The 56,486-nt window shown below is 40.0% G+C and overlaps 1 protein-coding gene across 5 annotated transcripts; it reads left to right on the forward strand.

The window, feature by feature from the left end:
- The first annotated feature begins 8,021 nt into the window (after positions 1-8,021).
- On the forward strand, positions 8,022-47,099 carry PAN2 (poly(A) specific ribonuclease subunit PAN2). Of its 5 annotated transcripts, none has more exons than XM_087710406.1 (26): positions 8,022-8,257; positions 14,157-14,439; positions 14,891-15,060; positions 17,522-17,642; positions 19,954-20,031; positions 20,118-20,385; positions 20,564-20,906; positions 21,075-21,171; positions 21,620-21,739; positions 22,187-22,306; positions 22,399-22,527; positions 26,580-26,779; positions 27,784-27,926; positions 29,616-29,719; positions 30,212-30,310; positions 31,183-31,259; positions 31,682-31,823; positions 34,776-34,913; positions 35,130-35,189; positions 36,412-36,502; positions 39,934-40,091; positions 40,836-40,979; positions 41,985-42,164; positions 43,099-43,192; positions 43,829-44,026; positions 46,529-47,099. In XM_087710406.1, exons 2-26 carry the CDS (start codon positions 14,170-14,172, stop codon positions 46,561-46,563), a joined length of 3,579 nt encoding a protein of 1,192 aa, XP_087566532.1. In that variant the 5' UTR covers positions 8,022-8,257; positions 14,157-14,169; the 3' UTR covers positions 46,564-47,099. The 5 variants fall into 5 exon arrangements, with proteins under 5 accessions (XP_087566532.1, XP_087566530.1, XP_087566531.1 ...); XM_087710404.1 differs by having other exon boundaries at positions 8,022-8,253; XM_087710405.1 differs by having other exon boundaries at positions 8,022-8,207.
- The last annotated feature ends 9,387 nt before the right edge of the window (positions 47,100-56,486 follow it).

Here is a 56,486-nt window from a genome sequence, read left to right on the forward strand (position 1 = left end):
GGGGGAACAAACTTTTAACATATAGAACAATACATCATTAAAACACAACATTCATACCATTCGGGCGGGTTGCAATCTTTAGCCCCAGGCCTGACGGGATAGCCAGTTTTTAAGGGCTGTGCGGAAGGTCTGGAGGGTGGTGAGGGTACGAATCTCCACGGGGAGATCGTTCCATAGGGTCGGAGCTGCCATCAAGAAGGCTCTCCTCTGCGTGGTTGCCAGTCGACATTGACCGGCGGATGGAACTCAGAGGAAGCCTAATCGGTGAGATCTAATTGGTCGAATGGAAGTGATTGGCAGTAGGCGGTCTCTCAAGTACCCAGATCCACTACCATGAAGGGCTTTATGGGTGACGAGTAGCACCTTGAAGCGTACCCGGAGATCGACAGGCCGGAGAACTTCCGGCATGTGTGCCATAGGTTCACAGCTGTGTACCCTTTTTTAGATAGTAACTTTTTGGAAGACAAAGAATTGGATGTTCCCCATCCTCAGATTATTGGGTTAGGATTATTCCCAATCCTACATCAGATCTATCAACATGTAAAATAAAAATGGAAGACTGTTATCTAGTCCTCTTAACGCAGAGTAGCTAGACAAAGCAGTTGCTGATTTTTGAAAGGCTTTTTGGCATGCAGGAATCCTTGGTACATTAATTCTTTCTTGTTAAGTCTGCAAGAACTTTTGCTTTTGGAGAAAAATGAAATATAAACTATCTATGGTACCATAAAATTCCTAGGATTGTATTGCTTTGATCTTCCTGATAGCTGGAGACTGCCTGTGTTGAGTAGTTTATATCTTCTCTTCTGGCTTAACTTCTTGAAGATCAATAACAAAACCCAAATAAAGCAGTTCAGAATAACCTACATTGCATTTAATAAGATGAATGGTTAAGAATGCTTTTTTTTAAAAGACTGGAAAAACATTCTTTAAGTGCTGCATATAATGAGTGATCTCCGTTTTGTCCCAAACTTCAGGTGAATTCTGTTAGGAAGATGTGAGCTTAGTTTTCCTTATTATTTTATTGACATTTGCCTGACTCCTTGGCATAAGATAATGTTGCAGAAAATGACAGGCTTTAGACTTCAGGATACAGGAAAAGTTTATTTGGCAGCCAGGTTCAGAAAATTAGCAAAATAGTTAACATTGCAAATTCTGAACAACCTTCATCATCAAAGCACACGTTCTTATACATTCTCAAAAGCATTGCAACACGGAAATATTTAACTCATTTCTTATTGGTTATTTTGGAGGGAAAGCCTTATAAGTAGATGAGGGTCTCACTTTTCCTTTTGTTATAGGTATGGACTATGTGTCATTAACGAACTTTATCTGAACCTTGTGGTTGGGACTTTTGACATAGGAACATTGGCTAGAACATCTTGTGGTTAGAGGCTGATGACATTTCCTTTAAGCAGGCTTCTAACTGTCCCTTTTGTATTCTTAATCCATATTTTATTCTACTTTAATAAGGCTATCTCTCCTAAGGCTCCTAAAATCCTACTAATAGCAATAGCAATAGCACTTAGACTTATATACCGCTTCACAGTTCTTTACAGTCCTCTCTAAGCGGTTTACAGAGTCAGCACATTGTCCTCAGTTTCCCAATCTCGGAAGGATGGAAGGCTTAGTCAATCCTGAGCCTGGTGAGATTGGATCTCCAAATTGCAGCCAGCTGGCAGCCAGCAGAAGTAGCCTGCAGTACTGCATTCTAACCACTGTGCCACCATGGTTTTCTACATTTCCTTATTGTCCTCTAATAGTTGACCAGAGTTTCCCAGTAAAGATGTAGTACTATAGCCCTATGTAGAAAACCTTTTATTCCTCTGAGAAAGGCAAGAATGCCATAGACTACAGAGCATTCATGTATTGATGATGTGCATTCTCTATTGCTGGTGAAATTAGAGAATCACGGGCAATTGTCTGAGATCGGCAGATCTCCTGAAACAGCCTCAATCTTCTTAAAGAATATCTAGTTGATAACCTTTTGTTCTGGTTCTAAACACAGAATGAAGCTGACCCAGTGTTCCAGATAACCTCCAAGCAATGCACATAATCATGGATGATTCCATCAGCTGAACAGCCACCATTTTTCAGTCCTCGGGATCAGGAAGGAAAGTTGCACTGTAATCATGGTTTGTAGCCACTATGGGCAGAACCAAAGGCACACCTATCCATCCTATTTTCTGCCCCTTCTCCTATGACTATGGTGGTAAACGGCAGTGGTGGAATTCAACTTTTTTACTACCGGTTCTGTGGGCATGGCTTGGCAGGCATGGCAGGGGAAGGATACTGTAAAATCTCCATTCCCTCCTCACTCCAGGAGAAGGATACTACAAAATCCCCATTTCGTTCCGATCAGCTGGGACTCAGGAGGCAGAGAATAGATGGGGGCGGCGCCAGTCAGAGGTGGTATTTGCCGGTTCTCCAAGCTACTCAAAATTCCCGCTACCTGCTGAATACCACCTCTGGTGAAGGGTACATCAAAACAGCCACAGACCCTTCCTAGATAGATCCAGTTGTTGCGTCCTCTCTGTGATGGTCAGGAAATAGGTCACTTGAACCCCCAGGAAGTCACATGTCATGGCAGACTGGTTGAGTGCAGTGGGGAAGTTAGTTTAATCCTAAAGCACTTTGGGATTTTGGAGGGGCTAAAATAACACTTTATAAATCAATTATTTGATTTTAGAATTTCCATAATCCCAAATAATCTGCCTATCCTCCTCAAGTATACATCATGCAAACAGGACCACTGAGTAATCTGTATTAGTTGTTTCTGAATTTAGAATTGCTGTTGACAAGCTGGGGAGAGCAGAGGCTAATTGAATTGGTCGGGCCTTTTAATAATTAAAAAAAAATACTTTCTGTTCAGCAATCCAACATCAAGAGGTCCCAGTTCCATTTCATTATCATTGGGCTGGATCTATCTAAAGGGCACAATATTGAAGACTGCTTAAGCCCTGAAGGGGTTGTTGGGTTTTTGGCAGCATTTTTAAAGCTGTTATCTATAAGCTGCAAGAGCTGAGAGTAGCAGGTTCCTTTTGCATGTCATCAGCTATCTCCGATCAGTCAGGAAGTGAGGTCTTCTGTTTTCCTTAGTTCTGAAGAATGACACTTAAAGTTAATTTGTCCTTTTTTCACCCCTTCCTTCAATAATTTGGTTTTCTATTTCTTCAGTTTCTCTGGATTCCATTTTCATCAGCTCTCTGGTATACAATTCCCATTGTCATTTCCACAGTAGCTCTTTTGACTCTTTGTATTAACTTTCTCATTTGTTTGTTTTTTATTTGCCTTTATTATTATTAAAAATGACTCAAGATCGTTTTTTTCTGGTGTGTGGTGAAGCGGTGGTAAAATTATGTGAAACCCACCTCTGACGCTCATCTGAAGAATTAGCAACACACTTGGATCAACATCTTTTACAGCACCAGGTGAATTTCCTTGGATCCTAAGTGAAAAAAGTCTTAACTACAAGCTTAAGAATTTTTTTAAAAATTTTTTTCCATGGGAAACTGCTTGATAGTTGAATAGCTAAAAGGGATAAATATAGAGACTCAACTTCCAAATTCCTTCTGGCTTCCCCATTAGTTTTCTTGAGGGAAGCTGCCAGGGAGACTCAGAAATCCTCCCTTCCTTCCCTCCCTCTCATTCTGTCATTATCTTTTCTTTCTCCTTCTCTGCCTCCTTCTCTCTCTCTCTCCTTCCCTCCTTCCTGTCATTCTGTCATTATATTCCTTTGGCCCTCCATGCCTCCTTCTCTCTCCCTCCCTCCCTCCTTGTCATTCTGTCATTATCCTTTCTTCCACCTTCTCTGCCTCCTTCCTCCTTATCTGTCATTCTGTTCCTTTCTTCCTTCTTCCTTGTCATTCTTTCATCATCCTTTCTTCCACCTTCTCTGCCTCCTTCCCTTTCTCCTTCCTCCTTATATCGTTCTGTCATTATGTCCCTTTCTTCCTCCTTCCTTATCATTCTGTCATCATCCTTTCTTCCTCCTTATCTGTCATTCTGTTCCTTTCTTCCTCCTTCCTTGTCATTCTGTCATCATCCTTTCTTCCTCCTTCTCTGCTTCCTTCCCTTTCTCCTTCCTCCTTATCTGTCATTCTATTCCTTTCTTCCTCCTTCCCCTCCCTTCCTAGTAGGCAGAGGTTGTGAGATTGGCTGGGAAATGGTCACATTGTAAATGAAGGTCATGTGACTGCAGCAGCAGTCTATCAGTCAACAACAATAAGTAGCATTGAAGCAGTCACCACTTCCCCAAATTTCATTCTTCCAGGAGTCATAGGTCCCAGATTTTGGACACATTCTGTAAATTAGCACATTTGAGGTATCTTAGTTCAAAAATTGTTGCCCTATAATGCAGTGTTTTGCCCAGTTAAAGGTCATGACTATGCAAATCTATAGATAAGAGAAGAAAATATTATTTTGTTGTTATGTTTAGAGAAAGTGACTAGCTATGGTGTTAGAATTGAACAAAAGTGTTAAACTAATGAAGGCGTTTCTTAGAGGAAACAAAGAGAAAATGATAAATTAACTTGCAGGACATTATTTGAAAGTATTTTAAGACCAAGATTTTCAATAGTTGTTATTTCTTAGTGGAATTTTTCTTTGTTGAGTTTGAATGATGAGGCTTTTAACATTTGTGCATAGATATGAGATAGAATATGGGAAGAAGAGAGTGAAAAAGAAGATCATGGATGACATATACATTTAATAAATAAACACTAAATTGATAGCTTCCAGCAATAACGTATGCCTGTGAAAATTTGTCCATAAGGAAGGCTGAGCACCAAAGAATTAATGTTTCAAATTTATGTTTCAAATTGTGTTGGAGAAGACTCTTGAGAGTCTCTTGGACTGCAAGGAGATCAAATCAATCTATCCTAAGACAATTAACCCTGACTATCCTTTGGAAGGACAGATACTAAAGTGGAAGGTCAAATACTTTGGCCACCAAATGAAAAGAGGGTCATTGGAAAAGACTTTGATGTTGGGAAAGATTGAAGGCAAAAGAAGAAGATGGCAAAAGATGAGATGGTTAGATAGTATCATTAATATAGTGAGCATGAGTTTCTGGGAGACAACAGGTGGAACTAGTGTGCTATGGTCCATGGGGTTGTGAAAAGACACAAGTTAGCAACTGAGTAGCAACAAAATTCTGATAGCTAAAAATACAAATCATCTGGAAGCTCTAGTAATGGGAGTCAAGGAACACAGTGAAGAAATGGAACTTTAAAAAAAACAACAACCCTAAAACCTCAGGTACAGCAGTTCACTTTCTAGCTAATAAAGAAGTTATTGGTAGGTAGCATATACATTTGAAGATTGGCTATCAACAATAAAGGAACCAGGAATCAGAAATATGTTGCAGATAAGCATTTGTTAGGGTAGGAATAAAGTCATTGGAAAAGATATTCATACGCCATGATGTGTCCATACCTACAAAGATCAGAATCAAGTAGGCAGTAGTTTTCCTCTGACAGTCTGTGGAAATGGAAATTGGACGTGGAAGAAGCAGGGTAGAAAGAGCATTAATGTTTTTGAGATTTAATATTTGAGAAGATTCTTTGAGAATACCATGGACCGCAAAGAAAACAAAACAAATAGGCTTGTATAACAAATCAATCTAAAGTTCTCACTTGAGACACAAATGATTAGGCTCAAGCTATCATATTTTGGACACATTATATGACACATCTCTTTCGAGAAGTCCAAAGAACGATGAGAACAATGGAAGAAGTCAATCAGCAACAACATGGATGGATGTGTATGTGATGGGTGCACTGTAAGAACTATAAGGGCCAGGCTGGGGATAGAACTTCCTGAGAAGGGCTATCTATGTGATAACTAAGAATTTGTACTGATGTCCCAGCACTTAATCAATCAGGTTATCAGGTCTATATAAAGCCCAGCATCATTTCTTGGAAATTAAGATCCTGGAGATTGGCATTTTAATTCACAGCATATCAGTTCCTACGCATTTCTTTAAAAACAATAAAACAATCAAAGGCGCATTTCTTTAAAAACAATAAAACAATCAAAGGCAGAAGGGGCAGGTAGGCAGTCACTGAGCACAAAAGAATTGTTTATCTGCATATTGGAGCTCAAAGGACGCCATATTGCCTATCTTCTTAACAGAACATGAAGTCACCCAATGAAACTGATTCAGAACTGATTTAGGAATGATAGCTATACATTATACAATGTTCAACTGATTTGTAGCATTCCCTGCCACAAGATTTAATGGGCAGTTGCTAATACTTAGTCCCTAAAACGTTGCAAGGTGAAAAATCCTATATGCCACTGTTGGAAGAAATATCCTGATCCATTTCCAAGCCGGGAGAAAGGCACTGGGATAAAATGGAGGCTGGAGGCTGGAGGCTGATTGGAAAGAAAGGTTCCATTTATTAATTTAGCAGAACCACCAACCACATGATTCTGTGTCAGCTGACAAAATTTAGAGTGGGTGGATTTTTATATCTTCTGAATTCCTATGGGGTCATGTAGAGGTCATGGCTGGTTCTATAGGTAAAATGGGAAATGCAAATCCTAGTTGTCTGAGCTAATTTGTCAACCTTTGTTACTTAACTAAGTTTCTGCCTGACCGAGTCTTTCTGAATGGATTACCAAATCTGCATTTCTAAATTCAGTTTCTGTTTAGGGTAGAGAAACCAGGGATAGTTTCTGCCTCCCTTAAGTGTCCCCCTCTCATTTTTCCTTTAGTGGAAATATTCTACCCTTCCTTTTTAATATCCCCAAAATATTTCATTCTTGGGTGGCGGGGCTTCCCACACCACCCATAATACCAACTTTACTCCTTGCCATCAATTCCACTCACAGACCCTGAGCACTTCTGATCTGTCAAGTGAATCCAACAAACCTAAAACGAAAGTGATTGGCACTCGCTTCCTCTGCACAGGTCCAAGGGTGAAGAAGCAAGGGAATAAGTGCGATCCAGACAAAACACCAGCTCCATGCCTGTCATCAAAATACAGGAATAGTTGAAATCTGAACAGAGATTTCAAAGCCAGTTTTCTTTGCAGCTGGTTTTAAGGCTGCAGTGCAGAAATGCTCTAAAGAGGGAGCATTTATAGAGCTTTATAGATTGAACAAGGGACGCTGTGGCTCAGTGGCTAAGATGCTGAGCTTGTCAATCAGAAAGGTCAGCAGTTCAACTCACTAGCGCTGCGTAACGGAGCAAGCTCCCGTTACGTGCCCCCGTTTCTGCCAACCTAACAGTTCGAAAGCATGTAAAAATGCAAGTACAAAAATAGGGACCACCTTTGGTGGGAAGGTAACAGTGTTCCCTGCACCTTTAGTCATGCCGGCCATATGACCACGGAGACGTCTCTGGACAGCGCTGGCTCTTTGGCTTTGAAAGAGAGATGAGCACCGCCCTCTAGAGTCAGGAACGATTAGCACATATGTGCAAGGGAAACCTTTACCTTTATAGATTGAACATTACAGAGGAAAATTGTTTTTGATGGTGTTTTGGCAGAATGAAAGAAGAGCGTTTCTTAGCATTTTTTCAAACTCGTTCCAGGTATTTCTATTGAAGACACGTGCATTTTGTGTCATCAAAGCCACCTTTATTCCAACCAGACCTTCGAAATTTTCCACTCTTCCTTGCATCATGATAGAAAAGGAAGAGGCAGCCTCTGAACGCGAGTATTGCACTGATTCAGTGAGGCAGGAAAGTACAGACGAGCTATTCGATTGTGCGTGAGATTAAAAATACACTTTTAAAAATCCGATCATTGTTCCCGCCGGGTGGAAAAACTTTTCCGACACTACGTCACTATTGTATATGGGCGAGGCTCCCTGATTCCTCCCACATGCCCCAAAGACGTGAAAAGGAGGAAGCCCGATAAAACGACCTCACTCCTGGTCGCGGGGTGGGGGGAGGTGGGGGGGAAAGGGAAGGAATTTCTCTTTAATTGGCTGAGTCACATTTCGTGACAACCGCTTTTGTTTTGTCCCTTTCGAATTTCCGTCCTTCCTCCCTTTCACGCGGCGAGGGAAGAGCGTCCTCGCACGTTGTGCGGCTGACACGGCGTCTTCGCTGATTGGATCCTCTCCCACGAGGCCCCTCTGCTGATTGGTCGAGGCGCGCGCGGCCGCTTTCGCTCCCCCAGCGAGCTCGGAGAGGTGGACGCGGGGCAAGAAATGAGGACGGCTCGGGTTGCTATAACTGCGGCGAAGAGGCCGAGGAGGTGAGGAAGCGGAAACGGGCGAAGCGAACCCGGACAGCAAAGCATTGTGGGTAATGCTTCCCTCCCCCCCCCTTTTGGAGGGAGAGCGGAGTTTGTGTATCGTTTCCCGAAAGGATGGGAAAGAAAGGTCGGGTTGTATTAAGAAGCGCTTAATGCAGTGTTTCCCAACTTTGGCAACTTTGGCAACGCGAATGGTGGCTGGGGAATTCTGGGAGTTAAAGTCTGGACATCTTCAAGTTGCCAAGGTTGGGAAAGACTATCTTAACGTGTGAATATTGCGGCCCCGAGTAACCGGCCTTAATGGGAGCAGGAAGTTATGCGAACAACTTCCCGTAGCCTCACTTTTCGCGGTGGGTTATGGGCATTGTGGGTTAGCTTCTGAGTTGGGCCGACATAGACTACGGAGGCAGCTCTTGTGCGATAAGGGGAAATGGCGAGAGGTGGCTCTGCTCCTCTCAGCAACTTCTACTCAGCGAGGTGGTCAAAGCGCATCATCAATCCTTTAGATGCGATTGGACTACAACTCTTTGATAGCTCGAGCAGCCCAGCCGGTGATGAGGGATGCTGGGAATTGTAGTTTAGCAGAGAGAAAGAGCCGCGGCCTGTTTGTGGTGAATAGTCGTTTGGGAGGGAATATAAATCCATCTATTCTGTCACAACATACAGCTGTCACAGTGCCATCCTTCGTATGTCTAATAAAAGAAGTGGGGGGTTATTCCTTTGGGTCTGTTCTCCCCTGTCTTTCTGTTCTTCCTGGAAATAAACAACACGAAAATGGTGATAACGGTAAAGGTTCCCCTCGCACATATGTATACATCATTCTAAAGTGCAAGCACTATGCCAGAAAAGGGTGGTTCCTCAGAGAGCCTGAATTTAATTTTGATATTTTTTTATATTATGGGTTTTTAACCAAATTTAAAGTCCAATTTAAAGTCATGAAGGGCTGCAAAGGTGATAACCATCACCTTGAATTGTACTTGGATTCAAGCTAGCATCCACTGTAACATGGACAACCTATGCCCCTCCCCCCCAATCCCCTGCCTGCCTCATTTTGTACTAGTTGTCATTTCTGAATATTCTTCAAAGGTAAACCCCATGTAGACTGCATTGGCAGTAGCCCAGGCATGAAAGTATCAGGGCTTGAGTGACTGAGCATTTTTAAGTGTGGTTTTCCCCAAAAATAGGGGAAGATGTGTTAAGACTACAATTCCCCAATTCAAGTTAGTATAGCAATTTATAACTTAAGCTATGAATTTGGGAATTTTGGTTCTGTGTCAGAGAGCTGAAGGTAGGTTGGCATATAACACTTCCTTAAGTAAGAACTTAGTTCTGCTTAATTGTGAGACATGCATGTTTAATTAGAGGTAAATTTCACAGAATACAATTATTAAAGGTACTCCCAAAAATTGGTGGCTGCTTTATTTTTGTTTCCAGTATATCTGTTTCTTCAGTGGCAATTAATGCACACTTAATACAGTTGGGCTACACATTTAATAATATTAGAGAAATTTTATTACGGTTTTTCCTAGGCTTTACTTCTGATTTAATTTCTAGTTGAAAAACAGACAACATATTTGGTCCAATTTTGTTTCATACTGTGGTACTAAGATAAATCAGACTTTAGGACAGCATTTGTGATATATCTGATAGCTGAATATTATTTTTTCCCAAGTTAAAGCTGGACACGTAATCCACTATTATGCACCTAAAGATTGAGTGTTGGAGCATAAATAATATTACTTTTTTCCAAGTTAAAGCTGGACGCATAATCCACTATTATGCATCTAAAGGAGGGTCTTAGATCTTAACACAGGTCTGTGACTAAAAAGCTGTTTGATTATTTTTCATCTAATTTCCATGTATTTTGGTCTGCTGAAAACAAATAAAATATTGAAAAAACTCCTAGACGTCATGATTTGCCACAACATGCAAAATTGTCTTCAAATTTATCAGTTTTTTTAAAATTTTTGGTATTTTTTAATATTATGGGTTTTTAACCAAATTTAAAGTCCAAATTACTATTAATTAATTCACATAAGTGCATTTAAGATATAAAATGTCAAAAAAACCTTAAAGGGTTTGTCCGAGTTATGTAAAAAAAATATAGCACTGTAAATCTGATGGTCAGCAATATATACATAAGCTAAGCAAGTTTTAAGTCTGTGCTTCTAATGGTAGAAGGGGTTAATCTTTCCTGAAGAATCCAGTGGGAGGGAGACACAGGGCAGATAGCAGCATCTCCGGTGAGTGCAGGGGGCGTGGCCAGCACTGTGACGTCTCGTGTACAGACACAGAGCTGCTCTCTCCTGCATGCCACACTTGTGCACGAATCATCATCAGGTTCTTGGTTCTAGGCTGTTCACACTTTTTCATCGCAATTCATGTTAGTTCGTCATTCTTCAACCGTTATGTTATGGCACCACGAAAGTGTATTAATTCGCCAGACAGTTTCTGTTTCCTCTGTGGTGAATATACAGTGTTGAAGCAACAGCAGAATATTACAGACTTTGTGAAAAAAGTATACTTTGTTTACTTTGGACTAAAAATTAGAGATAAAGATAAAGTTTGGGCGCATCATAAAGTGTACAAACGGTGTGTTGAGGACCTCCAAAACTGGTTCAAGGGTACGAAAAAATATTTCCGTTATGGGATTCCTATGGTATGGCGAGAGCAAAAGAACCATAGTGATGACTGTTACTTTTGTTCATGTGATGTGAAAGGGTTTAATTCCAAATGGAAGCATTCCATTTCATACCCCAATCTTCACTCAGCAATTCATCCCATCCCCCATGGCACAGATATACCAGTACCCAAGCGCCCTGCTACCTTGGAAGAGATACCTAGCTCCAATGAAGGTGAAGTCATACCTGAACCAGATGACGAATCAGGTTCTGACTTTGAAGATGATACAAGACCAAAATTGTTTTCTCAGGAGGAGATGAATGATTTAGTGAGAGACTTGAATTTTCCCAAAGATGCCGCTGAGTTACTCGGATCAAGGCTGAAAAGCAGGAATTTATTGTTGCCAGGAGTGTCATCTTCATGGTTCAGACATCGTGAAAAGGTGTTCATTCCTTACTTCGCCCAGGAAGACAAGTTGGTTTAGTGCATCGATGTCGAAGGTCTGATGGGTCAATTTAAAATCCAATATGATTCAGAACAATGGCGTCTTTTTATAGATTCTTCAAAAGAAGTCTCAAAGCAGTTTTACTCCACAATTTACGTTTCCATACCTGTAGGTCATTCCGTATACTTGAAGGAAACCTACGAGAACTTGGAATTGGTTCTTCGTAAACTTAAATATGAAGACCATGGTTGGCAAGTGTGTGGGGACTTGAAGATCTTGTGCATGCTGCTGGGGCAACAAGCTGGGTATATCAAATATCCTTGTTTTCTGTGTCTATGGGACAGTTGAGACCGACAAAATCACTGGACCAAAAAGAGTTGACAGCTGAGGGTGCTAACCGTCAGTGAAAAAAATGTCCTCCGAGAAACTTTGGTACCTTCCCATAAAGTTCTTCTACCACCTCTCCACATAAAATTGGGATTGATTAAGCAATTCGTAAAATCAATTCCAAAAGATGGAGAATGCTTCAAATACTTGGTCACCAAGTTTCCATGCCTGTCGGAGGCAAAATTGAAGGAATGTGTTTTCATCGGACCAGACATTAGAAGGCTTATAGTTGATCAAGAGTTTGTCAATACCATGACGGATCCTCGAAAAGAAGGGTGGATTGCATTTAAAGAAGTTGTACGGAACGTTTTTAGGCAATAATAAAGATCCTCACTACAAAAAGATTGTCGGAAGAATGCTGAAAGCATTTCAAGCTTTAGGTTGCCTGATGAGTTTGAAAGTGCATTTCCTCCAGTCCCACCTTGACTACTTTCCTGAAAATTTGGGAGCTGTGAGTGAGGAACAAGGTGAATGATTCCACCAAGACATTAAAGAAATGGAAAGGAGATACCAGGGAAAATGGAGCATTACAATGATGGCAGACTACTATTGGATGCTTCAGAGAGACATTCTAGATGCTACTCACAAATGTAAATGCACCAGGAGGAGCTTCACAAGGAAGAAGAATCGAGTTTAGTGTGTGTAGGTGAGCTCATTTCAGTCCAAAAAAGGATTTTCATGAAAATATTGTAATAAAACTTGAATTTTATAAGTCTATTTCCATTTATTTTGAGGTATTGCCTTATTTAACATAGTTATCTAAATTGTCAGGAAACGTGATGTCCTATGACAAAATGGAGGTCATTTTTGGATTCAGCGTAAAAACATAAAGATTATGTGGAATAACCAAAACACCTCTCGAAAAAAATTTTTTTGCAGACCTGTGTAAAGTATTATTAAGAGAGCCACTTTGGTGTAGTGATTAAGGTGCTGGCCTAGAAACAAAGAGAATGAGATCTAGTTCTATCTTAGGCATGAAAGCCAGTCACTCTCTCAGACCAACCTACCTTATAGGGTTGTTGTTGTGGGGAAAACGGGAAGAGTAAGAAGTATTAGGTTTGTTTGACACCTTGAGTTATTTATAAAGTAATGTGGGGGGAAATTTAATGGATAATATCATTTTATTTAATGTCTTTATGTTTTTGATCTGACAGTGCCTCTTGTTTGGAAACAGCACCACTAGAATAATTCAAATCCAGCTATCGCAGACACCCTTCTCAGATTGCTATATCTCTGTAGAGGGAAATTAAATTATTAGTACCAGCTGCAGTTTTTTAATTCCATTTTTTAAATGAGCAGTGCATAGTTTTGAGAGTAAGCCTTCCTGAATTCAGTAGTGAATATATGTCAAGTATATTTATCTGAATGTTCAATTTTAAAAAGTGGTCATGTAATTCTTCAGTAAATAATTGTACAGCAGTATACAATATAACCATAGAAAGTATGAGAATAAACAAGACAAGGAAAAACCAATGTCTGCTTCTGGAATTATTTCTAACCCCTCAATAGTAGCTTGGATATAGGTCACATGACCAAGAAGAAGGGCTTCGAATGGAGTAGCCAGCAACATTTTAATGCACTGTGCAACTGCCTCCACCATAAAGGATACATTTGGCGAGGGCGGGGGGCGGGATTTGGCCTTTTTTGTTGTCTACCGCAGTCTTTCTTTGCTGGCTTCTCTTTTCCCTGCCTCCCCTCCACACATACTCTGTTTAGTTAGGTTAGGGAGAGTATCTCAATGTGCTGGCTCAGTGACTGTTGAGCATGTCAGTCAGAAAGATCGGCAGTTCGGCAATTCTAATCCCTAGTGCCGCATAACGGAATGAGCTCCCATTAGTTGTCTTAGTTTCTGCCAACCTAGCAGTTTGAAAGCATGTAAAAATGCTAGGGAAAAAAATAGGAACCACCTTTGATGGGAAGGTAACAGCGTTCCGTGTGCCTTCGGCCTTGAGTCATGCTGACCACATGACCATGGAGACGTCTTCGGACAGCGCTGATTCTTCAGCTTTGAAACGGAGATGAGCACCGCCCCCTAGAGTCAGGAATGACTAGCACATATGTGCGAGGGGAACCTTTACCTTTATCTTGCTTTTGGAAAATCAGCCTTTTTACAGAACTTCTTTCCAATATTCTGTTGGGTTAAAATTGCATTTTACTCATAATTTATTCCCTTATCGGGAGTTATTGTATGCAGTGTTTTCCTCACTTTCTCTCCTCTGAGTGTAACATTTGAACATGAGTGATCTTCTTTGATTAGAAATGGAATGCACTAGTATTGTAGATATTCTCTACCTGCTTTTCTAAAGACTTCTATTGACAATTAGGATAATCAGATTGCTTGACACATGTACATAACTCAGTTGATTTCATCTTATACTTTGGTTCAAATTTGGGACTAAAAGAAGAGCTTATTGTACTCACTAAGTGAATATTTCTATTATATTTCTACTACATTGAAAATTAAGGATTGTATTTTCCCCCCCTCCGCTCTACAGATAAAGGCCCACCATGAATTTTGAAGGTCTTGATCCAGCCCTTGCAGAGTATGTTCCTTCCCTACATCCTGCCCTAGATCCACACCTCAACCCAAGCCTGTTACAGAATGTGGAGCTGGATCCAGAGGGAGTCCCTCTGGAAGGCATTGCTGTGCCTGACTCAGTGCATATCATGGAAGGCATGTATTCTGAACTTCACACCGTTGTTTCAGAAGTGGGTGTACCTGTTTCCTTCTCCCACTTTGACCTACACGAAGAAATGCTCTGGGTTGGAAACCATGGAGTAAGTAGGCTTTTTATTTGTGTGCCAGGTTTGATTAACATTGATTATATGTTTGTATTAGAGTAGACCATACACTGAGGAAGGATGGACTTCAAATTAACTTGGTGGCCTTGATGGATGCTTTTAGGAAAAGATAGAATGCAGTCTTTGAAACAGATGAATGATTTGCAACTTAGTTACTTTGTGATCTCATTATATTTGACCAAATAGTGACATGTAAGTTAGCCAAAGAAAGAATAAGCTAATTGACTTAGCAGACAGTATTATATATTTGAGTAGGTGAAAGAAACAGACGATTTCATGAGAATAAAAGGGAAATTGGCCCTTTGATGGAGAAGACAGTGAATTGGGCACATTTGTTTTTGTTTTTTTTTAAGTCTCACTCAGTGTACTATGCACATTCAGCCCATTGTTGGAAAAAGGTTGATTGACTTGCCTCCCTCTGTTTCAGGGTCATGCCACTTCTTTCTTTGGTCCAGCCCTGGAACGATATTCTTCCTTCCAGGTACACAGCAGTGACGACATTCGACAAATCCAAAGCTTGGAAAATGGTGTGCTCTTTCTGACCAAAAACAACCTAAAATACATGTCAAGAGGTGGGCTCATAATCTTCGATTACCTGTAAGTAGCTTCTATTTACGGGAGCTTCTGGGATGATTACAAGATACTTATAGTTTCCTTTAGCCTTTTATTTATATTCAGCAAGAGGTTTTAGCCTGCTTCCTACAAAACATTGAATATAATTCTTAGAAAAATCTTGTGCTGAATTGCATTTTCAGCATGACAGAATTTAAGAGAAATCTAATTTAAAAGGTTGTTGCAAACTTTGTAAATCAGGGAACAGAACATTCCCACATACTACTTCAATATTTAGTTTCTTTCTGAGCAATGATAGACTTAGTCTTGGAAATGTGTGCCTTTCCAGAGGTTAGTTTGGCCATTCTTGGAAGTGAATGGTGCACACTGGAAATGGATTGAGATTTTGTAAATGTATTTATCATATATTTATTATCACAACTTATGTAGCCTTCTATTTCTAGAAACTCTGAGCAGCTTGTAATATAAGACTAAAAACAAAACTGATTATATAATCACTTTGAAAAAAATTCAAGGATATTTGACAATAATTTACTCAGAGGTATTTCTTAAGATTGTTACTATAAAAATGAATTTAAAGGATAAGAAAGAATAGGATACAACTGATAATGAGGCTGTTTTGGATATGGATTTAAAAATGACAGGCTACAAAAATGATGCTAACAAAGAAGTTAAAAGAACTTGCAAATAAAACTGGTTAATGTTTTAATAGCTAGAAGAGACACTCAAATAATAAATCTAAAGAGTGTCTTGAATGTGTGGATTTCAACAGAAAAGTGAATTGGACAAGTTTTTTAGAGAAGGAAAACGAATTAGCTTTTTTCTTAAAAGAAATAAACATCAAGATTTTAAAAAGCAAAATAAAGGATTATAAAATTGGTTTATTCAATCAAGGTTAGATTATATTTTTTTCTTCAAGTAGCTTTTAATGCATTTTTCTTGACCAGGAATAAATGATGAAGCTTTAATGATCTGTTTACAGATAAGACACGACAAGAAGAATTTTTGTTTCATGTTTAGAAAAAGTGATAAAAAAGGCAAGTGCTTAACTTGTAACAGAATTTCTGTGAGAAGATGAAGAGAAAATGATAAAAAATAATTTGTGGGATACTATTTGAAAGGATTAAGTATCAAGATTTTCAATACATTGTTATTTCTGGTTATTGTTAATGGAATTTTTGTTGACTAAAATTGAATGATGAGACTTTGAAGATTTGTTTACAGATATAAGATAAGAACTAAGAGATTCTTTGGCTTTATTTTTAGAGAAATTATTGTGTAAAGAAAAGGAAAAGAATATGAAATTGATTTATTTGTTTAAGGTTAATACAAACACATAAATTCTGATAATTCTCAATGCAGTTTTACTGATTAAAATTGAACGATGAGTATTATTTCTGATGGATAAAATATGAAATATAGAAGGAAAATACTTTTGGTTGAACAATTGTTATATATTTTTAGCGTTGATTTTTTTACCTTTGTGTTTTTAAAGTTCAATAAAAATTATGATTAAAAATAGATATTTAGGCACTGAATCATGTTATTGGTCTTTCTTGAAATTACATGTCCTTATAAGACACATTTAGGAATTCTCCCAATTTTTGCCCTTGGGTCACCCTCTTTTTGTTCTGAATGCATCCATTTTATGGAGTTCACCCTATAGTATATAATTTTAATACATTATTAAAATAATAAAATATATAAAGGTCTACATTGAATTATAATAATGAAGTAAAACAGGAATTAAGTATATTCCATGATTAAATTAACCAAACATAACAAATAATAAAAAATCCATATTTATTTATATTTCTTAACTGTCTTCCGTACACTCTGGGAAGTGTGCATATGGTAAGTATAAATGTCTGTGCAAAATCTTTTCACTTATTTAGCTTATTGAATCTGGATTGTGTAACAGCATAATATTCAGTCTTTTTAGAGCAAAAATCTTTTGAAATGTGGAGAACAACTTCATATCAGGAAGTTGCCTTTCTTTCCAGTTAAATCTAATTATCCTCTTTGGTAAACTCCATGTTTGATAAAGCCAAAACTCTTTATAAGACAAGAGATTCTATATTGTAGGAATCATGTAGCTTATCATGCAAAGATTGAGAGGGGATTTTGGTCCACGAAATGTTGTTCATTGTTGACTGATGGAAAAGGCAGAATCTCAGAAGCATGAGGTGGGCTTTTTCGTTTTATGCTTCTGATGCATTGCGTGTTCACAGCCGATTATTTCCTATTTGAAAAATCCCACAGAAACTGTAGCTTAGATTTCACAGTCTGCCCTTTTCAGGAAGAATAAGGGGCAATGTCAATATCTGTGATGATGACCACAAGCAGTTTTTGGGTTGGTTTTTTTTTTTTTTTTTTTTGGTGATGTAGCATTGTCTATATTTACTTAAAAGGTATAAGAAAATCATGTGTGAATGGAAGGTATCAATTAGATCTGGCCTCAACAAATTCCCTTTTTCTCCTGAAGCATGGATGAAAGTGAGGATATGCACAGCCTTTTACTGACTGATCCTGGCACTTTGCTTGTTGGAGGCCTAACCAACCATGTGATTGAAATAGACCTGAACACAGTGCAGGAAACTCAGAAGGTACCGTATCGTTTTACTGTGGAATTGATCCAGTGGTGGGTTACGATCGGTACGCCCCAGTACAGGCGTACCAGTCCCTCCTGGGAGCGTTCCGGTATGGTGCTCCGGAAGGCCCTCCCTCCCTCCTTACCTGTAGTTGAGCCGATCGAGGCTTACAGATACACGCATGGAGCGTACGGCACCTGTGCAACGCTCTGCCAAGCAGCTGGAGCATCGTGAGCGGTAGGTATGCATGTGTGCCTTATACGCATGTTGCGCACATGCATGCGGTGGACACCCGGCCCAGTTGCACCGTACCGGTTGCAATGGGATCCAGAACCCACCATTGAATTGATTATAAGAATCTCAGATTGCTACACAGCGTGGGTTGGTTAAACGCAGCTAGCTATCTGGTGAAAGCGAGAAGAGTTTCTACTGAAATGTCAATTTCTCTCAGCCTTATAAACAAACTCTGATTCTAAAGCAGAAGAGATTAGCTCATGTTAGAGAGAGAGAATTCATTGAGAAATACTGTTCCCTCGCAGTAATAATTTTTCAGACAGTACTGGTTCTTGTTATGACCAATGTAAATACCAATACTACTTCTCTCTCTCCCTCAAAGAGGTACTGTTGAAATAAAAATCATGTTCTGCTCACAAGAGTTTTGGGTATGTGAAATTAAATTGCATATTTAAAAATAAACATGTTATCTGTGTTTCGAATGTTAAGAATAAGATCATAATACAAAATCACAATACAGATATGAATCAGGGTGAATTTCAAAACTTTTTACTATCTATTTTGTGGGTGTGGCCTGGTGGTCATGTGACTGGGTGGGCGTGGCCAACTTGATGTCACTCACCAGGAGATGTTATGGATTGGGTAAAATGTGGTGAAGCGCACTTAAGAACGCTCTTGCTCAGCAACCAAAAATTTGGGCTCAATTGTAGTCATAAGTTAAGGACTATCTCTGCCCTCCTCTGCATGGCAGCCTTGTCCTAGTAAACTCCTTCTCCTTTCTGGCAATTTTCCTCTCTGTTAGAGGCACCAAAAATCCAAACAATGTAAGGTTTCCTGCTGCAGCAGGGGATTGGACTAGATGACCTCTGAGTAGCCTTCTAGCCCTAAATTGCTGTGCTGTTTTTCTTTTTCTTCCTTCCTTCCTACCTTCCTTCCTTCCTTCCTTCCTTCCTTCCTTCCTTCCTTCCTTCCTTCCTTCCTTCCTTCCTTCCTTCCTTCCTTCCTTATTTGTTTGTTTATTTATCTATTTATTTATTTCTCCCTTCCCTATGTGGAAGCAAACCTCCCCCCCCCAACAGCTTTTCAATTTAAACCAGGACTCCAAAATTTTCACCTTTAAGACTTGTGGACTCCAACTCCCAGAATTCCACAGCCAGGCATGCTCAGTTCCGATTTAAAGTGACAGCATTTGCTTTCCTACTTTGCTGAATCTCCCATGAGTTTCCTTCTTTTTCTTTCTTTTTTTCCTTCTTTCTTTCTTTCTTTCTTTCTCTCTCTCTCTCTCTCTCTCTCTCTCTCTCTCTCTCTCTCTCTCTCTCTCTCTCTCTCTCACTTTCTTTCTCCCTTCCTTTCTCCCTCCCTCCCTTTCTCTTACTTTTTTAATTTTTTTCCCCCTTGCCTGAACCAGCAGGGGAAAAAAAACCTTTTTTAAAAAAAAGCTTCTGATGAAGCTTCTGATGCAAGAACAGGTTCAGGGCCATGGCCAAGCCATCATTTTTACTATTGGTCCTATCTGGTACACCAGATTTTCACTACCTCTTTTGGCATACCAGACAGGACTGGGAGAAACCCACCTCTGATATGAATAGAAGAAAAAAGGGATCACAATGGTAGTGTTGTTGTTAGTTGCGAAGTCGTGTCCGACCCATCGCAACCCCATGGACAACATTCCTCCAGGCCTTCCTGTCCTCTACCATCCTCCCAAGTCCATTTAAGCTCACACCCACTGCTTTGGTGACTCCAGCCAGCCACTCATTCTCTGTCATCCCCTTCTTCTTTTGCCCTCAATCTTTCCCAGCATTAGGCTCTTCTCCAGTGAGTCCTTTCTTCCCATTAGGTGGCCAAAATATTTGAGTTTCATCTTCAGGATCTGGCCTTCTAAAGAGCATTCCGGGTTGATCTCCTCTGGGACTGACCAATTTGATTGCCTTGCAGTCCAAGGGACTCAGTAGTGTAGTATAATGGTAGTATAGCAACACTCTTTTCCTGGCAGTTGGTGGATGTTTTGGTTAAAAAGGAACAACAGCTTAAATTTTCCCTGTCCCAGTTTTTTAAAAACTCCAGCTTATATCTGTATCTCTATCCCTTTTAGTATTCGGTGGAAATTCCTGGAGTTACAATTATGAGACAGTCCAACCGTTTCTTTTTTTGTGGTCACACATCAGGAAAGGTAATATCAACCTCCTTATTGCAACCTCTGGGGTTCCAAGAGCTATAAGCAGCTCTCATATAATATATCTTAGGCTTTTTCATTAGGTTTCCCTGCGTGATCTCCGCACTTTTGCTGTAGAACATGAGTTTGATGCCTACTCGGGCAGTTTGTCCGATTTTGACGTCCACGGCAATCTGTTGGTGACATGCGGCTTCTCCAGTCGAATGAATGGCCTAGCTTGTGATCGTTTCCTCAAGGTGTATGATTTACGCATGCTGCGAGCCATTACACCTCTGCAGGTCCATATTGACCCTCTGTTTCTGAAGTTTATTCCTACTTACACATCTCGCCTGGCCATCATCTCCCAGACAGGCAAGTAGGCAGCTGAATTGTCCTCTGACCTCAAATTTTGATCGTCATTGTGCTGAAACTTTAGAATGCTACCGTATTTCATCAAAACATAACCCTAGAAAATAAGCGAAGTCATGTGGGGAATGTTATGTTAGAAATCCAGAGAGAATTCATTTCTTCTTTTTGCTTTCTGTTCTAGGTCAATGTCAGTTCTGTGAACCTACTGGATTAGCCAATCCTGCTGACATATTTCATGTAAATACAGTGGGACAGCTAATAATGAGCTTTGACGTGTCATCCAGCAAACAAGCTATGGTTTTTGGAGACTCGGAAGGCTGTGTCCACTTGTGGGCTGATTCACCTGAGATCACCTTCAACGCCTACTCGCGGGAAACTGACTTTGCCTTACCTTGCATTGTGGATACCTTGCCCCACCTTGACTGGAATCAAGACCTCATGCCCTTGTCACTTATACCTGTACCTCTGACCACTGAGTCGTTGCTGTCTGACTGGCCTGCGGCCAATTCTATCCCCGCACCCAGGTAATTCTTCAACCCAGGAATGGTAAGAAGAGGATACAAGCTGTGTGAAAGTAGCATTGTTTGAGATGGAGGTTTGGTGGCATCATCCTCACTGTTTGGGGAGCGTAGCATTAAAAGGAATGATTAGAAAGATTTTTAAAAATGATTGAATGATTGCCTATTTTACAGACGAGCTCCACCTGTTGATCCAGATATCCTTCGGACCATGAAGAAAGTTGGCTTTATTGGATATGCTCCAAACCCCAGAACCAAGCTCCGGAATCAGGTAGCAAATTTGAGACCTGCTCATTTTATGTGGCGGCTATAAGTACTGTAAGTAGTATTAATGAAAGCCTCATAAGAACCTGCTGTTTATACTTAAGTGGGGAATCCTACAAATACTACTGAATTAACGCTCTCAGATTTCCATACCATGGACCACAGTGACTCATGGTTGTTAAAAATTAGGAATCAGAGATGTCTGATATTTAAAGGTCTTTCTCTCTGGTTGAATCTGGAGTTAACATTATTGCAAAACATGTAGCATTGATATGTGTTTTAGAGCCAAGTGGAAAGAGAAAGGAACAGCCATATAGATTTAGGAGGTGAAGGGTTTGTTATTTTCAACTATATCTGATTGTTTTTGTGCATATGCTTTGTTATGGTGTTGCCAAAGATAAAATATGAAAAGATAAGTGGACAAACAAAAATGAGCATGTTCCTCTTTTCTGCAGATTCCCTACCGCTTAAAGGAGCTTGACAACGAATTTGATAATTTCAGTCAAGTCCCTGAATCCCCCATAGGAAGAGAAGAGGAGCCACGGATCTACATGGTGGCAAAGAAATACAGGAAGGTACATTTTTAACCGCTTCTCAGAATCTTCACCTTTTTCTTTAGAGAAAGGTTTAAATATACCCAAGGGTGCAGAGGTAGAAAAAAATTAAAATACCTGTCTTTTGCACCACACCTTATAAGTCTCAACCCCATCTGGAAAAAAATGCTGAGTTTCCTTCATTAGATTATTACTATTTTTGAGCTAGAGAATAAGAAAAGCTAATGTTGAAATCTATGATTACTATGGTAATATCACAAGCATAACGTTGAAACAGGGATTATGATCTGAGAATTTTCTTGAATTAGGATCTTTTTGCAAGGCACCGTAGGGAAGTTTACATGAAAGAGAAAATAGTATTGAAGGCCTCTGACTTATGCTGTTTTGCTAAGTTACCATAGGTGTACTGTCCTTGTGGCTTTGTAAGATTGTCACACCAGAACATTTTTTTTGGCTTGTCTTATTTAGGTCACAATAAAATATTCCAAGCTGGGCCTGGAAGATTTTGACTTCAAACATTACAATAAGACACTCTTTGCTGGTCTTGAGCCCCACATTCCAAATGCTTACTGCAATTGCATGATCCAGGTAAGCAAAGTGTTGTTTCTTATTTGTGACATGCCTATGCAACATTTCTCTTCCTCCTATAATTGTATGTTTTCCAATCGTATCTTTTATAGGTTCTTTATTTCTTAGAGCCTGTGCGCTGTTTGGTCCAGAATCATTTATGCCAGAAGGAGTTCTGCCTCAGCTGTGAGCTGGGTTTTTTATTCCATATGCTGGATTTGTCCAGGGGAGACCCTTGTCAGGTAAAGATAAACTGATCTTCATGTTTATCAGATCTTTCCATGGTAGGCAGGAGCAAACCGAACCTTTGACATTTTGATCAAAGGTTATTTAGAAGACAACACAAGAAACCTCTTTCAAAACAGCATCAAGTGTAGGGGTGTATTAAGCTTTCTGGGCAAGGATGATGATTAATGGCCAGAAACCAAGTTTACCAAGTTTAGGACCAATTATTCATTTATACTTATCATTTATACTTACTGATGACTGAATATGATGGGACACAGCTGGGAAGAGTCAATTTCATAGAGGCTTAGTGTGTTAGAACAATCCCAGGTGGGAACTTTCTATCTGGGAGTGGCAATTCTTTGACATCTGTCAAGCAGCAGAGCTACAGGGCAGAATAGGGATTTATGGCTTCTGTAACACAAAACAATGATAAATGTTAAATTTGTCAAAATGTGAATGTTTCAGGTGTGGCAATTGGTTAGAGGAATTATGCACCATTACTAAGAGACATCTACACCTGATTGTCAATATTGGTTTGTTTATATGTGGGCTTTGCCCAAATTTACACTTTGCTTTGCTTTGCCAATATTTGCATTTACCTCATAGTCTTCAAGCAATATGATAAAATTTAGGGGAGTTGTGCTGTTCATAATTTCAGATGTTTTTCTCTTTTTAAACTGATCAATTTTGTAGTTTACCATTTGATCCTGTTCTGTGTGTTGTTGCAACTTTTTATTAATTCCCTTAATTCACTTTTTATTAATTCACATTTATAAGTCTTAAAATTGTACACATACATGCCCTTTATGTTGTTGCCTTTTCAGCTAAGTGTGTTCTGCAAAAGAAATAAGAAACAGTAATTCAAAACAGTAAAAACAAGAAATAAGAAAATTAAACACAGCTAAACCTGATGTATAGCATATCATACACTGTAGCTCTCCGTACCTTTTTTCCTTGCAAACCACTTTTCTTTCTGCCACGTCCATATACTGCCCTTTTTGCTTCAAACTTCTCTGAAAAGAAGATGATAAAGTTGTCATTGGATAGAGTAGATTTTCTAGCCAATGATAACTTTCTCAGTCTTCTTCTCAGTTCATTTGTTCTTTCTTGATATACATCCTTGAGATGGCCCCACTCTCATAGAGCTGTGAAGACCTGGATCTTCACCTAAGCCTTTGGCAAGGGACAGTTGAGGCACTTTGCTTCATTCCATGTGGGCTGTCGTGCTTACCATCATTTTTTTCTTTTATTGTTTTATTGTAATTTGTTTGTTATGAGTCACCCAGAATTGTTGAGAATCAGGCAGAATGCGTAATACATTATTACACATGTGAAATCATAACTACTACTTTTTTAGCTGGTATGGGTGTTTATTCACATCATGAACCTAGGATGTCAAAATATACAAGCTTAGTATATATGCAGAGCCAAGCAGTGTGGCCTTTTGTAATCGACAGATGGAAATTTTGTCAATGCGTCCAGTATTTTTTGATACAGTAGTGCCAATAAGCACTAGCACCACTAGGGCCAGTTTATGCCACAATCTTTCAAATTCAATTGTCAGATCTTGATACTTTGTGATCTTATCTATGTCTTCTATTATCCTGTACTGTTGCCACATCAATTATTCACAGTTTCTTCTTTTCAACCACAGTTAAATCTGGTGTCTTATTAGTCAAGACTTTAAAAAAAAAATCTGAAACCCTGCATTATCTTCAGCTTTGGGTTTTTTGTTTTTTTTTTCATTTATATGTTACCACCAACTTTTCATTACTGGCTCATGATAATTTTTACAGATGTTCCAATGAATCATTTTAGCAATTGTGTTATGTAGTTTGTAATCAGTTTGTGTAATCTTTTTGCATGAACTGAGTGTGTAGTCTGCTGTTTCTTCTACTTTGCATAATCTGGTCTTTGAATCATTTGGCATTTTTTCAATTCTGACCTTTTTTTGTACTCGTTTGAATTGTTTGTTTTTGCAGAGTCAAATTCAAGCCTTCAGTAATATTCCAATTCTAAGCTATTGCCAGGTTTTATCTTTATCCATTTTCCCTGAGACTTTTGTGGGAATTGCCTGTGTAATGTTTTTTGTTTGTTTTTTTTGCCAGCATTCTGTTCATAGCTTTATTATAAGTTTTTGATATTCATGTTTGTTTCCCCAATTTTTAACTTCTTGTTCTTGGTTATCTTTTACATAATCAACCAATACATATTTTTCTTCTTTGACTGTTTGTTTGACTTGAAATAAACCTCCATTTCTGCAGGGCAGGTATAACCTATCAATATATGTAATGAGTTGTGAGTTTTCTTGTTTTTCAGTCTATTCAATCTGTTCAATTCAGCTTGTGTCTAGGTTCAGCAGTGTATTGTACAACAGGTATGACCCAGGTATCGATGATGATCCCACTGTTTAATTTCATCTTTAGCAGTTTTCTCACTCTTTGGATGTATTCTTTACTAATCATATTTTTAACTTGTGTATGCTGTTGATGTTATTCAACTTTAAAATACCCAGAGATTTGCAGACTTCATCCTGATGGTTCCTGATTGTTTGGTCATTCTTCATTTCAGTTCCATTACTGTTTGTGATTTCACCTCAGTTTACTGCAACTATAGCATATAGTATTTGGCACACTCTAGGCCAAATTCCATTCCATAGGTTTTGACAAAATGCCCATCACAGCTATGGTCCATTGGAGCTTTTGGATAATGCTATCTAGCAGGACAAGGAAGATGTTGCCAAGGATACCAGCCACAAATAGCATTCCTTGCAAACAGAAAAGACAGTACCGCTGCTGGTCAAGTTGGGCCTATTTTGCCTCATGCCCCATAGGTGCAATTGATGCTTTGTTTCCTCTCAAGCACGCTAATATAGCTAGGATCTCTAATTTAGAAAGGGTCTGCAAACCAACATAGTGTAGCCTGCACTCCATCAATTGGGAAGGACATGTGTTGTACTGACACACATCCTAACCTTATTTATTTTCTTTCTCAAAAGACTGTTAAGAAGCCAGTTTGGAATAATGTTAAGGCATCAGGTTAGAAACCAGGGGACCATGAGCTCTAGGCCTGCTGGCACAAAGCCAGCTAAGTGACCTTGGGCCAGTCACTCTCTCTCAATCGTAGGAAGCAGGCAAGGGCAAACCACTTTCAAAATTTTGCCAAGAAAATTGCAAGGAATTGTCCAGGCAGTTGCCAGGAGTCCACATTGACTCGAAGGTACCAGAAAAGAAAAGGGAAAAAAGTAGCGTGTTAACTTTAACCTGAACCAGTTTAGATTCACTTAAATACTGAGGTCTGCATCAAGGGTAGAAGCAGAGCTGCTTTCTTCTTGCCTCTGTCACCGAATCTCTCTTTTTTTTTTTTGTCTTATGTTTGTTCTTTCTCCTCCTTTTTCCCATCATCCCCAATTGTTCAGCATCACAGTGCAAGTAGTTCTCAAGTTTCTACCAGAATTGAGCCTGGAGTTTTGGTTTTAAATCATTGTGGTCATAAGTCAGGTCACTCAATTTACAATTGTTTTCACGATGGTTGCTAAGTACTCATCACAGTTGCAAAGTGAATCACGTCATAAAACATAATCCAATTTATCCAGGTGGAGTTTTTTGCCAGAAAACAGCAAAAATATGTTGCGAAATGTGATTATGTAGGATGCTGCAACAAATAAAAAGCCAATTGTCACATTCCCAAAATGCAATCCCATAATCACAGGAATGAGTGCAGCAGTTGTAACTTCAAGGGCAGGTTGCAGCTAACTTTTGGGGGGGTCTGTCATAGCTTCAAACGGTCTTTAAGCAACTGGTGATAAATCAAGGATTACCAGTATGACTGCCTACCATTCTGCAGCTGGCCTTCTCTTCGCCCTACAGTTCCCCTGAATCAGTCCCTCACTCCTTTGGTTACCTTGGATGTCATGTCCTTTCCACACGATTCCTGAAGTAGGGGGTGTCAGACCAAGCACGCTTACAAGAGGGTTTTTGAGTGTGTTCTTTCAAGCGCTTAGGTTGGATTAGGAATTGCTTATTATTTTGATACATAATTTTTCTCTCGCCTTCCTTTGTCTCAGGGGAGTAATTTTCTGCGTGCCTTCCGCACCATCCCAGAAGCAGCTGCTTTGGGGTTGATCTTGGCTGATTCGGATGAAGCTACAGGGAAGGTGAACTTAGGTCGGTTGATTCAAAGTTGGAACAGATTCATTCTGACCCAGCTCCACCAGGAGACTCAAGAGCAGGAGGGCCCTCAGGCTTACCGAGGCATTGGGTGCAGGTAAGAAAACCTCTACGTGGGACAGCGGTTAACTATGATGTACTTGCCATGTAGGGACGCAGTGGCTCAGTGGCTAAGACTCTGAGCTTGTTAGTCAGAAAGGTCTGCAGTTCTGCGGTTCGAATCCCTAGTGCCACATAACAGAGTGAGGTCCCATTACTTGTCTCAGCTTCTGCCAACCTAGTGGTTCGAAAGCATGTAAAAATGCAAATAGAAAAATAGGAACCACCTTTAGTGGGAAGGCAACAGCGTTCCGTGCGCCTTCGGCATTTAGTCATGCCGGCCACATGACCATGGAAATGCCTTTGGACAGTGCTGGCTCTTTAGCTTTGAAACGGAGATAACACTGCCCTCTAGAGTCGGGAACCTTTACCTTTACCTTACTTGCCATGTCTTGTCTTGATCTGCTGTTTGTGCTTCAGAAAAAGAAAAGGTCTTTAGGGTCAGAATTATATTTAATAATTATTAGTTTGAACTAACAATTTAGCAAAGAAAAATGAGTTGTATAGTATATACTGATCATAACATATATCTGCAACTGTTACTTAACGTTTTCAGTTCTCTAACAAGATCTCTAAATTAGGCCGTGTTTCTCAACCTGAGCAACATTAAGATGTGAGATCTTTAATTTCCAGAATTCCCATGTTGGCTGAGGAATTCTGGGAGTTGAAGTTCACACATCTTAATATTGTTGAGGTTGAGAAACGCTGGACAATTGCAATGAAGGAAGTTCGCTCTTGGGGAGTGAATATCGATGGAGCAAAATATTGAGCTGAACTTTAATTGTTACAGCCTTGGTCTGACTTATGTGCATGCAGTTCACTTCTCCCTTAATTCTTCTAGATGTGTACCTGACCGGACTTATTGTAATGTGGTTCACTCATTAGTAGACTTTGAGATTATAAGGGGGGAAGGGGAATAAGCAGAAGTCTTTCTGCCCCGGCCTTCCGCTCCTGAATATCGTCTTGCAACATTCTCTACTGATCTAGTTGTGTTTCTTCTAGCAACTTTGGATCTTCTGGGGACTCGGTCATTGGGCAACTTTTCAGCTGTGAAGTGGAGAATTGCAGTATGTGCCGCTGTGGCAAAGAGACAGTCCGAGTCTCTTCTACTCTCCTCTTTACGCTCTCTTATCCTGAGAACAATGGTATGGAGCGGTGGTGGGATTCAAATTTTTTTACTACCGGTTCGACGAGCGTGGCTTGGTGGGCATGGCAGGGGAAGGATACTGTAAAATCTCCATTCCCTCCCCACTCCAGGGGAAGGTTATTGCAAAATCCCCATTCCCTCCTGATCAGCTGGGACTCGGGAGGCAGAGAATAGGTGGGGGCGGGGCCAATCAGAGGTGGTATTTACTGGTTCTCCAAACTACTCAAAATTTCGGCTACCGGTTCTCCAGAACTGGTCCAGAACCTGCTGAATACCACCTCTGTTATGGAGTTTCAGAAGTAATACAGTATAATGATAGAATAACATGGTGTTGAATGGAACTTGATTTGTCTTTTCTCAAAACATGGGACAGCAAATGTGAAGTGCTTGAGGTTTTCCAAGTACTTTTTATGATTCATAGTGCATAAACCCCTATCTTTTAGAGAACAATTGGATTAAAACTTTTTAAAATATAATAAAAAATATTCCTACAGCATCAACCTCAGTTGTTAAAAAAGTTCTAAGCTATTCTATCAGGCACAAGAAATTGGGATGCAAGGTGGTTCAAATAGCTACAGGTTTATTGCATGCTAACGCTCTCTACAAGAATCTGAACTACTCACAGTCAAAGCAAATTGTGATAAATAAGAGTCAATGGAATTCAAGGTGGGCTGGACTTGGATTTCTTGAGGGCACGAAGAGACTTGGGATTGATGACATGCTTGACCCTTCCCTTGAGCTCATCTCCTATATATTCACTCATTTCACTAAACAAACTTCATAAAACTTAGCATCTCAAACCATGCCTCAGGTATTTAGTTTTTGGAATCTGTTTGGTTGAACCTAAGTTAAATTCTGGGTAACAAATAGGGGGACTTCTGCTATTTAATTCTTGTACAAGTTTCTCTCATGTGCTTTGCCATGTTTACCTTGTTACTCAAACCAACCCTGTTGCCTTTTATAGTGATACTTTTCATTTTACATTGAGAAAATGTAAATGTGCTGGAGGAAACATACCAAGTTCATAAAATGATTGAAACAAGAATTTCGGTTTCTCAGTCCCAGGTTTCTGGAGCATAATACAGTTGATTGATTGATTGAATAAAATATGTTTAGCTTGCATGAGCAAGCAAGACTAGTTTGTCTGAATTTAAATAATTTCTACCACACTCATCTTCAAACAGATCCAAGAGCAAGCCAGATTGATTAAAAGTAACATATTTTCAATGATTTCTTTCCTTCTAAAGCATGCCTAAGCCTTGTGCAGGGATATAAGTGATTAATGTGTATACCTGATCCTTGTCAAGTGGCCTAAAACAATTTGTTACTTGCTTGGATGATGCTCATAGTGACAAAGTTCAAGATTCCTGACAAGACAGTTGTTGGAACTGGGCTTCTCAACTGGTCTAGGCAAGGAGTCTCCAACCTTGGCAACTTTAAAACTTATGGACTTCAACTCCCAGAATTCCTCAGCCAGTGAAGCTCTTGGAGTTGACGTCCACAAGTCTTAAAGCTGCCAAGGTTGGAGACCCCTGGCCTAGGCGACTATTTCTTGATGCTATCTGCTTTTCTTCAGCAGGTTCATTTTCTGCCCCGTGTATCTCGGACTCAGAATGTTTGATACCCTATTCTAATCTTTGCAGCAAGGCAAATACATTCTTTTTCTTTCTGCCTCCATCTTTCCCAGATAAAATAATGGATTATGAATTTGCCCAGATATTAAAAAGAAGTATTTGTCTGGAACAGAACACTCAGGCCTGGTGTGAGAACTGCGAGAAGTACCAACCCACAGTAAGTGACGAGGGAAGAAGCGCTGGGTAGGCCAAGGCGATATGAGGTCTGTAGCATTTAGGCACATACTTTAGATATGGCATACAACCATACTACCTGGGATTATTTTGAGGATGGAATTGTGCGTTTGATTGACAGCTGACCAGGCGGAAGTACGATTCCAGTGTCTGTGGCAAGATCTAGGGTAAATCAATTTTGAAGATAAAATAGATTATTTGAAGAAGTATTTTTCCCCTCTCCCCTAATTTCAGCTTCCGCTATCAGTTTTTCTATGAAATAACAATCGCTGAAAGATCAAAATATGGATCTTTAGTATGATCAGAGCATGCCCATACCTAGGCATTATGAAATAAAGTCACAAAGATTAAATCTATGCCTCCCTCTCTCTCTCTCTCTCTCTCTCTCTCTCTCTCTCTCCCTCCCTCCCTCCCTCCCTCCCTCCCTCCCTCCCCCTCTCTCTCTCTCTCTCTCTCTCTCTCTCCCCCATTCCAGGTCCAGACACGCAACATCCGCTGTCTGCCAGATGTGTTAGTCATTAATTGCGAGGTCAACAGTTCGAAGGAAGCAGAATTTTGGAAGGTGCAAGCTGAGGTAGGGAGATGCACAAATATGTTGTTTTGTATTGCCATTTTAATGCCTTCAGTTTTACAGGTAGGACCTCTGTTAAGATAACCCAAAATAAGGAAACCAATTTTCGGTGGTCAATTGTCAAGATGTGTTCTGGGAATTTGACCATAGACTGTCTTAACGTGTATGTGTGTGCGTGTGTGTGTGTGTTTTGTATAAGAAGTTAATTTCTTAAGTTAAGAAATTAAGAAAAATACATACTGTATTTTTCAGACTACAAGACACACCGGTGTATAAGACGCACCAAGATTTCGAAGAGGTAAGTAAGAAAAAAAAGTTTTTGTCCTCCCTGGCCCCCAGGAGCACTCTGCAGGCTTTAGCAGGACTGGGGAAAGGCAAAAACACCTCCATTTTTCACCAAAACCTTCCCCCAGCCTTGCTGAAGACTGCAGAGTGCTACTGAGGGGGTGGGGGAAGGCAAAAACACCCCCATTTCGGTGAAACATGGCCCATTTTTTGCACATTTTTCACAAAAATTGAATGCAGGAACGCGGCTTCAGGAGGCCAAATGTGGCTGCATTTTGTGTATAAGACGCACCAACATTTCCACGCTCTTTTAGAGGGGGAAGATGCATCTTTTACTCCAAAAAATATGGTATATTGACTCCACACAAATGGTATAATCCTCCTTGAAGAGCCAGCAGCTTGGGAATGAGCTAGAAGCTCCATTGACAAACAGAAGTAAAATATGTTCCTCATACAACACATTGAGAAGCAGTTGGAGAACTTATCCTATCTTGATCTGTTGACATCCACTTGAGTTGGTGGTAAATAAAAACATTTCAATAGATTTAGAAGTGGATTTCTAGGCTTCAGGTTCATCCTTTCTTTGACAGTATGCTTTTAAGAAGAAGATGAAGAAGAAGGGTTGCCTGGAATTCCCCAAAAGTAGAGAAATAGCAGTTGGAGAATGGTAAGTACCATTTCTATCCAGGGAATCTCTACTTTTCCTAACAGTTTATCCTGACCGTATCGTTCCTTAATGATAGGTCTTGTTATAGAATTCATGACTGCTTCTGCCATGTTCTTAATTAAAAAGACACATAACTAAAGGACAGAGAAAGACACTGAAGCAGCAGAGTTCCAATTATAATGCAGCTGGAAAAGTGCAGTTATGCCCCAAGAATATGGAATGGGCCCATTATAATAATGGTTGATGAGATAATTAATACCATTTCTTGCTGAACTAACCAGCCTCGTTTCTTTGGCTGGCAGCATTGGGTGCTTGAGCAAACAAACAAACAAACAAACCAAAAACCAGCCTGCTCCTCAGTCCTGTTCACTGATAATTCCTTCCACCTCTGTGATAGCGATTGGCATTTGCTTTGCTTTCAGGAATGAGTTAGGAATGGCTGAGGGGGGACACTCTTACACCTCCATTGAAGAGCTAAAGAACATCTGGATTCCTTATTCCATCAAGATGAAGCTCTCCAAGAACAAGGAGTTGGAGGTCTACAACGGGGATGAAAGCAATGAAGTAAAATATTTTTTTGTTTACAAGAAAGTACTTCCTTAGAATACTTTCCTCAAATATGCAATGTTTTCTCGGTATCCTAGTTCTTGTGAATGCTGCCCAGCCAAGTGATTGTGTTGCATTGGACCATTGCCCACTTTAAGAGGGAAGGCTTAAATCATCCCAGAAACAATTTAAGTATTTAATTTTCAAAAGCCTCAGCAGCTGAGAACAAGTTTTGCTTTCTTTGTTGCTTTTTTAAGCTGCAAAGCTCGTAAGGTGTAGAGTAGGGCTGTCAAATTTGTAGCCCACGGGCCGGATGCGTCATGCAGGGGCCACACCCATGCGTGGTTTAGCAAAGGGGGAGGAAAGTTGTGATATGTCACGTGATGATGCGAGTTTGACACCTGTGTTGTAGAGAAATAACTCATCAGGAAAAACCAAGTTCAGATTATTTATTTTTTATTCCACCATGAAGATACCAATGCAGCTTGCATATAAAAGCTTGTAACGCTTCTTCCTACATGGTAATTGGAGCTAATTGGATCTATGTTGGAGAAATGGCAATTGAGCCAAAAAGAAGTGCTTGGGTTATCTAGTTTGCATCCAGGTTTGGTCACCACATTTTTTTAAAAAAGATGTTGAGATTCTAGAAAAAAAATGCAGAGTAGAGCAACAAAGATGATTAGGGCAATGGAGGCTAAAACATGAAGAACAGTTGCAGGAATTGGGTAAGTCTAATCTAGTGAAAAGAAGGTTAGTGGTCACATGATAGCAGTGTTCCAATATTTGAGGGGCTGCTACAAAGAAGGGGGAGTCAACCTCTTTTCCAAAGCACCTAAAAACAAAACTAGAAGCCATGGATGGAAACGAATCAAGGAGAGAAGCAACCTAGAAATAAGGAGAAATTTCCTGACAATTAGAACAATTAAATTATGAAATGACTTACCTCCAGAAGTTGTGGGTGCTCCAATACTGGAGGGTTTTTAGAAAAGATTGGACTGCCATTTGTTAGAAATGGTATAGTGTCTCCCCGTGACCCGACAAATGCGCGCCTGACAAAACCACGCCGACGAAACCGCGGCGAGAAAACTGTGATGTCTAAATCGCGCCAACAGCACACCGACAACAGCATGCCGACAAAAGCGTGATTACGGTTAAGGTAAGGGTTAGGTTTAGGGTTAGGGATAGGGTTATTATGTTGTTTTCGCGTTGTTTGTTGATGGCGCGCTTTTGTCGGCGCGCTGTGGGCGCGCTGTTGTGGGCGCAATTTTGACATCGCAGTTTTCTCGCCGCGGTTTTATCGGCGCGCATTTGTCGTGCGCGCATTTGTCAGCAGGGGATTGGACTAGAAGGCCTATAAAATCCCTTCCAACTCTATTATTCTGTTCCTATCTCTTACATTATTAAGGTGGTAATAAGCAAACTTCAGGATTGATGCATCCTTTCTTCCATCTATCCCAGAGCAAGATGGAAAACAGTGGCTCCAGGAACTTTCAAAGATATAAAACTAATGATAGGATATCTTTGAATGTGGGCTCTACCCAGGAATTCGAGTTCAGCTTGAGAATTTATACACAATAATTTGTATTTGATTTTCCCTGAAAGAGTCTTCCTAAAGCAACCCAGTTTTATGGAGAAATATCATTAGTTGCAATAGGCAATCCATCTGGGTTAAATTTACCAATCTATTGTAAATCCTCATTAAAAATTACCAGTAAATCCTAATGAGCTGTCATGGCGCAGTGATTAGAATGCAGTATTGCAGGCTAATTCTGCTGATTGCTGTCAGTCTTCCGTCCTTCCGAGCTGGGTAAAATGAGGACCCAGATAGTTGGGGGCAATATGCTGACTCTGTAAATTGCTTAGAAAGGGCTGTAAAAGCACTGTGAAGCGGTATAAAAGTGCTAGTGCTATTTTCGTCCAGTCTGTTCCTGTCATACTATACAATCCAAGCCAGCTCTGTGTGCTGAGAAGTGGTTCCCACTCACTGCAATGGGGCTTATTCCCTGGAAAATGCAGAGAGGACTGCAGGCAACTCTCTACTCTCCTAGTATAAATTAAAGACAATAATTATATATTCAATACAAAATTATTTTGAAGAGCAAGAGGTATCAGAAATAAAGGTTGCAGGGACAATTAAGCTGGCCCCCATCTGCCTGCTAGTGGTTGAACTATATTACAGCCGTAGTACTGGTGATTGATGGAAGGCTGGATAAGCCCAGGCAAATGGAAACATGAAGCAGAGGTACGCTGGGGAACCACCAGCCGCCAAGCTTCTCACGTGTACAGGTAGTCCTCAACTTAATGACCACAGTTGAGCCCAAAGTTTATGTTGCTAAGGGTTGTTAAATGAGTTTTATCTCATTTTACAACCTTTCTTGCCATAGTTGCCAGTTAAGTGAATCATTGCAATTGTTAAATGAGGAACATCATTGCTAAGTGAATCTGACATCCCCATTGGCTTTGCTTGTCAGAAGGTGGCAAAATATGAAATATAAATATGAATCAGTTGCCAAACCTCTAAATTTGGATCATGTGACCATGGGAATGCTGCAACGGTTGTGTGGAAAATGGTCATAAGTCCCTTTTTTCCAGTACCGTTATAATTTTAATTGGTCACTGAGTGAACTGTTGTATGTCGGAGATTACCTATATATATATTTATCTGCATTCAGGTTAAATTGTTTACGTCAATTCATGAAACAGGAGAGAACACAATGAAGGATAAATGAACGACTAAGACAAGTTAGGCTCCAGGCTTTGTTCTGTTACACTGACATGGGATCCAAAGTTCTGGAAAGACAAGCAATCATATTGGGATTGAACTATCCAGGGGGATGGCTTCAGGAGTACTAAAAATAGTTCACTTTTCCTCTTCGTTTGGGGAGAATGTAGTGACGCACACCCATGTAGAACTATGCTACAGCCACAGAGCAAACTAGCTCACTTCTGGAACTGTCTTCCTTGTGGCAGATGGGCATGTTGGAGGATCAAGAATCTACATACGTCTATGACCTCATGGCAACAGTTGTACATATTCTAGATTCCCGGACCGGGGGCAGCCTTGTGGGGCATATCAAAGTTGGAGAGACCTACCATCAAAGAAAGGAGGTGAGACTTTTAATAAAAAAACACAGCGTCTTGATCTTTCTAGTTGCTCTGTAACTGTCACTTCTTATTATATGGAAAGGGTGGTGATGGTTAAATGTACCTATAACTAAAAAAAAAATTGCACCTGATTGTAAGATATGATTGCAATACATCTGATTGTAAGATGTTCACTGATTGAACATCTTTGTATTTACCGCATAACTTTTTTTTTTTAAGGGGGTCACACACCAGCAGTGGTATCTTTTTAATGACTTTCTCATTGAACCTGTGGATAAGGTAAGGATACAATGATAATTTATATTCTGTTCTCTTGCTTTCTTACATACAACAGAAGTAGAAGTGAATATTTAGTATGCAGTTATTCACTTTCCATGCTTTTTTTAAACTAGAAAGCATGGATTTTATAGAGTGTTTTGACATAAAATAGAAATCAGAACTGAATAATTTGAAAGCATACCTTTAGAAAGTAGTCTTATATGGATTGAAGTGTTTCAAGACATATTTCCATGTTAATGAGAATTGATATTTGTTTTAAAGCTTCTGTGAATCTCTGTTTTATTAAATGGCCTAGGTGATGCCTCATATCCTGTTACTTTTTTTTCTTGCAAACAATATTAAGTTGTACATTAAAGGCAGTAGGTGAATTGTCTTTTATAGTCAAGTGGACATAAAACAGTTTATTTATTTATTTGGAGACATGTAATGTTACTATGGGACACGGTGGCTCAGTGGCTAAGATGCTGAGCTTGTTGATTAGAAAGTTCGGCAGTTCGAATCCCTAGCGCTGCGTAACAGAGTGAGCTCTCGTTACTTGTCCCAGCTTCTGCCAGCCTAGTAGTTCGAAAGCATGTAAAAAATACAAGTAGAAAAATAGGAATCACTTTTGGTGGGAAGGTAACAGCATTCTGTGCACCTTCAGCTTTAGTCATGCTGGCCACATGACCACGGAGACGTCATTGGACAGCTCTGGCTCTTTGGCTTTGAAACGGAGATGAGCACTGCCCCCTAGAGTCGGGAACAACTAGCACAGATGTGTGAAGGGAACCTTTACCTTTAATGTTACTACAGAACATATTTATAAGACACAGTTTTAGTAATGTATATGCCTTGTGCCAAGAAATACGCACCAAGATGCTGTGCTATGCCCCCACTGAGAAATTTGAGATCTTTTTAGGATCTTAGAATTTACAACCTAGCCAGGGTTGCCCTGAACTGTTGCCATGGATAAACAAATGTGAGTGTTGATTTATCCAAGTCACAACTTGCATCCATGCTGAAACTTCCTTAACATTCTGCATTCAAGTCTAAAAAAATTTAGTCAGCACAGACAAGCACAATTCTAAGTCAAAATTTCTTCTTTTGGATTATTCCCCCTCCCCACCCACATTTCCCATTTTAATTAAAAATGGCTCCAGACAGCTTCCAGAACCCATTTCTGATCTGTCTGTTCTCCTACTTCTGTCTATCTGATTTTTCCTGTCTGCCTTTGGATTTACAGTGTGAGGCTGTACAATTTGACATGACCTGGAAAGTGCCTGGGATCCTTTATTATGTGCGGAGGAACCTCCACTCCAAGTACAATTTGCACAGTGAGTGTGTGTGCAAGTACAAACGCATTTACAAAAGTAGCAAGAAATTAAGAGCTGCCGCTTCTTAAAACCTGACTGCCAGGTTTAGTCATGATGATAACCTTTAGTCTCTTACAAGCCAGGTATCCGGTAATATTAGGACAGGAATTATAACGTCCTATACAGTATATGTATGTATATAAGGAGGATGACTGCAGGAAAAACTAAACAAGCACTAGTTGATTGTCTTATTATAACTTATTGTAATGACATAGAGGTGCTCCTCAATGTATGACTATAACAGAGCCTGCCCATTGTGGTCCTAAATAGTGGTTGTAAAACAGGCCACTTACATGACCAAGCCAATTTTTTATTTTTATTTTTTGCAATGGTTGTAAAGCAAACCAGTTGTTCACTATCGGCCACTTTTGCTGAAAATCAGAAGTCAAAGCCAGCAAAAATGTCATAAAATGCAGTGACATGACTGTGGGATGCTGCAAACAGCCATAAATGTGGGCCAGTTGCCGAGACCGCAAAATGCAGTCGTCTGATGGGAGAGGGGGAGAATGTTTTTTGTAACTTTGGAACTAGGTCATAGGCACCCCCAGGGAGGTCCGTCATAAATTTGATCTATTGCTAAACAACCAGCCATAGGTTGAGGACAGCCTGTACTGAAATCTTTGTTCAGGAACTCCAGCAGCTAGTCCCGTTATTATCTAGGGGTGTGTGTGTGTGTGTGTGTGTGTGTGTGTGTGTAAGCTATTGAAATAGAGAAACACCCCCATAACATGAATAAATGTGACAATGCCTCCCGCCTACCAGACATCTGGAAACCAGCCCTAGTCAACAAACAAGCACCACCCAGGCCGTTACAACACGAAACAACAATAGACACACAGCCAGCACCAATCAGCACCAATCTACCAATCATGATACAACCACACAACCAATCATTCCACTTACTGAAACAAAGCCAGCACTCCGCACACCCCCACCAAGATTTATAGAAAGACGGCAGCTCCAATCACACTTTAAGCCCAAAACCCAGCCTGAAGATGGTGAGTGAGACCTCGCCGAAACGTTGCCAAGACAATCTCAATCTTACACGGGAAAAGACCCGAATACAACAAGACCAATACACACACACACACACACACACACACACACACACACACACACACACACACAGTATGTATGTATATATATATGTATACATACATACATACATACATACATACATACATACATAGAGATATTATTGATCAAGTGGCTTTGAAGGTTGTACAATAGGAATAGAGTGTGATTCAATTGTATGTCATTCCACCATGAACCCAGTTCATAGATCCCAGTAAGCTACAGTGGTTAGTGAGCATATTGAGGCCAAATAATATGTTTTTTAAAAAACACACATTTTAAATACTGATTAGGTGCAATTAGGTCTAGAAAAGAAGCTTTGTTTGTCCAGAATAAGCAAAAGCATAACTACGATTTAATTTAAGCTTGTTTCTCTGGGCCCTCTCGTTCTCCTGCTTGAAAATTGCTTCCCATACAAACTGAATAATAATAATACCCCAAATGGATAATTCACTTGACATGATACTCAGTTTGAAAAGCCAGACATTAATCAAGCCATGGGGCTTAGTTGGCACATAGACTGCCACTTGGAATGGCAGAGGGTCCTGCCTGCCTTACATTGCCCATTGAAATCTCCTTATCAAGTAAGGCAGATGAGCTTTCCTTCCTGCTTCCACACAAAGATAGCTCTGCTCATTTAACAAGTGGGGTATATTTTATTTATTGGTTTATTTACTTAGATGGTCAAACATGTATGAGAAAACAGGTATGTATAAACATGGACATGAACACAAGAAATGAGAATAAATAAATGGGGACAGTAGGACAAGCACGGTAGGCACCCTGGTGTGCTTATGCACGCCCCCTTGCAGACCTCTTAGGAATGGGGTGAGGTCCACAGTAGACAGTTTAAGATTGAAGTTTTGGGGGGTTGAGGATGTAACAACAGAGTCAGGTAGAGCATTCCAGGCATTGACCACTCTGTTGCTGAAGTTCTATTTTCTGCAATCGAGTTTGGAGCAGTTTACCTTGAGTTTGTATCTATTGTTTGCCCGTGTATTATTGAGGTTGAAGCTGGAGTAGTCGTTGACAGGTAGGATGTTGTAGCAGACAATTTTGTGTACTGCGCTTAGGTCAGACCGTAGGCGATGTAGTTCAAGGTTGCCATAGTCCAAAATTTCAAGCCTGGTGGCATAAGGGATTCTATTGTATATGACTAGCTTAGCCTTCAGACAGTTAATTTTTCTTATATCCTCACTTGATTCTTTTTCAGGGACCTATTTTGTACATATTCAGCAAATGCACATGAAATCTTCAGGGCCCTAGGAAGGGCGGGGTGGGTGGGTGGGGGAGGTTTCTATCTTGCTTGGAGTGAGCTGTGTTCTCATGTTGAACAACCCCAATTACCTCACTTTCAGCCTTCCTTACACTGGGCACCCACTCCTTGATCTTTTCCTTAATTGCCTTTACGGCAGGCCAAATGGAAATTCCAGCGAGAGAAGCATCATATAATAGCGTTGTACAGTCGGGAGGAGAAATAGCCTTGCCCTCCTTCACAGTCGGTGAGTGTGAGGATGGAATTTTTGAGAGGTGGTCATAAGTTAACACCACAAAGATTGAGACAACAAAATAAATATGTTTTGCAAGGAAGTGCGGTGATCTCAAGAGGAAGTGAAACAAACTGAGCGATCATCATGAGATGAAAAGGCCCATCAGCATAGACAACAGAGGTCGCGTCAAGGATAAAAAACATTGCTAGCCAAAACACTTTTGTTGTGCTGTGAAATAGAAATTGTTGGAGGGTGTTTAAATGAATGCTGAAGCAGTCATGCAGCTGTTTTTCCACAGAAAACAGCATGTCCAGATATTTACTTTAAGGTGGTTGGTCACTTTTTGAGAAGCAGCTGCAGTGATGTTTTCCATCTTAATTTTAATGTATTTTGAATTAAATTGGCTGTGTATGGACATTGTGGATTCCTGAAACTGCACTCTATGTGCCCTCAGAAATCTATTTGGCATGTTTCTAGAACTGTGTCAACTGATGTGACCAACTTCAGGATTGAGTTGCCCATGTTATGGATCTGTCTTCCTAAAATAAAAATCCTTGTTTTAAATTCTGTTGTTCAATTCTTCTAGAGAAATCAGTCCTATGACACTAGAGGTTTTCTTTTAAGGGTTTTAGGCCCATTAGGTTTGAACGATCAACTAATTCTTAGAAAATAGTATCTTTTGTAGGAAGGAAGAAATTATGCTCTTGAGGTTTTCTTTGGGGCATCCCCTGATCATGATGGGATTTCCCTTTCTGTTTAGTCTTTCTGTAAACCGAATGTAATCTCTGAGTGAGTCAACTGTCATCAAATTTCATTTTCTTTTTCAAGTCAAGAACCCGATTGAAGCCAGCGTGTTGCTTGCTGAGGCTTCCCTTGCTCGCAAACAGCGCAAATGTCACGCCACTTTCATCCCCCTCATGCTGAGCGAAATGCCACAGGTTGGAGACTTGGTGGGATTGGATGCTGAGTTTGTGACCCTCAATGAGGTAGGCATCACATGTTGTGGCCCACCAGCGGCCAGCAGAGCTGGCAGCAGAGTCGGACAGTGAGGAGGTTGAGGAGGAGCATGGGCCAGTCCTGGAGGCTGGGGAAGGCTCTAATGAGGGCTCTGCGTTAGAGACAGAGAGGGGGCCGAGGCTTTCTGGCAGTGATCAGGTGCCTAGGGAGCTAGGCTGCAGTGGGGCAGAGGAACAGCTAGAGCTTGTTCCCAGTGTGCGCATGCACAGAGCTGCCAGAAGAAAAGAGCAATTCAGAAATCAGGGTAGACTTGGGAGTAAAGTCACAGGTGGAAGGTGATCCCATAGGAAATAAAGAGGAGCGAAAGGGGAGTGGGCTTTTGCAGGAAACAATTCATTTGTTCGTTCATTAGATTCATTTCAGGAGTGTGAAGATCTGTCCGTGAATCTCAGAGACTCTGTGCCCAGTCTTTCCTTGCACAGCACCTCATTTGGAAAACATTTACATGGCAGCTTTCCAAGACAGATAAGGTCTGTAGTCATAAATATTCCTTTGAAAGACAGTTTGCCAGGCCTTTGCTGAATGTGAATGAGAGGAATTCACATTCATTTAATAAAAGGGGTTTTGTCAGGACCAGGACTCTGCCTCGTGCTTTTTGGGGAAGCCTAGGTCAGAACATACACACATTAGGAGAAGAGACAAGATTTCTGGATCTAGGATACAGCCTTTCGATCACAGGCAGTATATATTCACCCTTTCATCATCTGCAATAGGAGGAAGCTGAGCTCCGCAGTGACGGGACCAAATCCACGATCAAACCTAGTCAGATGTCAGTGGCCAGGATCACGTGTGTCCGGGGGCAGGGTCCCAATGAGGGCGTTCCTTTCATTGATGATTACATTTCCACACAAGAACAGGTACGCAACTTCAAAAACATATTCCATGTTTTTAAGACCATGCAAAAAGTGAACAGGGATCAATCTGAGCTCTGGAGGAAGGATGTTCCACAGAGAAGGAGCCAGGACAGAAAAAAACTTGATGGGACCTGCCTGTAGAGAGACGATACCTCAAATAACCTGGCTCTGTGCCATGAAGGGCTTTTTAGGTCATCACCAGCATCTTGCATTGCACCTGGAAGCAGACTGGCGACCAGTGCAGCCCACAGAGCAGAGGTGCCTGACAAAGATATGTGAGACCCAGAGCAGGGCTTCCTGGTCCAGGACCAGCACACAACACATAGTTGTGCAAAGGCCTTTAGGGGGATGGTTTTCACTTGAACAGGAGCTGTGAAGACCACCCCCAAATTGCACCCAGGTTCTTTTTGGTGTAGCACAACCCCACCTAAAACAAAAAGTGGAAAGTCTCAAGAACCAGGAACCCCTAACACCAGATATGGTATTCAGAAGGTTTTTACCAGCTCTGAAGAACTAGTAGTGGAAATTTTGAGCAGTTCGGAAAACTGGTAAATACCACCTCTGACTGGCCCCTCCCCCATCTATTTTCTGCCTCCCGAGTCCCAGGTGATCAGGAGGAAATGGGGATTTTGCAGTAACCTTCCCCTGGAGTGGAAAAGGAATGGAGAATTTAAAGTATCCTTCCCCTCGAGTGGGTAGGGAATGGAGATTTTACAGTATCCTTCCCCTGCCACGCCCACCAAGCCACACCCACAGAACTGGTAGAAAAAAAATTTGAATCCCACCACTGCCTAACACCCAAAATCACTTAGTCTTGCTGTGGTTGAGCTGAAGCTTGTTATTTCCATTTTGCTTTGTTTTTTATTATTCATTTTCTAGCATATTCAGAATTTGTCTTCCTTTTTTCCTATCAGGTAATATGTGTTCTTGAATGGGAAGTAGATCCACCCAGTGACCTGGAAGATGACCCTTCAATACATCATGATTCCATTTTATGTGTTCTTGTAGGTGGTGGATTATCTTACTCAGTATTCGGGAATCAAGCCAGGAGATCTGGATGCCAAAATTTCATCCAAACATCTCACAACCCTCAAATCCACCTATTTAAAGCTACGCTTCCTCATAGATGTTGGAGTCAAGTTTGTGGGCCATGGATTGCAAAAAGACTTCCGGGTTATCAATATCATGGTGACTGTCTCCTTATAACTAACTAATACTGACTCTCTCTCTCTCTCTCTCTCTCTCTCTCTCCCTCCCTCCCTCCCTCCCTCCCTCCCTCCCTCCCTCCCTCCCTCCCTCCCTCTCTCTCTCTCTCTCTCTCTCTCTCTCTCTCCCTCCCTCCCTCCCTCCCTCCCTCCCTCCCTTTCCCTCTCCCTCTCCCTCTCCCTCTCCCTCTCCCTCCTTCCCTCCCTCCTGCCCAAGCAGGAGACCCTATATCTGCCTCTACCTAGGATTGAACTCACAACCTCCTGATTGTGAATGACTTAATACCTTAATTTAGATTCCCTGACTCAAAATTGTTTTTCAGTTCTGTAATTCTGTAGGCATTCCCACATAGCCACTTATCTTGTACCTGGAATTATTTGTTTAATTTATAAAGCCACCCATCCTACCATGGCAGCCCTGGGCAGCCCACAACAGTTAAACAATAAAAACAACAACTCTTCAACTACATCAGAAGCTACATCACTGTTGAAGTCACTGAGGAATCTGCAGTCATTGTTTGCAGAACCGTCTCATTTTCACAGCCTTTGAAGTTTCTTAGCTTTCTTTCTCTCCCAAAGGCGCTTTTTCAAGAGGCAACTGGATAAGAAGTTTCTTCTGAGGGCTGGAGAAGGTTCTGCCCAGGTCAGCTCCTGAACCACCCAGAAATTGCTATCAGACTCTACTTTTAATATGGAAAGCAAAAATTATTAAATACATCAGGAGTAATCAAAGACATTCAACTAATTTGCTTTCAGTTATATTAATTACCAGATTTAGTTCTGATCTCCACTGGAGCAAGTGGACCTTAGACCAAGTCTGTTTTTGATCTAAGGTTAAGAAGATCTTGTAGACTGAGATCTCTTCAAAGAATGATCATGCTGTTGTGTGCTAATAGGGCTATACCTGCCTCTTACAGGTTCCCAGAGATCAAGTAATCGACACCGTGTATTTGTTCCACATGCCCAGGAAGAGGATGATCTCCCTGCGCTTCCTTGCCTGGTATTTTTTGGGTCAGTACAATCATCCTGTGGGCAGTGTTAAGCTGTGCCCCTCTTCCAGTCAGCCACACCACCGTGCATGAAAGAACAATAACAGTTGCTAAATAATTCCTCAGGTACAGTTCTCAGGAAGATACTGATACTAAGGAAAATGTGGAGAAACTGATATCTCAGAAAAAGAAGCTGAAACTTTAAATGCAGAATAAGGAGATAACAACTTGGAAACTGCTCAGGCAGGGGCCTCCCTAATTCACTGCACTTTTAAAACTGGGGAGGAGGGGCCACACAACCAACTTTGCACGGTTTGGTATTAAAGTCCAAATGCAATAAAAGTAGTTTTATGTCTTCCTGCGGAGTTGATTTCCTGGTCCAGCCTACCTAGTAAGGCTGGCTGCCCTCATGAGTTTTACAGTTTCTCAAAGCCTGCATTGCAATTGGGATGTAGAGACTGGGGAGTAGGGGAAGGCCTTCCAGATTAGCTTCATGTTAAAGTCTTGACAGTTGAGTTCATTTTCAACCCTGACAAAAATAAATTTTGCCGCTAACCTAAGCCTAAAGAGATTTCCTCTTTTCTTGAAACCAAAGGAAGTAGGCAAGGCAACTTTTGCTATGGGTTGGATTTTTCTCTCTCTTTTTTCTTTTGCTCAGACCTGAAAATTCAAGGAGAGACTCATGACAGCATTGAAGATGCACGAACAGCACTTCAGCTGTACCGGAAATACATGGAACTGAGCACTGGAGGCTTGGAACCTGAGGAGTTCCGGAAGGTGCTGAAGGGCCTCTATGAAAAAGGGAGAAAAATGGACTGGAAGGTCCCGGAACCTGATGGCCAGAGCAGCCCCAAGAGTAAGTTTCTGCTGCTCGGCTTGTTGAGTATTAGCGTTCGGTGACCCTCAGATAAATGGAAGATTCTGAATCTTGGGAGGAAAAAAACCAAGTTCATTGATAAAGGACCCGGGGAGATAAGGCTTGCCAAAAGTGCATTGGGAGAAAGTGTCAGCTGAATGTGAGCAATCAATGGGATACAGACTATTACAGCCTCTTAAAAAGCCAGGCCAGTCTTTGCCTGGATTAATGGAAACATGACCAGATTATGGAAAATAATATTTCATAGAGAAACTGCAGTGAAAGGCTACCAGAATAAAAGGCAATCTACACATACAAAAATGGCCATATGTATGTATGTTCCAGCATAACTCTGGAACGCCTCGAGCAATTTCTACCAAACTTGGTATGCAGATGACTTACTCTCTGGAAACAAATATTGTGGGGGGTAAGACACCCCTAAAACCCCTCGGGGTGTCTGTTCTGTTAAGATACAGCCTATTGTGCCTTAAAATGGCTTCTACTGTACTGCTGTAAAATGGATTCTACTGTACAGCACAGTGGAGTTGTCATGGTAATGGCTTCACAGTACTCCATAAGGGGGGTCCCTCTGGTAAGGGGGAAAATCCCACATTAGAAATTATGTTTCGCTTAGACACTTCCCCCCTATAAATACTGTATATACATGGGGAATGCTGGATTATCAGCTAGTAAATAATAAATTGTAAGCCACACAGAGTTATCAGACAATAAGGTGGTTGACTAATAACTATTACAAATGCAATTAAAATGAAATGACCTGGAAATCAAGTCCCATATAGAAGAAAGGAAGGAGTGGCCACCTTTTCACAATAGGAGAAGAGACTTTGCAAGCAGATGTGTGGACAGCTAAATGCTGCAATGTGCAAAAGAATATAAGCCTGTTTCTTTGCTGAAATTGGGACTGGAATGAGAACCAACCGGCTAAAATTAAAAGAAATTAGATATTGGCTGAATATTAGGAGGAAATACCTCATGATGAGAGTTTTTAATCAATGGGACGGTCTAGACCTCCATAGTCAGATGGTTCCCTGTTTCGTTAGGAGATTCCTGCCCTAAAGATGGACTTGAGATAGATGAGGATCCTCACAATTCAGTGATTCACTTTGGTGGTTCTGTATAAAGATTCTACAAGATTTACAAATGCTTGTAACCACGTGCAGGAGAGTGCATTTTGGCATACCTCTATTAGCTGTGTTTCAAGTGTGATGGCTGCAAATAAATGGCTTCATACCTGCCTTTGAACCAGAGGTTGTCTTTAGCAGGTTCTGACCAGTTCTGGAGAACTGGTAGTGGAAATTTTGAGTAGTTTGTAGAACCAGTAAATACCACCTCTGACCACCCCCGCCCCCATCTATTCTCTGCCTCCCAAGTCCCAGCTGATCGGGAGGAAATGGGATTTTGCACTATCCTTCCCCTGCCATGCCCACCAAGCCATGCCACGCCCACCAAATCTCGCCCACAGAACCGGTAGTAAAAAAAATTGAATCCCACCACTTGAACCTATAAAAGTGTGTACTTTCAGACAGAATATTTAAATACATGGATCGTGATCGTGTTTATGCCTTCAAATAGAAAGACCAAGCCTCCAGTCCTCATTTCGCCTGCATAGCAGAATTTGCTTAAAAGATGCTGGAAATTAACGTCTTATAGAGAGGTTCCTTTGCAACAAAGATAAAAAGGTGTGTTGTTTCCCGGAAAGGCTTCTTAGGCTACATTTATGCAGACAGGAAGCCCTTAATTTTTAAGGGTATAAAAAGTATGGCCTGCAGGCTGCATGTTGTCTGCTTCCTTTCCAATTTGGGAGGCTTTAAAGAGCAAAGAAGCAGTGGCTCAGTGGCTAAGATGCTGAGCTTGTCGATCAGAAAGGTCAGCAGTTCAGTGGTTCGAATCCCTAGTGCCGCGTAATGAAGTGAGCTCCCATTACTTGTCCCAGTTTCTGCCAACCTAGTAGTTCGAAAGCATGTAAAAAAATGCAAATAGAAAAATAGGGACTACCTTTGGTGGGAAGGTAACAGTGTTCTGTACGCCTTTGGCGTTGTGTCATGACAGTCACATGACCAGTGAGAAGCCTTTGGCTTTGAAACGGAGATGAGCCCTGCCCCCTAGAGTCAGGAACAACTAGCACATATGTGCGAGGGGAATCTTTTACCTTTACCTTTAAGGAGCAAGATACCATAAGTGCCCTCTCCTTTGGAGGGTTCCCCTGTAAACTCCTCCCTTCCCCTCCTTCCAAAAGAAACCGATTCTGCCTGCTTTGGGGAGTATGAAACCTGTCCTCCAGAGACCAAGGGACATTGTACAACTGCATGTTAAGCTTATTACAATCTTCCAGCAAAGACTGTTGGCCTTGGGCTTGGTTTCCTTTTGCCCTTATTCTGATTTCTGGTCCTGGGAATGTGACTTTAAATCCTCTCTTAGGTGTAGCCTTGCTCATCATGCTTTCTCCATAATTCACAGGACTGTGCTGTCTTTCTTTGGCAGATGCTGCGGTGTTCTCAAGTGTGTTGTCTCTCTGATCCACGTAACCCTACCATTTCCAACGTCCCTTGAGAAGAGGACCACTTCAAGCCTGCTCCCCGGAATATGGATATCGATGGGCTGAAAGATAGTGTGGGTGTATAAGACAGGAAGGCACTATCATTAATGCAGAGTCAACATGAATTTCAGGGTTCAGAGGATTTCTTTTGGCTTTCCCAATAAGTCTCTTGGATCTCAGGTCCCATTTTAAACAGCCATGGCCAAGAGAGTACATGATGCAGGCCACAGAGGGTCACACTTCCTTTCAGAGACTGCGTGCATTCACAGAGTAGGTATATGGTGCAGCATCTATTAGGTGCTTAGGGAATAGGCTGTTCTTGATAAAAAGATGGTGAGAAGCAACTGATGAAGTGTTTCAAGCCCCTTTCTATAGGTGTCAATGTTGTTCGTAGAGCTTGCAGAGCTGGACTCTTACGGTCATGGAAGCTTCATGGCTTTTTAATCTTTTCTATATGTAAATTGTGATCAAGGTTACATAAAGACTCTATAAAAATGTTGGTGCATCTAGTGCTATTTTGCAATCCAGCCTTTTGTTTGCTTTTTGTCCTGTTAATTACACAGACATCCCATATTGTTTCATCATCATCCTCTCTCTTGTTAAGAATAATCCGAGGAGCATTAATATATATCCTGGTTTTAATTCAGTGGAGTTGGACCTGCAGGTGGACAAGTCACCCGAGCAAGTTCAGGTTTTATTAGATAATCTTATATCAAGGTTGATCCACCCCTTTTATACAACCTAAACTTTAGAGGAACAAAGTTGATGCGAATCTGTAACCGCATGATTGACAACCGTAATGTTTTGCCAGAGCAAAAAAATATTTTTATTTATGTAGGGAATATCAAATAAAATTTTAAAAAATGATTTGAAAATAGAAATGTGTAAACACTAACTAAGCTTTTGGCAACCTAAAAAAAACCTATCCAATCTCAGGAAGAATATCTTCTAGAACAGGGTGGGTTGCTCCCAGCATTACTGCCGGTTTGGTTCGGTGTGCGTGCTCATTTGCTGATAAACAAGTCTGCGCATGCGCAAAACATTAAAAAATGGGGAAAAAATTAAATTTGTGCAATGAAAATTGTGCATGCGTAGAAGCAAAAAGCAAGATGGCGGTGCCTATGGGGGCATGGCAGGCCTGGGTCGCTGCCGGTTCGAGCGACCCAGGCCGCCAAACCACTACTGGTTCGACTGAACCGGTCCAAACCGATAGGAGCCCACCACTGTTCTAGAAGACAACCAAACATTTCATCTAGCCAAATTGGTAATTTGGAGAAGAAGCTGAAGAGTAATGTGAAATACAAAAATTATAGATGATGTTTATCCTGCAGAAAACTTCGGGACCTGCATGTACCCCAATCTCCTTCATCTTTCAGCAGTTTTTGATACCACTGGTTTCAAGTTTCAGGAGCAAAAGGCCCAGTGTTCCAGTGGTTTTCCTTCTTCCTCTGGGGCCAGCCCCAATCAGTGAGGGGCGGAGATCTAACCTGAAAGCCTTCCTTTGTGGGTTCCTTCAGGCCTGTTTGCTCTCCTTATTTATCATCTACATGCAACTACTTCTGTATAGGATCAGGCATCATCAGCATGCTGGTGATAACTTAATAACACATCCCCACACTACTGTGTTCAAGTGATGCTATCAAGTTCTTTGTCAAGGTCTGGAAGTGGTGAGGATCTGGATGGAAAAGATCAGACTTTGGCACAACCTGTTGAGCATCAAAGAGCCTGCATGCGCCTCTTCCGAACACTGCCTTGTTTCCCAGGACTTAAAAGACATTTCAGCCCTCTCCTTAACCATTTAACCAATGGTTCTTGGTTGTTTTTCTCAAGATCATCTCTCATTTTCCCTACACAACCCAAGGAAGACTGAGTGGCTGTGAATTTGGAGGTCCATCTGCTTTGAGTTCTGGATGGGTTTATCCTCTCCCAGAAAGAATTGGTGCAAAATTTAAAGGTTTTCTTCTTTGCTCCTGCCAGAAAAAGAGATGGCAGCCATGGTCACGAGAGCTTCTGCACAGATCCATCCTGCGATTGATTATTGCCTTTTTAAAAAAATATATGTAAGGAATTTAATATGCATCTGCTTAGTCATTTAAAAAGGATCTCTGCTTTCTGATACATGAGTCAGCAATGGGCAGTTGGTTTAAATCTATTCAGCCATCATCATTCATCATAATAGTCATTTCCAGAACAATCAAATGACCTCTCTCTGTCTTTTCAGTAATTTCTTTCCTGCCTAATTTATTTTCATAAATTAATAGCATACAAGGGAGAGCTGGCAACATACTTGACATCCTTATTGCTCAGTTGCATACCTGTAATTGGCAGTACCAAGCCCCCAAGCTAATTGGTTAAGACACCCAAAGGAAAATTCCCCTTAAAAAAAAAGTTTGAGCCAGGGGAAGAGATGACCCTTTCTGAAGGACGTTTTGATGGAAGATGAAAGTTATCTGAAGATGTGACTGCTCATTTTTAGCTCAGCAATTTTCTATATCTTGGAGAATTGACTAATTCATGCACATCTAAAATACAGGAGATATGCTCTAGAATTATCAAACAAGACGGTATTTTAATATAAATAGTTGTAACAATTCTGCAGTGAAATAGGTTGAAAGTCACAAACACAATGCATGGAAAATAATTCATTCTTAAATATTATCTGCAACATAGTGATAGCTTGGTATCAATTCTGTAATAGTAAATTAATTTCTTCTGTTGACTGAAACACAATGTTTAGTATTTTTAGCCACAGGAAAGGGATAGAGCCTCTGCCTTCATTTGTAGGTATTTGGCTGGTCAAGCCAGAATATTGTTGCATTGCTTACCATTGAGACTGTCCTATCAACTTGCTTATTTACTAGATGTGGCACAAATTGTAATATATAAAAATTCAGTAACATACACCCTCAGGATGCTACTTCATGTCGTCTCGTACTTCACATATTCTCAGGCATATCCTGCCACAGCATAGGCACAGTATGTTACATTTCACCTGGAAGTAGTACTTTTTCCTTCAGATCACCTCCACCCTATAATATATATATCATGGAATGTCATCGTGATAGTTGAACAATTGAGCCCAAAGGGTGAAAGGATGGACTCCTCTGATTTTATACAGCTACGTCCACTTCCTGTTTTCAGCCAGCTGCATGGAGTTACTGCTTCGACTGTCTGTCTTCCAGGTGCCGTACCTAGCATTTCTCCCTAACTCCAATTAGTAAAGGGGGGTTCTTACCACATGTGTTGCTCTTCTGATAATTGAAAGATGAAGTGGAGAATAATCCAACCATTTCTACATTACAACTTTCTGGGCGTGTGGCAAAAACGTACGATTAGAGCTTTCAGCCCTTTTTAATAGCAATAGCAATAGCAGTAGACTTATATACCGCTTCATAGGCCTTCCAGGCCTCTCTAAGCGGTTTACAGAGAGTCAGCATATTGCCCCCAACAATCTGGGTCCTCATTTTACCCACCTCGGAAGGATGGAAGGCTGAGTCAACCCTGAGCCGGTGAGATTTGAACCGCTGACCTGCTGATCTAGCAGTAGCCTGCAGTGCTGCATTTAACCACTGCGCCACCTTGGCTCTTTTTGTCCCACTCACCTTTTGAGAAGTTAATTAGTCTTGCAATCAGTAATCAAATCATTTTCTTTATTAAAAAGAACAAAAATCTCTTCCCACTACTGTAAGATTCAAGTATTTAGAGGTGAAGGGAGTTCAAGTATAGATTAAGAGAAGCTTGATTAAAATAAAATCAATGATGCCCCAAGTCTAAGCACAATACACAAAATTGTCTGCTACAACGTCTTACCTGTCAACGACTTCTTCAGCTTTAACCTCAATAATACAGGGGCAAACAATCGATACAAACTCAAAGTAAAGCGCTCCAAACTTGATTGCAGAAAATACGACTTCAGCAACAGAGTGGTCAACGCCTGGAATGCTCTACTCTACCTGACTCCGTTGTTACATTGTTAAACCCCCTCCCCACAGCTTCAACCTGTCTGTTGTGGACGTCACCCCATTGCTAAAAGGACCGTGAAGGAGGCGTGCATAAGTGCACCAGCATGCCTAACGTCCCTGTCCTACTGTCCCCATCTATTTGTATTCATTTCTTTCATTCATATCCATGTTTATACCTGCTATCTTGTACATGTTTGACAAAATAATAGATACAAAGTAGACCAAAAGAGGGTACTGGTCTACTACAGTTCTGTGTCAACGGCTAGACTTGAAAATTCTGAATTAATACAGAGATTCCAAGAAGATCCTAATTTAATATTCATCATGCACAGGTGAAAGAAAGCTGATGTCCAGGATAGGAAACATTCAGTTTCTTAATTTGGTGAAATGTGGTTATCATTGCATAGAAAAAAAGAAAAGAAAACAATTTTAATTTAGTTTCTAATTTTTCCCCATTCTTATAAAGAACGGAAAATCTGCAAACACAGTGCTCTGCTTCAAGTATTTATTGGAAATTCCTTCTCAAACATTTGCTTTAATCAGAGGTTCTGGAGAGGTCCCTTTATCTCCTTTCCTTGGTCTACCCTGCTGCCCTCCATTGGTCCGGAAATCTCTCTCAGGATATTATAAAGCAACCACAGGATTTCTCTGTCACCTGGGGTCTGTCTATATAATAAAGGACATGTCTTCCTCAGGAACATATGGCTCAACTGACATAGATTTGACAAAAAAATTTAAACAAAACCACATAATGGCATTCCCTTATCTATTTTCAATATCATCCAGCCACATTATATCTTTGTAACACATTCAAAATAAAAATTAATTATGTTTAATAACAAAAATTTTAGACCTCTTTTCTTAATCATTGTTTACAATTTATATCCAATTTCCCTTTTATCATGTCAATACAAATTATTACATTATTATCCTTATCAATCATTTATTTAACAATAGTTTGACTAAGTTTAACTTACTTTTTCCCCTTTTCTCACCATTTAAAATTCTTTGTAACCAATTGACACACTTTCTACAATTTGTAATGGAAGATGATTTTAAGGTGTTTGTATTTATTCAAATATATATATATATATATGTATGTATGTATGTATGTATACATATATACATACATACATACATACATACATACATACATACATACATACATATATATTTAAAGTCACAACCCCTGGTATGCCCAAATATGGGAGGAAGATCACTACTTCCATTCTCTGTCCTTCGGCTCGTCACAAGAGACCATCCAGACAGAAACCCAATATTTTTTTACTGTTGCCTTTTTGTTACATTTGTTATATTTGTGCTGATAAATAAATAAAGGGAGACTAGTATAGATCTATTTCAAGCTATTTAGCTCTCATCAGCTAGCCATATTCCCAGTAAGGGTATGGCTAGCTGATGAGAGCTAAATAGCTTGAAATAGATCTATACTAGTCTCCCTTTATTTATTTATCAGCACAAATATAACATATATGTGTGTGTGTATGTATGTATGTGCATGTGTGTGTATATATGTATGTGTATATATATATATATATATATATATATATATATATATATATATATATATATATATATATATATATATATATATATATATATATATATATATATATATATATATATATATACACTTAAAGTCACAACCCCTGGTATGCCCAAGTATGGGAGGAAGGTCACACTTCCACTCTCTGTCATTAGGCTCGTCACAAGAGACCATACAGACAGAAACCCAATATTTTTTTTTTACTGTTGCCTTTTTTTGTTACATTTGTTATATTTATGCTGATAAATAAATAAAGGGAGACTAATATAGATCTATTTCAAGCTATTTAGCTCTCATCAGCTAGCCATACCCAAGTTTGGGAATCGAACCTGTGCTCCATTGCCTCCCAGGCAGGGAGTTAACCATTTGAACTACAGAGAACGACTCCTTTATCAGCCAGCCAGGGTGGGAGGTATATACTTAAAGTCACAACCCCCGATTCCCAAACTTGGGTATGGCTAGCTGATGAGAGCTAAATAGCTTGAAATAGATCTATACTAGTCTCCCCAGCATAAATATAACATATATATATATATATATATATATATATATATATATATATATATATATATATATATATATATATATATATATATATATATATATATATATATATATATATATATATATATATATATATATATATATTTGACACAAACAAATCTAGTATGTAAATTTTAGTTCATTTAAAGATTAATGAGGACTTACAATCTATCCTCCAGACGTGTTGATCTATAACAGGAGTGTCAAACTCGTGGCCTGCGGGCAGGATGCATCACGCTCTGGACACCTCCGTTTTAGTGAAGGGCAAAAAAAGTCGAGATAGGTCATGTGACAAAAACGTGACACACACACACACCGATCTATAACTACCATTTTTCTTGGCTAACCATAGTCACTGGCTGAGCTGATTGAGAAAATTAGAATTTGGATTGCAGCTGTTGGGGAAAATTGCATAAATGTCCCTCATGTCCCTCATCTCAAGAGCAAGTTAGATATTCTGCAAATTACAGCTGCTTGTGTTTCTTTCATTGTACAGCTGCTGTGATTTCTAACTAAGATTCCGCCTTTGAATTGTGTGTTTTCATTTCAAAGTAAATCTATCTGTTAGTAGCAATAGTAGTTTCCTTCCCTGCCTAGGATATATGTAAGTGATGTCTAACCTTTGCATTGCTGCGTGCCGCACCCACACACTCATAATGCAATGTGTCCGCACGCCCCCATGCCCCTCCGTGCAAGAGCACATGACCCCGTGTGTGACTGTGTACATGTGCGCACATCTCCCACATGCACCCCCACATGCCCGGCAGAGACCCGAAAACCAACTGGCCAGAGGGAGGTGCACGCGCATGCATGGTGAAGCTGAGCTGGGCCGATGGCTCGCGTGCTCGCGTGCCACAGGTTCGCCATCACAGATATATACCTTTGGGAGAGGAGATGCTTATTTTCTGATTATAATAATTATTTATTAGCACTCTGAAGTCTTCGAAACTTACTGAGTGTGATTAAGAATAGAATCTTGACCTCATTAGAGCTCAGAAGGATTTTTGTAGAAGTAAAGCTAGCGTGGGAATCAACTCTCTTCTCCTTACTGACCACAGGGAGTTTCATTTGCATTTCAGCATGTTTCCCAATAGAGGATAACATAAAGTTACTTCTGAGTAAAATGAGGTATTTTCTGGAACAAGACCAAAAAAAAAAAAAAAAAACCCCAATTCAGAAACTAAGCTAAGAAGCTATTTTACTTACTGTTAAAAAGGAAAGAAAATACTATAATTTTATTAGATACTAGGCTAAGATATACAGTAGCTACTATATAGGCTTACATTTATTAAATGATTTTAGAGCTGTAACTTTAGCTATTCTTAAAAATAAGTTTCGGGAAACATTTGGAAAGGTTAGTGAATATCTTCTCTAATATTTCAAGATCTCTTCATTCCATATCTCATCTTTAAACAAATAATAAAGCCTCAATGTTTCATCTTAATCAGCAAAAGCCCATTACCAGAAATAACAATCTGTGCCTTTTAGCCTTAAACAAATCGATTTCATATTTGTTTTATTTGTTTATCGTTTTCTGTAAAGATACAACAAAAACGTCTCTTCTACCCAGATATCTATATACAAATCTTTAAAACTGTGTCATTTAATTAATCAAGAAAAATAACATTAAAATCTCCCAGAAATAAAATATTTTGAAAATCTTTAATCCCTTCACATAGTGACTTATAAATTCATTTCTTATCATTTTCTCTTTATCGTCCCTCAGAAACTCCTTCACAAGTTTTACACTTTGTTTCAATTGTAACATTATAACTTATCACTCTAAAACAGTGTTTCTCAACCTTGGCGACTTTAAGTCCTGTAGACTTCAACTCCCAGAATCCCCCAGCCAGCATAGCTGGCTGGGGGATTCTGGGAGTTAAAGTCCACAGGACTTAAAGTCGCCAAGGTTGAGAAACACTGCTCTAAAACATACAACAAAAATCACCCTTTCCCATAACTTACCTATAAGCAAATGTTTAAGTCCTGGTCATGAAAAACCCATTAAAATGTCAAACAAAAATTACAAATTTACAAAATAAGAAAATCAAAATATGATTGGGATGATAGGCACTCCAGTGCTCTTGAGCACACATGCCCTCCCCCCCTTAGGGACCTCTTAGACATGGAGCGAGGTCGTCCACAGAAGTTGTTAGAATTAAAACTGTGAAAATTAATATCTGAGACAACTGACTCAGGTAAGATATTCCAGACTTTGACAATTCTGTTACAAAAATGGAATTGTTTATAATCGAGTTTAGAGCAGTTTATATTAAGTTTAAAGTGGTTCTTTGAACGTGTTACATTATAATTAAAGATATAAAAGCCATTTACAAGTAAAGCGTTACTGTGTACAATTTGGTATGCAATACTTAAGCCTGACCGCAAGTGTCACAGTTCTAAACTATCCAAACCAAGAATTTGGGATAAGGTATTCTATTATGGACAGAAGAATGCAAGAACTTTTCTTGTAAATATCTCCAAACTTACTCGGTTGTATTAATGTCTGATATGCAGTAAAGATTCCAGATAGTTTTAATCTTGATCAAATAAGCCAACTCTCTATTCCTACTTTTGCTTTCAAAAGTCTTGATGATTAAAAAAAAAAAAGCCTTAAAAGTTGATTTTATTTCTTTATCTTTTCTCGGGAAGTCCTTCATAAGTACAGTATAACACATCTGTTTTGTATGTCTAAGGTAAAAAAGTTGTCTAAGGCACTCTTCTGAGTTGAAATCCACATATCTAAGTTGCTGTATTTATTATTAGCATGTTCCTTTTAGTCATTAAAACATCAGTTAGTTCCATTTTAAAGTCCTGTGTCACATCTTCGTCCTTATTATTGTTTTTAGTTCCCTTGATGAAGAGAGAAGTCATTTCTTTCAATATCTTTTTCTTTATATTTTCCCTTCCTCCTTTTTTTTCTTCCTGTACTTTTTTCTTTTTCATAATTTTCTTAGTTTGTATTAGCTTCCTATTTTAAATTTTTAATAAAAATTGTTATTTAAAAAAAGAGTTATTCCAGAGGGCTAATGGCAAATTATTTGATTCAGGGACTATTTAATTTAATTGGTTGATGTTATTCTTGTTTTTATTGGTTTTTATTTCCTACTGGGCTTAGTTTGTATGTCTTGGTTTACATGGCTTAAGAGCTATGCAGCACTGAAAGATACAAATTTGCAGCAGATACTAGCAGGTCATAATTTATATCATCAATAAAAAATTGAAAGGAGAGGTAGTGCTGAAATTGGTTAAATTCACTTGCTTTATAAAATTATAGAGCACAAAAATCCGTAGATGGGATGATTGTCCTATTTTCTTGGTAGGGATTGAATGGTATCAATGTTATTCATCCAATCATTTCTACCAATATAACATGGGCAGAGCTATATTTATTAGCTCTAGTACCTTCAAACAGGGACACAGTGGCTCAGTGGCTAAGACGCTGAGCTTGTGGATCAGAAAGGTCGGCAGTTCAGCAGTTCAAATTCCTAGTGCCGTGTAACGGAGTGAGCTCCTGTTACTTGTCCCAGCTTCTTCCAACCTAGCAGTTCGAAAGCATGTAAAAATGCAAATAAAAAAATAGAAACCACCTTTGGTGGGAAGGTAACAGCTTTTCGTGCACCTTCAGTGTTTAATCATGCTGGCCACATGACCACAGAGACGTCTTCGGACAGCGCTGGCTCTTCAGATGAGCATCGCCCCCTAGAGTCGGGAATGACTTAGTTGCAAGGGGACCTTTTACCTTAGTATCTTCAAGATAAGACGTATGATTTCCCACAGATATATAATATGTATATGTATATGTATATGTATATGTATATGTATATGTATATG

The sequence above is a fragment of the Thamnophis sirtalis genome, unplaced genomic scaffold, assembly GCF_051295495.1.
Source record: "Thamnophis sirtalis isolate CommonGarterSnake01/CBP01778 unplaced genomic scaffold, rThaSir2_p1.2 scaffold_3, whole genome shotgun sequence".
Classification (NCBI taxonomy): domain Eukaryota; kingdom Metazoa; phylum Chordata; class Lepidosauria; order Squamata; family Natricidae; genus Thamnophis; species Thamnophis sirtalis.

What these genes read in the sequence shown, in the direction of transcription:
- PAN2 (XM_087710406.1), top strand. Translation starts at nt 14,170, where the DNA reads ATGAATTTTGAAGGTCTTGATCCAGCCCTTGCAGAGTATGTTCCTTCC. An exon ending in CTCATAATCTTCGATTACCT is followed by an intron (nt 15,061 to 17,521) that starts GTAAGTAGCTTC and finishes TTTCTCCTGAAG; the next exon opens with CATGGATGAAAGTGAGGATA. An exon ending in ACGGGGATGAAAGCAATGAA is followed by an intron (nt 31,824 to 34,775) that starts GTAAAATATTTT and finishes TCCTTGTGGCAG; the next exon opens with ATGGGCATGTTGGAGGATCA.